The sequence below is a fragment of the Tetrao urogallus genome (genome assembly GCF_951394365.1).
Source record: "Tetrao urogallus genome assembly, chromosome: 7".
NCBI classification, from domain to species: Eukaryota; Metazoa; Chordata; class Aves; order Galliformes; family Phasianidae; genus Tetrao; species Tetrao urogallus.
The window spans coordinates 1,463,142-1,535,230 of NC_136820.1; the positions used below are offsets into that span (position 1 = coordinate 1,463,142).

The 72,089-nt window shown below is 42.9% G+C and overlaps 3 protein-coding genes across 3 annotated transcripts; 2 read left to right on the forward strand and 1 right to left on the reverse strand.

Moving 5' to 3' along the window:
- Positions 1-30,269: 30,269 nt before the first annotated feature.
- On the reverse strand, positions 30,270-31,096 carry MRPL32 (mitochondrial ribosomal protein L32; the record flags this gene model as incomplete). Its single annotated transcript, XM_079538231.1, has 3 exons — positions 30,270-30,524; positions 30,718-30,887; positions 30,979-31,096. 3 exons carry the CDS (start codon positions 31,094-31,096, stop codon positions 30,270-30,272), a joined length of 543 nt encoding a protein of 180 aa, XP_079394357.1.
- A 365-nt stretch (positions 31,097-31,461) lies between these two features.
- PSMA2 (proteasome 20S subunit alpha 2) lies at positions 31,462-36,296 on the forward strand (the record flags this gene model as incomplete). The annotated part of the gene is made up of 8 exons (XM_079538442.1): positions 31,462-31,502; positions 32,693-32,769; positions 33,201-33,333; positions 33,716-33,838; positions 34,194-34,275; positions 35,539-35,612; positions 36,040-36,097; positions 36,180-36,296. The coding sequence occupies 8 exons, from the start codon at positions 31,462-31,464 to the stop codon at positions 36,294-36,296; spliced, it is 705 nt and encodes a 234-aa protein (XP_079394568.1).
- A 5,733-nt stretch (positions 36,297-42,029) lies between these two features.
- Positions 42,030-44,557, forward strand: LOC306948748 (UPF0415 protein C7orf25 homolog; the record flags this gene model as incomplete). The annotated part of the gene is made up of 2 exons (XM_079538437.1): positions 42,030-42,076; positions 43,276-44,557. The coding sequence occupies 2 exons, from the start codon at positions 42,030-42,032 to the stop codon at positions 44,555-44,557; spliced, it is 1,329 nt and encodes a 442-aa protein (XP_079394563.1).
- Between the last annotated feature and the right edge of the window lie 27,532 nt (positions 44,558-72,089).

Below are 72,089 nucleotides of genomic sequence, written 5' to 3' on the forward strand. Positions count from 1 at the left end.
AAAGTAGGATGGAAAAAAGTGTCACAAGATCAAGTAAACTCTCTGAGATGCTGCTCTAAAAACTATACAGAACAGGCTGATACTAGGTTGCTCCAAAAGTAATGCCTCCTATTTATTTCCAGGGAAACTACAACAGATACGAAGAGCACAGTAATTTTCTTTCATAGGACAAATTCTCAGATTAAAAAAAAAAAAAAAAAATTAAAAAAAAATAGGAAATTAAAAAATTTTTAAAATCTTGCACCATAGACACCAGCATTAACTATGAATTTTTGCCAGCAATGAACAAGAGAGCCCATGTGCCATTCTCATAACAAGCTGCACCAGTGGAGGTAAATTACTGTTGCTGACACCACTGCTGAACACACCACCCACTGCCTCTCTGTGCTCACAGCTACTGCTTGGTCTCCCTAAATGGTCTGCATGTCAGTGAATGTCAACAGGCACAGTTTTTCCACATGGAGGAATTCAGCAGCTCACCTTTGCTTCAGATTCTGATGTCAGACACCATTTTGTCAGATTGTCCCTCTGCTGCCATCTGTCACACAGTAATGAAATATAAAATACTGGTGGAAAGGTTTAACCTCTGCTGCCTCTGACATTGTGTGTCAATCCCATAAAATAGAAGGCATTACTTCTGTAGCAGCCCTCATGCTTGGGGAGCTTATCCTTGTTGCTCCTTTGGCACAGCCTTGCCATATAAACTACTGCTGGCCACTGTGCCAGCAGAGCATGAGCCAGTCGAACTGGAGATATTGGCTCAGAAGATGAAAAGTGAATAAGCAGACACTCACAAAATTAGCTTCAGAGTAAAAAAAAAAAAAAACAATTTTAATGACACTGTTCTTTCCCGCAGCTTTTAATAAATATGGTCACTTATATTAAAGAATATATTTAAGGAGTACAGTATAAAATATAAAGAGGCATGTAAGAAAATAACTGACTACTGTGTTAATATTATGACCTCTGGAATAGAACCTCTGTACTGACTTCTCATAACTACATCTTCACCTGAATTTTCCCCTTTCTATGGGTTCATCCTGGACTTCCTGCGACATCCTATCCTAGCAGACATGCAGTTCACCTGCCCTGCTACCTTCTCTCTTTTCCCTGCATGCTGACAGCACCACACTCTCTCTCAAGTGTGATATTTTTTAACCTTCATCTCACATTGAAAGGGTTACTACATGAGATACTACAATCTATTAGGCTTTCTTTTCTGTTTAGTAGGAGGAGTATCCTAGAAGCTGAAGCTTGGCCTAGAAAGCATGTGTTTTAACATCAACTCAGCATTTGGCCACTAAGCGAACTGGAAACACTGCTGTTCCAAAACTTTACAGAAGCATGGAGCTCATATAACTCTCCAGAGTGCAGCCAGATGATTTGATTCTTCTGGTCTGACTTTGTGTATAAATTTATCATGACTGTACTGCAGCACAGACAGTATACAAGCTGATCTGAGAGCCTCTACTTTAAACTGAGCTCTTTCTCTTAGTGCATAACCGTGACATTCTTAATTGCACCTGAGGACAGCAGGACACACATGCTGCTGAATATTTTCAAAATTCATCCAAGGAATAAAATCAAAAGCAGCTGGAAAGTCCTCTCTCTGCTATTTGCTGTGTCTACTGCACAGTGGCTGGCCAGCACTGTATGCAGTGCAGAGTTTAATTAACACAACTGAAAATGCGTCTTGGATTAAACCGGAGAAGTAGTTTTGACCTTAATGTCTGAAACTTTTCTTTAGCTATAACAAAATGAACAGAGCTCCCTTAGAAAGAGGATAGAAAATCTATTTGTAAGCATAATAACTGGCTCATTTACCCTCTTCTTCCCTAAGTTCTGCAAACACAGTTTGAATGTGAAGTCCGTTGTGCGATCCTCATGTGCTGCACTCAGGGAAGGGAGTGCCATTCTTTTCATTTCCTAAATTAAAAGCAGAATTTGTATTAGTGCCACCCCCTCCCCCCGCTCCCCAGCATCACTGCTGCCCTGCACAGTGTGTGACCAAGCTGGATGCATCTAAACAATAGGCCCATACAGATAATTCACAAACATTGCGTGGTTGAGTTCAGATCTGTCTTCTCAGCACCTGCTGCAGCTGAAGCCCCCATCTGTGCTCCCTGGAGAGCTATGACACGTCCGTACTTAATGTGCTTGGTGTCACTGCACTTCCTGAGCTCTTGTTTCATACCAATGAAAGAGAATTTGTGGACAAGAGGGTTGGTGGGAGGGATGAGACTCACAGAACTGCACACACACAAAGAGCGTGAGTTTTAATTAGAGAATGGGTTGGGGGCGCTGACACTGTGGGCAAACACTTGGTGCGGCACAGAGGTAATTGGTTGCACAAATCTCTGTTGCTGACAGAATCTTCAACACCCATTATCCAGAGTGCTCCACAATAGATTAACAGATCCTGTGCTTGTGAAAGGAGCTGGAAAGCTTTATTTTCATTTCTCTCCATTCAGGCTGATCAGGGACAAGGAAGGAAGAAGAATGGGTATGCCCTCTTCAACCACTCTTGCCCCACTCGCTCTCTCCGCTTAGTGCTCCATCCTCTTTTCCAAATAAAGCCACTTGCTTCTCCCATACTATCAGCTTATTTTGTTATCAATCTGACATATGTTCTGTCCCCACACTGCCATCACTTTACTGTTACAGGTTTCACCATTCTCTATTGCTATACCTGCAGGCTGTGCTGGCAGGTAGGAGGATGAAGCCTTGTTTCTATTTCTCCATGTGTTCAGTTACAAATCAGGCCCAAATGTGAGGTGACCGCTCCTTACTGAACGTGCAAAACAGCAGTAAGAAACCCAAAATCTTCTCTTTGACACCAGTTATTTCCTGCCACAGTGAAAAAAACAAATCAAACCAAACCCATTTCTATCTCAGGGACTTTTAACTGCTTTTCAGAACCAGCTAGGGAGTCAGTACATAAAAGCTTGAAATTGAGGGTATGAATGCTATGAATTCAGTGTGTACACATTTTAAAACATCCATAGCACTGAAAAATGGTACGGTGTAAATGAAGTTATCAGTTACCAGATGTCACATTCTGCCACCCTTATTCATAGTGAGTGAGCCAAACCCCCAAATTAGGACCTTTCTTATCTTTGACAGGTCTGATTTTTCTGTTTTATCAGTAGAAATCAGGAGAAACTCCCATGACAATGCAAGACAATACCAGTTTCCATTAAATTCCTCATCTCCTCCAGTACTTCAGATAAATTTTCTCTATATTTTTCCAAAGAGTATATAAAATATCAAAGATTTGCTTGGATTTCTTTTTTCAGATGCAGATAATGTTTGCAAATAGGCGTGCAAATCCCTGCCCACTTTAGGAATAATAATACAATTTGACAGCTCACTCAGGATCTGCTCTATCACCTGCTAATATGTACAGCAACCTTTCCTTTAGTATCAGTAAGCCCCAACTCAGCTTCTGTTGCACCTAATATCAGGTTTGGAAATATTAGGCGTTTCCTAAAGGTCGAACAGATTGCATCTGGAAGAGTCCAGAGGAAAGCTTAACAGTCTGGGCTGCTTTACACTGTGCTCTTTGGCTTTAAGTTACTTCTTTATTCTGCAAGCACATCCTTTTTCCTAGGCTAAGAGTGGGTGTCCCATGAAAGAGACAACATCCCAGACTGCAGACATAGTTACACGTGCAGAGGTGAGTTCGTTGCATTAGGCTTTGTAACTGTGAAAAGCAATGTTTCGTCCTGGCCCTGCACGCTGCTGTGACTGCACTGTCACTCACCCACATGCTTTCTATCTGTGTATGAGCATTAACTTCTGTTAACTGTTGGACTGAGTGCTGCTTACCAACACCCTTCCCAGCGCAGCAAATACCACAACTACGACTGGAAGTTTTAGCAGTGACAGTTGCAACGAGCTGCAGCAGTTGCCTGTGGTGCCCTTGCTTCATATGTGGGACCATTGTCCTGGTACAAACTATTCCACCCTAATTAACTCGCAGATTATATTGCTTCAATACTAGAAAAGCTGAGTTCATGCTGTCAATTACATTTTCGAAGCCACTTCATGTTATTTGAGATAAGTGCTAAGCACATAATGCAAAACCACAGAAGTGCTTTTTTGGCATTCTTTAATTAAGGAAGAAATGGCTAAACTAATTCAAGGTTGTCGTAACCATCCTCAGACTGAGTTTCATCCCAGGGAAGGTTTATAATTATTATTTGCCTTTTGGAAAAAAAAAAAAAGGCTTATTTTAAGAAGCTAAGAAGACATTCATCAGAAGTCGCTGTAACATCATTCTCCCAGCAGCACGCAAAGAAGTCTAGTAACCAGAACACAGGAGCAGGAAGTCTGGACAATTCAGTCAGACCTTTGTTCTGACAGTGACATATGGTTTGGCCTCAGGAAAGTCCAGGCAAGTTGGTAGAAGGATTTTCTTTGACTTTATTTTCTTTGAATGAGAAATTTAAACACCCCGTGTGCACACTCAGCCGATCTCTTTGTAAAACGGAGATTCTGAAATCAATTAACCTTTGCAAAACACTTTTCTAGTCTTTTTGGAAGACAACTTGATGATTATTGCGCACACTAAGTGATATATATAGGAATATAGATATCAATATATCAATAGATACTGCTATATATAGGCATTCTTCTATCTGAAATATTTCCAGATAAATAATTTATGTTGCTTTCTAAAAGCATGTATGCTTTCATTGATAAATAAGTAAATACTTAAGCCTACTTTTATCAGCAAGGCCACTTAAAAGCTACAAGGAATAGTATAAAAGACAACTATGTCATCTCCCAGTGGGTCGATTCCATTCCCACTCTAAACTGACTTACAGAATGCTGTCCCCAGCACGTCATCCTCTCCCCAACCACGTTTTCCTACATGTATCCATGTGCTGGCAGTAGCGTTTGTGCACATTAAAATCTCACTCTTCTTTTTCCCTTCCCCAGCTCCTTCTCTGCTCCTTCTGTAGATACACGGAGGCAGCAGTGCTTGGGCTGGCACAAAACGGTTTCAGAAATGTGTGGTCAGGGCAGCAGTGGGAGGCCAGCAGCCTGCCATGGTCGTCATGGCACCACATCAACTCTGCATCAACCCCTGTCTCCTATGGTGGCTTCAGGAGTAGGAGAGAAGTAGGGCCCATTGTATGTGGAATCTGGAATCTATAAAACATTATACCAACTATTTCCTAGCTCTCTGCTGCAAACCAGCTTCTGAGCAGTACCAGGCCTGCCTGACAACTCTGTAGCAGCCCAGTCCCATTTCTCTACGGTGCGTGGGAGCTTCCAGCATTACTATGTGAAATCCATCACTGAGCACAAACACCACATGGAGGAATGGCAACATGAGACAAGTGTAAAAGCTGTCTGTGCTGAGAGCCCAAATACACATACAAGCCTTAATATAGATTTGAAAAGTGAAATCTAAAAAATGGCTCATTTTGCCAGACAAATGAAGAGACGTTACTCTGGAAGCATGTGCTGTATTTATAGTAACAGGTAATACCTTTGAAAACTGACGAATACGGAGTAGAAAATAATGCAGAGCACTGTGGATATTAATAAATTTTAACTCTTAGTCAGTCAGTTCACTCAGATTTCTTTGCTTCTCCTGCCAAAACAGCAGAGAAAGCATGCTGACAGCTTCCATAAATAGCAGAGATTTAAATAATTCATCAGCAGGCAAATTATATGCACATTTATACAGAATCTGAGCAACTCCCATGCTAGCTTTTACAGCAAGTTAGTTGAAGGCATTTCATTGCAGGCATCAGTCAGCTCCAACATAAAAGATAAACACAAGAGCACAAAATCAAAGGCAGTAGTTTTGTCAGGAGTTTTACGTGAGGGACCAGAACTTCCCTGACTCTTAAAACTGACTTTGGCATTCACTAAACTTCTTGTTTGCACGATGCAGATAACTGTGTTACTCATTTTAAGAGCTCTCCTGTATACAGAAAGAATGAATCACACAACCGCAGAATCATAGAGGTTGGAAGGGTCCTCTGGAGATCACCTAGTAGAACCCCCTGCTAAAGGAAGGCCTGTAGAGTACTGTGAGCACTTGGTATACAAGGCAAGCCTGATGTAGAGGCTGCCACCAATTTGTATTGCATGCAAAGTAGAACAGGTAAAAGAAGCATCTCTCTAAGTTTCAGAAAGCGTAAACAGCTCACAGAAGGATTTTTGAGAAATTTTTATTTTCCCAGATGTATCACCATTACAAAGGAAAAGCACGGAACGATGGATGGTGATAGAGGCCCAAACTGGTTCTAGAATACATGCAGAGATGGACTGTGAGGTCACTGACTAAGGGCTTGTGACACAGCAAGAGGTAACCATGACCTCGCTAACTCTCACTGTATAAATTTGCACATGTCAATGTCCAGCATGGACTCATGCCTGGATTCCAGCTGAGCACACCTGCGAGACTTGGAGCACTGAATGAGGCCTTGGTTGGTGTGTGCTGAGGGGCTTCTGGCAGCAGTTCTTTGTGCCCATCCCACAGCATCACCAGCATTTTCCTTGACCTTGTGTGGCTTGGGCAGCTGGGGCTGTGCAGGGTGCATGTAGCAGCATAGGCAAGTGATGCAGGGACACAACCCCTGGGGAGCCTGATGGAGAGCAAGGGCCGGGAGGGTCTTCTGCTGAGAGACGAGGGCATTGCTCTGCCTGCCCCTGGGGCAGTGAGAGACTGTGATTTCTCTCTTCTGGAGTTTGCAACGCCTTCTGCCCGCTGCAGGGGAGCATCTTCCCAACCGCAGTTCTCCCCACACAGCACAGAACCGGACTAGAACTGCCATGACTGTGGGCAGAGTCAGGATGATGCTGCCTATGTGACCCCATCTCCACCAGCTTTGATATGGCTGTGTGTTCCGGTGGGAAATGAAGCTGAGTTGTGCCATACGCAGGCACAACAAAACAAGCATCTGATACTCAGTGAGGACAGATGATTATCTTGGGTATCCTGTCCCACAGCCAGCAAAACATTCAGATGACAGCCTACAGGACGAGCAGGCGTTTGCAGAGCCAGTGCTCATCACTCGTGAGCACAGCTTCTCACCTGAGGTCTGGGCTGCCTTTTTCCAAAAATATCTAGAATACCTTGAACCCCAGCTCCAATAGCTCCCAGAAAAGATCAAGAATATCTCTGGCAATGAGAGGTGGAGGGTTTTTGCAACGCCACTTTGTCTTGTGGGTTTCCTTTGTATAAAGCTCAACAAAGTGGCCTTACTGTGGGTGCTGAGGCTCTTTGTTGAAGACCTCATGGTGCCCTTTGTGAGGAGGCCCTGTTGCAGCCCAGAGATCTGCTGTCAGCAGGAACACTGGGGCGCCCATGCTGCAGAAGGGCAGGACGGCCCCATGGCCACCCTTAGCCCTTCTCCCTGCTATCAGGGCCTCCTGCCTCTGGTCCAGGCTACACCACCAGCCCTGCAGGACCCAGTGCTGAGGAGCTCTCCATGTCTTTGTGGGGATCCTAGGCTCCCCAGCATTGCCATTGTGTCCTCAGAGGAGGAGCCACAGCAGGAGCTGGGACAGGTGGAAGCAGTGGGACCCGCAGCCTAGAGCAGGGACTGCTTGTTTGAGGGTCCCTGGTGCCCCCTGAAAAGGAAAGCCAGCAGCAGCCCCAAGGACTCCCCTCTGTCCTGCAAGAGGTGACCCTCATTGTGGAGCTAGGCCAGTCCCCCACTGCCAGCCAGAGCGCAGCTCAGATGCTCTGGGAGGTGAACATCAACCTCTCGGTCTGCTTCTGAGAGAAAAATCAAAAAATAAAAGAAAGAAAGACTTTCTGTATGACTGACAAGGTAGTTGGTGCTGCTGTCTCTACCCATGCTGGTTTCTCCCTCTTTTGGTCCTGAAAGAGGCCATAGAATCATAAGTTTATTTCCATGACCAGCCTCACAACAATGCTAACAAAATAAGCATGGGCCCCAACAAACAGAAGATGGAACTCATTCTAACAATAATCCAGTCATCATGACTAAGCTAATTTCCTTTCATAGTGCCAAGATCCAGGTCACAAACAAATTTAGTTTAATTTTAGCCTATGAGCTGTGATTTCCCCTTTTCTTTAGTTTTAGATTAGCTAGTCTGGAGTTAAAAACTGTTTTGTCTTGACTACATTCAAGTGGTACAACCCTGATCTGAGCTAGTAACTCAGTGGTAAATTTTAAAATCCTGTTCGAGGCAAATCCAAAAGAGATCTTCCTTGATGAACTAATGCCAGCTAACCCAATGCTTATCTTTTTGTACTAAAATACATTGAAATTTCTGCTTACCGTTTTCCTCTACGTGGGATTTTTTATAAGATCACAATCAGGTTTCATGAGCTATTTTCTTGACACTTCCATCATATCTCTTCAGAACTGTGTGAATTGATTTATGTCTGTCCTTTTTTTCATGACTGAAAATTTACTGCTACTCATGGCTAACAAACAAAACAAATAAAAATCGCTTACTTTTTGAGCATATTGTTTGAGATTTTTTCTTTTCCTGCATGTCCTTTTCACCCAATTGAAAGCAACACCTCTTTTTAACAACTCAAATAGCTAACAGTTGGGAATCTAGAGTCCAAAGACCAACTTCATATTGTTAAGTATATTAAAAACATTACTGAGAAAGTTGATTGCAAGTTTGCGATCTACATACAGGAATTCAACCAACCACTTTCAATGCATTAAATGCTTCTGCTAGGTTGATTCCATCTCAGTTGTCCTAAAGAAAGTAAACAGGCCCCCATCAGGACACTAATTAGTAACACAGGTAGGAATAGAAGATTATTTCAAAGCTGAAGTATCGTTTGTTAGCACCCAATATACTGCAGTAACTAAAATGAGTGCACTGCAATAGATTGCCTGTACCAAGAAATAAATGGAACTGGACATTGTGGCTTCCTAGTGCAAATGAATAGGTGGAAGATTAAGCAATAGAGTACAAAAGGTCATTAAAATTCTGTGCAAGAGTATGTAACAATAAATCCACAATATCTGGCTAGTCTGAATGTTAGTGACCACTTCTCCCACAATAAGTCAAGTTACTGCTATAATAAAAATCTTGATAAATAGCTGTAGATCCACAGAACGTAAGACAAAGTCAGCTAAGAGTAACAAGGCACTAAAATTAAATATTGGGGATATCTGCAGCTGCTGTGGGAAGTAAAATGGAAGTGAGGGATGTGAAGGCTGCCTAGAGCTTACAGTGAGTAACAGACACCTATGTTAAGTTTAAAGATACCGATGATCTCACATCTCAGATGTTCAAAGCAAGAAAATAAATAAGAAATTTATTCACTTATAGGAAACTCTCAAAGAAGTGCTGGGTGCAAGACATTTTCTTGAAGTGACAGTCAGATTAATTTGGAAAGAAACAAAGTGTTCATAGTTTTATAGGCTGAGTCCAGTGTTCATCAATGTTATAATATAGGAAACTGTTCCATATAACTATGCATGAAATTAGGTAAATGTGTTGAGAAGCAGAGAAAGCATAGCACAATTTGCAGAAAACCACTCTTCACGTGACAGCTAACCCTGCAGATGACCAAGGATGATTGTTGTCTGGCCCCATAGCCTTGTCTACATTCAGTCTCATGAGGTGGCCTCAGACTGACTCTTTTACTGTGCGAGGGATTTTAGACAACTAGAGGTTCAGGGGCACAAGAGGCTTGGGAAGCTTGACTGCCAGTAAAGACTGAGGCAAAGAACTGTTGAGTACCTCAGCCTTTCCATGCCTGTTGTAGCCAGTTCTTCCTTTTCATTTATCAGAGGGCCTATCCTTGCCTGTCTCTTCTGTCCAATATACTTGTAAAATCCCTTTTTTCCCCCTCTGTTTTTCAAATCCTTTGCCAAGTTCAGTTTGATCTACACCTTGGCCTTCCTGACCCCATCTCTGCACTTTCAGATTGCATCCCTGCATTCTTCTGAGGTCATGCATCCTTGTTTCCACTGCTCTCACATTTTCTCTATTTAACTTGCGTGTCCTTGCTCAGCCATGCTGGTTTCCAGCCTCATCTGCTTGATTTCATATGCTGGGGCATGGAGAGATCTCATGTTCTCAGAAGGGTACTGTTAAAAAGCTGTCAGCTCTGCTCCGTTCTTTTGTCCTAAGGAGAATTTCCCAAGGGATCCTGTCCAATAATTCCTTAAACTGCCAGAATTTCACTCTCCTGAAATTCAGGGTCCTGACTCTTCTCCTTGCCAGGCTCCAAGATCACAAACTCAACCAGGGCATGGTCGCTACAGCCAAGACTGCCTCCAGCCTTAACCGCTTTGATGATCTCCTCTGTATTGTTGAATGCCCACAGCTCTTAATCACTACATATCTAAAACAATGTCTGGGCCCCATAATGACCTACAACATACTGCCCTGTCTCAGTTTAAAACCATTCCCCTTGCCTTATCACCATCCACCCTCACAAACAGCCGTTCCCCCTCCTGTTTATCCGCTCCCTTCAAGCACTGAAGGCCACCATGAGGTCTCCCTGCAGCCTTCTCTTCTCCAAGCTGAACAAGCCCAGTTCCCTCAACCTTTCCTCACAGCAGAGCTGCTCCAGCCCTCTGCTCATCTCAGTGCCTCCTCTGGACCCGCTCCCAGAGCTCCACGTCCTTCCTGTGCTGGGGGCCCCAGGCCTGGACGCAGCGCTGCAGATGGGGCCTCACAAGAGCAGAGGTGAAGAAAGGTCCCCTAGTAAATTAGCAAGGACAATGTGCAAGGAACCAGCATAGTCCTTGAACATATACAAATATCTGTGGTAATCAATGTGACTTTGCTTCTGCTTAACATTAAGCAAATGCTTCTCCAGCTCGGGGATTAATTTTACTCTTGCAAACAAATAACACTATTGTAATCAACATAAAACAAAAAGAAATATAGGGTACAAAATTGGTCATTTGTACAGAATAACCCTCCTATCTGAAAGTGAGCGCCTGAATATTCAAGAAAAATAAGTTGAGCAGAATGTGCATTCGCATCGAGAAAATCTATTACTTATTCAGTAGCAAATGCATTAAGGATATCATCACAAGCAGTACTGTTGCCAAGTACTGTTAAGAAGTTGTGCTTTCAGTCAGGCTGCTGCTCATAATTTATTAAACAAATGCCTCTCTCTTCATTCCAGCAAAGATTGATTCCCAGGATGGTGATGTTAAGTATGACTGGGTGATTTTTTTTCTGTGGGACAGCTTTCAAAACAGCAACAATTTCTACTTGCTTCATACAGTGGGGAAACCAGTGCCTGATGTTGATGCCCACGGCACATCATACGCGTGCCACTCCTCAGCACAGCCATTCCCAAGCTTCACCTGGGACATGGGAGAGTTCATCGTCTTTTGGATGCTGCAGGAGCAGTAACTTTCTCGAAAAACACCAGCTGACATGCTGTTGGTCTCCTCTCTGACACTGCCAGAGAGCTGGAGGCTGATGATTCTCAGAGAACATCATGTCCAACCTGGGTCCCTCCAGGTGCACAGCACAGCCCAAGGTGCCCACACCAAATCCAGAGAACGTAGCAGTCTCTGTCTCTATCCCACACTGATTTTTTTCCTGATTTTTTTCCTATTATTTGGAACATATATAGACCAGCATACCAGAACAGCACTGGCACAGGAGTCACTACAGCTGCTGTATTATGTTCAGAGCAAGAATTTCCCTCAGCTGGAAGAGCTCATAGGCAGCTGCAACCCGCTGAGCTTACATGTCCTTTAGCGCCAAGGAACCTGTGCAAAATATCATCTGGGTATCCAAGAGCAGACCCTTCCAAAGATAACAACTATCATTTCTGACACAGAGCCGTTGATCACAACCTTTGGCTGCCTCCAGCCAACTGGTTCTTAATCCATTGAGCAGCCTATCCTTCAAATCCGTACCTCTCCAATTTTATAACTCAGATTATGCTAACTGGCAATTCTGTCACTTACCTCATGACCTGCCTGGCTGTTAGGACAAACCTGATTCTCAGCTCCTGAGGTTCTGCTTTGGTCTCAAGTTGAGGATTGCTACCAAGACCATGGACAGAACTCTGCACCTCTGCTCTGTGTTTTGTTAGGATACACCAGCAATATCAGTATGGAAAGCCTCATATGAATCCCATAATTAGCAGATACACACACATTATTCTGCTTTTTTTTCCTTGAAAAATACATTTCTGCTTTTCCGACTCAAAACACAACACAATAAATTATTAAACCAGAGATTTAGGCAGCCACATTACTTCCATATCTTTGCAAATCTAAAAATCTGACAGCAGAATTCCCTATGAGCAAAGATGCTTTTTTTTTTTTTTTTTTTTTTTGTCCCTCAGTTTCTATCCTTCCTTTCATCCTTCCAAAGAAGGTCAGTTTTTCATACAAGCCATATAATCAGCTCAGTTGTTTTGATTTTGCACTTCTGAGTTTTCATGATTCTGGCACCTGTGGGAAAAGTTCACTGAATCAGGATAAGAGAAAAGAGACCTATGTTGGTGGAAAAAGGGCTGGCTGTTTTTCCTTTTTTTTTTTTTATTTTTTAAAAATAGAACAAAATCTCAATGAAAACCTAAGACTTGAAAATATTAGTGCAAGACTGTGGGAAGCAGAGACAAAAGGATTTTTTCTGTATTCTCACTTATTGAGCAAGGCAAGAAGAAAAGGCTAAGAGGGAAATCTTTCCTTTTGGATGATTTCCTTTTGCTGCTAACATAACTTTAAAAGCACTTTTTGTTATCCACTGTATTACCAGCCAACTTCAACTCTAATTGAGCTACAGCCACACAATTCTTCTCCCTGTAGAAGTGAACAGCATCTCTGCAGTCTTCTCATTTTGCCTGACCTCTGCAGTGGCCATACACTTTCTTTTTCCTTCTAAGTTCTCTTCTCCACCAACAGTTGCTTCACTCACGAGGGAAACAAAGAATTTTGCAGGACACCTTTCCTAGTCAGCTCCCTTAGTACCTGTATTAGGAAGCTGTCATTAAGGTGTTGTAGGAAGCTCATGTATCTGTTTTCATCATCTGTGTGGTGTTTTATTTAATGCCTGGAGCATCAAGGATGGCTCATCTAGAGCTATCTCCTAGTTTCTTGAAGAATAATTCATCAATAAGTGCCATCATCATGGTCAACTGGCCAGTGGTAAACTCCCACAACAATATACAGTTTATTTGCTTGTCAATCCTTGCCCAGAGGCTCTCAGCCTAATAGTTTTACTTCTTTCTTATATTGTAGTGCCTAATTGCAAGCCCCATACAGCCCAGCCCCTTCCTCATACGCAGCACTTCCTCCCACCTTGCCTGCCCTGCCTGTCTCTCCTGAAGAGCCCAGAACCATCCATAAGGACACACCAGTCACAAGACTAGAGCAAGCGTCAAGTCCTGCTCTCTGGTCACAATCACCTCATGCAACACTACAGGCTTGGGCCAGGGTGGCTGGAAAGCTCTGTGGAGGAAAAGGATGTGGGGGCACTGATCAGTTCTCAGCTGAATGCAAGTCAGCAGTGTGCCCAGGTGGCCAAGAAGGGCTACAGCGTGGGTCTGGTGCTCGTTGTCCTCAGCCACCTCTTCATCCCATGCGTGGCTTCCCTTCAATGAAAAGACGGAAAAAATACCCCAAGAGGGTTAGCAGTGTTTCCATTACCCTGCCCTTCTGCCTGCAAGTAAAGCCACCTCAATGTGGAGCCACTGCTGTCACTGGAGCAGAACCAGTTGCAAAGCAATATGAAGGGCTCAGCAGCAGTTAATACACTGAAATGCATATGGTTGCCAGGCAGATCTGCACATTTCATAACTGAAGAGACGGGGGCTAATGACTGATGAAAAACCAGAGCCCTGAGGGATCATAACCAGCTTGTTCTTCTACCAAAACAAATTACTCAAACAGGTGGACAACGTGTATATTGCGACTTCCAAAGATGCTTTTGGATACATCCCTATCCTGTGTAGCTCAAAAATCCCCCAATTAATAATTCATATAAAAATCACATTAACAGATGAGTACATACCTATGCACGCTCCCTGCAAGCCACATACAACCTACTTTGTGTATCGACCTAGGTGCTTTTTTTCTTTTTTCCAAAATGAGTTTTAAAAAGTCTTCTAATGCTCTAATTTAGTTGAAATTAGGAATAATCTGCATTTTTTGCAGACTTTTTCTGAAATCTTTCAGGACATGTCCCTGAAGACCATAGTGAATATCAATGATAGAGACCTACTATGGATTCTGAGTTTTGAAAAATGGAGGAAATATCATTTTTGCACAACAAATGGAAATATAAGGAACCAAGATGTGAAAAGGTATTAAAGAGGCTGTTGAAAGTGACACGAGCCATTTCAGATTGCCTACTGGTTCCAAATATTTGAGCAGAATGATGCCTGACCATGTGATCATTGAGTAAACGGCAGGATGTGAAACTGAGAATGTTCACAGGATGTGAGGTTAAAGAATGATATAAAATAAGTGGATATGAATGAAGGTCCACTGAATTTGTCTCATCGTGCCTCTCAAGCTGTGTGGGATGTTTGCTATGAGTAAGACTACTTGCAGACTGGTTTTGGTGTCTCTGCACACCTCTAGACTAGTACTGGCATATTGTTAAACTCTAGCTCATCATCCCAACTAAGAAACCAAGCACTGATGCAAATGCGGACACCTCCTGAGCATATTAACACTGCAGAGGTGCAGCCAGAAGAGCAAACTTGGAATCATAGAATCACATAGGTTGGGCAGCCCCTTGAAGTTGACCAAGTCCAACCAACAACCTGATTTGCCAAATCCCATCATAAGCCATGTCCTCTTTGTCCCCACAAAACACGGACCCTTGCACCCCAAACACTTACTGAATTCTGGCTGGAAATCTTCCTCTTGGCCAGCTGTTCCCCTGAGTTCCATGTCAGTCATCCATAGGGGGAAGGGGCAAAGACATGAAGATGGACACTTCCAATCAGTTGATCCATTCGTATCTCCCAGAGGCATGCAAGTGTTCACAGCCTATCAGATAAATAGGAAAGAGAGGTTGTGATTAAATTGCAAACAGTGTGCCAAGAAATTGAACAGGCTGTTGTGGAATTAAGGACAATTGAGTTGGTTGTGTTGGTGTTTCTGGTGACAGCTTGCTGTGCATGTGGTTCTATGGTATGAGGAGGTCCAAACACAACCCCTTTTCCAGAGTGCTTCCAGTGTTATACTTTCATGGCTCACATAGATGGAGGAGACAATACTGACTATTAAACTGTTCCCTAGACTAGCAGGAACAGGCATCTCCTCTCATCTACTTCATAGCATCTTTGCTCCCTTTTGCTTCTGCTCTTTTGGGAAGGCCACTGAGCAGAATACACATTTAATGGAATGCTTGTCTTTTTTTTTTTTTTGCGTTAGATTAATTGAATCATAGAATGGTTTGTGTTGGAAGAAACCCGCATAAACGATCCGATCTGCCCTTCCCTCACCCAAGCTGGCCTTGAGCGTTTGCAATTATGGGGCGTCCACAGCTTTCTGGGCAGCTTGTTCCACTACCTTTGTCCTTCAGTTTAAACCTTTCCCCCTTGCTGTGTCACTACAGGCCCTGAAGAAATGCATTTCTCCATCTTTCCTATAAGCTCCCTTTATGTATGAAAAAGCTGTAATGATCTCCATAATTTTAACTAGACATTGATGTGAGGCGTTATTATCGGGGTCTTCTTTCTTGCCCTTCTTGAAAACTGAGACAACCTTTGCCAGCTTCCAGTTCACTGGCTCCTCTCCAGATTCCCACAACCATTCAAAACGAATTGAAAGACTTCTTGCAGTGACATAAGATAGCTCTTTGAGTACCCTGGCATTAATCCCATTGGGCCCCATAGATTATATGCATCCAGCTGGAGCAGACCTAGACAGAAAGCTCAGGCGTGCCCTGAAGCCTGAGGCCTGGATGGCTGTGCATTCCCTTGATGGCTCTGCCTGTGTAGCTGTGTCAGGTCCCACAGCAGGAGAGGACATAGGAGTACAGGTAAGTGACATTTCTGCCAGGTGGATGCCATGACCAGAGCTCCCTGCACACAGCTGTTTTAATAGACAGGGTGACAGCAAAATTGAACAAGCAAATGGAAATCACAATCAAAATTTGCAGTGCAACCTATGCATTTGAATACACTTTCCTGTCCATTCTATTGGACTTTGAATTTGTTTCTTTACTGGTTTAAATTCTGACTCTCTCAACTACACATACTTTCACCTCTGCCTCGTGTGTTTATAGATTTCCCTAAGGCTTCTCCTAGGTGCAGGAGGTTTGGTTTTTTTTGGATATTAAACAAGACTAGGAACTAGAATGTGGCTGGGATCACACGAGGATATAGGATAAAATGCTGGGTGAACGCCGTCTCATGGGCAAAAAAGAAGGCTGCACAGGAACAAGCACAGACAGAATGAATGGTCCTTGTTCTTCTTCCCTGAGCCACTGTTTTCTGAAGGAAAGACTGTACCAGCAGTACATCATTAACACAATCTTTCTTTCTCTCCAGTGAAAAAGAAAGGATGTAAAATGAAGGAGTCAACCAAAACTAAATAAGTGGTAAAAATGATGCAGGAGAAAATGGAAATTCCCTGGGAAATGTCATCTCCTATTAAATGTAGGATGCAAGCCAGAAATATACACATTTATGTAGTTTAAGTTTTTTATGTAGTATGTACACATTTATGTAGTTGTGATGGTGATCTCTATCCTTCAAATTATTATTATTAATACATAATACATAATAATACATTTGTGTATTGTATATGTATATATATATATAGTATATGTATATATATATATATATGTACATACTACATAAAAAAACTTAAACTACATAAATATTTCAGAAATAATTTGAAGGATAGAGATCACCATCACAACTTCATCACAACATTGCTCCCAACTTTGGAATGATTAAATCCCAGAATTAAAGCAAGCATTTACTAGACTAGATAAAACTCTGGGAAACCTGATTTCCACAGCTGGATTTTGTCTTCTTAGGATACAGCAAGGCAGTCAAGACTAGCCAAATTCTTTCAAAGACAAAGTCGACCTAAGATGACCTTTCTTCACTATTAGGCCTGATCTTACAAAGCCGAATTCTATCTTTGTCACAATTAAAGTCATGGCCCAGAACTGTTCTATACGCAGGACAAAAACATTATCTCATCTCCACCTTAGATGAGCCTCAGGCAACCTGGAAAGTAGTTTCACTGTCTGTGTTAATCTTTGCAGCACAGAGCCTGCTGAAATTTCTGGTACAATAGGTCAGTATATGCCTGAGCTGTGCCTAGGGCAAATGTTCAAATACGAACTCACCCCTGCTGCTGCTGAAGACAAAGAAATGGCAGATAGGAGCTTTTCTTCTCTGTAGTGTCACAAGCTGGTCACCTTTCATGCAGCTGGGTAGTGTTGATGAAGACTTACTACCTGCATTCACAACTCCTGTTCTGATGCATCAGCTGGTTGGCAAAGGAAAGGGAGCATGTTTGGGGTAATAACCTAATCTAGCTATGGCATTCATTTCACAGTAAAACATAATATTTTTTCTTTATATTTTCTTTTTGGTCAGTTGCCTGGTTTGTTCATCAGTTTGTTTTTGTTGGTTTTTGGTTTGTTTTTTTTTTTTGCTATGAAAATATTCACAGGCTCCCATTAACTACTGCCACTCTGATTACAACTTTGGTAATTCAGTCAGCAGTTCTTAATCTTCCAGCTAAATTATTAAGCAGAGAAGTGAAAAACAAAACAGAACGTGAGAATGTGAGGAGGATTGATCTAGGAATGAAACAAGAACTGGGCACACATATCAAGGACAGCAAGTACAGGAGCAATTCTCCATCTTAGCCTAATCTCACATCTCCGGACACAAAAGATTTCATTCCCATGATGAATTCATTCATTATGTCATCTCCTCACTCTTGTCTCTTTACCCCTTATTTATACTTTCCATCACCTTCCCTGAACAGAACATTTGGGTGGCTGTGTGGAAAAATACGTATCATGGCCTGAACAGACACGTGACTGGGGAGAAAGGGCTGGTGTTAGCTTGGGAACACAAAACTAACTGCCTTTAGCAGCTAGAAGGAACTTGTTTCTGAGAAACTGCTCTATAGATGTAACTAAGTCTCCTTGCTTTCTGTGGATGACCTTGCTGATTCTGATACGTGATGCTTCATTGTCTCCTGCTGTTTGGTGTCTGTCTATACAAGGCACAGGGGATGGTATTAAGGGGTGGTGCAGACATCTTGCCAGCCAGCTGCCACTGGTAATGAGGACTTGGCAGAGGCTGACTGTCTGGCCACTCCTGGTAGCATGAGTACCTCTCTATTAAACCAATGAATATTAACTTGCCTCTGTGTACTTTCTTTGGGATCAATAAATTTTATGGAGCAGTGCTGGCACTTTTATACTACAGTGGCTTAGTGACTTTCTATGTGCTGAGTGTAAATGTCAGGTCACAAACACACTGCAAGGCAAGATCTTGGAAAAGCAAGGAAAGGTATGTTTTCAGGAGCTAGGAAAGAGGGCAAGCTATCTTCAGTAGGAGCAAGGGTAAGGGTTTCATGCAACAGCTAAAGAAGAAATGAAAGCTCCTTAGAAGAAAGTACAGGAAGATGGAACATCTCACAGATGGGTCAGAGATGTGGGAACAGCAAAACAAAGCTGACAGCTTCACTGATAAAACTTGGAAAACAAGAGGGAAAACAGGATTTGGAACTATACATGAAATGGCATTTTTTAATGATAAAATTATCCTTGTTGAAGCTTTCTTTCAGCTACTAAAATGTGCCTATATGTTTCCCTTATTGATCCATGTTTCTGGTTATTGACTTTGGCAGGGTCATCCACTTGCAAAAACTTCTAGAACAAGGCAATGAAGTAATTAATTTCCCTGTTTGAGAACTTGTTTAGACAAATACAGTTCTTAATATTCTAAGACTATTTTCCCTACTTAGAAGAATATATGTGTGCATACATAATAGAAAAATCTAACCCCTCAAAGAACGCAGTGTGCTAATTAAAGAACATCTCATCTACTGATACAATGCTAAAAAGCTAATTAATTACAAGATACAGCTTTCTGCTGTCTTGAAGAAAACTAGCACACAAATTAATTGCAAAAGCATTGCAGCCAGGTATACAGCAAGGGAAGCAAATCAGTATGGGATAAAAGTCAGTGCAGGTGGTGGTGCTGGTCCACAACCAGCAGTGTGTGTTCTCCTGCAAACCCTGTGAGATCAGTGTGCTCTCAAGATCTCTGCACTTACGATGAGATCTCTGCTGTCCCTGTAGAGTACCAGTGCTGAGCACTCTCCAGCTGTTCATTTCCCTTCCCCCTCTATACATATCTCCACGCTGCTGCTTTTCTGATAATCCCCTGTGGTCTTGGGACTTCCTCTGTAGCTAAAATGAGATATAAAGCCATATTAGTCTCAGCATAATGAGTGATGTGTCAGACCTCTACATTTATGTGCTGCCACTGTCTTTTCCAGCTGATCAGAAACAGCAAAATTTTGATACACGTATCGTTTGGAAAGTGAATGGAGGATTAGCCCTAGCGTGAGCACATCTCTGCTGATAGTGCTGATATTGTTCACGCTGGAGCTGTGCAGCCACAAAGCATTCTTTTGGAGGAGATGAATTGCACAGAAGTACAATGTCCTTTTCTTTAAAGGAAAATACAAACGGGAAAGAAGAAATCAAAAGGGTTCTCAAAAGCACTTGACAAAAATCTCTGCTTAAATGACTTCCACAATGTCAGCATCCTGGAAAAATAAAAATGGTTTTTGTCTATGAAGGTTTCTGGTGGGGGAACTGAGTAAGAGGGTGGCAGACACTATTTTCAGAGGCAGCTGCAGATAGAAGGCTTCATACACATTATGTCAGCACAACTCTGTTGAAAAGGTACAGAGAGCCCTTCACTTCCACTGACTGTCCTGGGGACTGAATGCTAAAAACAATTTACACCAAGCTGTTCACCAGTTCTTGAGCTTTGGCTCAGTTTGTTGCTTTACTGGAAGAAGACAGAATGAGATCAGAAATTGTACCAGCCCAGGATTACAAACCTAAAATGGAAGAAATATGAGAATACAGTTTAACCTCTGCCCTGCGTGAGTTTTTGTATTGCTAAATCCGGAATAACAATTAACCTTGGTATTTCGACCAGCTGTAGGACAGCTGTAAACAGGGAATCAAGCTTATCCAGCTGTAAGTTGCTTATATCCATGAGCTTACCAAATGTGAAATTAGCCTCAAGGCCATACGCAGAAAATTGAAGGAGGGTATCAAGAAAATTTGTCTTTATAAAATTAAAAAGTTATTTTTTAAGAGAAGTGTTTGACAGTTTGCATATCTGTAAAATTCCAGATGGGGAAAAGTAGTGATTCGATTTGGAAGTCACAAGGAATGCCGAAGATCTGCACATTTTGGCAGCAGGGTAAGGAGCACAGTGAAGATAACATGACCAAGTTATTATGCAAATTTCTAAACATTCCATCACTGCAGAAATAATTGCCTCATGAATGGAGTCCAGGAAAACAGAATACCAAGAGGTCCGGGGAAAACAGTAGGCGGTAGTTCCTGCAGCAGGAACAAAACTAGCCCACCAAGCATTCCCCCCACACTTCTGTCATGTTTCACTGATGCAAGAACTATGGTGTGCTTCAGGCAGTTTAAATGTAAAAATGTCAGCTCCACACCCACCCCTGTAAGGGCACCAAAGTTTTAAGGGAGAGCTGCTTCCTGCTGCATTTCATCCTGTCTTGGCACACATCCATGAATCTTTTATGCCGTGTGTAATTCAAGCCAACCACCAATGGTGGTGGTTTATAAGAGGAAAAGGGATGCTGCAATTTACAGCTGCTCTTAGCAAGAGATTTCTTCTGCACCTTCTACCTCCACGGGTTCTGAGGTTAGATTGAACAGACTGATCACTCTGATCACAGGGTACACCAGAAGCTGACCCTTAGCATTCAGGAGCCACAGTGAGCAGCACAGTCAGCAAAACACACAGGCCACACAGAGGCACAAATTCGCTGCCACCGGTTGCACACAGACAAACCAAGATGTGGTTGGTGCTGTTCACATGAGGCATGCTCGATTCACAGCAGTCAGGGGGAACCGTTATTTTTCATGACTATTCCTCTGATGCTCTGAATGCAGAGCAGTTCCTAGTGTTTCTGTGTCGAGCAGTCCAGAGAGGGGAAGACGTGCTTTCTGTAATGGGCATAGCTCAGCAGTAGGCTAAGCATGCTTATTTCTGTATAGGAGATTCCTCTAGACTTTCTCATAAACTGAAGTAGGCACCAATGTCAAATGTTGAAAACAGGCTTTGTGAACAATATCCAGTTACCCTACAAGGAGGACCTCTGTGTGCACCTGGCTTTTCTGTCTGTGATGTCTATATCTGCATTCTTGCGACCTTCACAATATAGATGGCTTGGGAAAAAAGGTTCCTGACAAAGCTCCTTGTGTGGGTGTGGGTTCCTTGGCACTGATATTTTCCCCATTCTGTAGGGGAAAAAGAGGCACAAATAAATGGAAGCAATTTTCTCCAGTTAATGACAACATGCTCCCTAAGGACCTAACAGTAACCTCTTGAGGGAAGACACTCAGTGGAGAAATGCTAGCTTCTGTGACTTGAAATTATGGATTTCACTGTGGAAGTAGGTTTCACTTGTACCACACACAGTACGTTACAGCTTTTCTGCTGCTTGCACTTTGTGCTATCAATGGAACTACTAGTGATTAACATCAGCTCTTCTGTTGGGACACAGATATAGGGTACACAAAAAGCAACCCACCTGAGAATGCTCTCTGTATCTTTGAGTTCAGCAAGAAGCTTCTATGTTTTTATATTTCAACTCCAACCTTTCATGAATACCCAAAAAACATACTTTCACTTGTCATCACGTTTCCAATATCTTGGAAGGAAATACATATCCATGTCCATACGTGGCTGTAAGAACAGCCAGAGATGGTGATGGAGTCCTTTGTACCTTCTTCATGTGGTGCTGATACAGATAAAATTCCTGAAAATCTTATTAGCAAAGCTAATATCTATGCTCTTGGGAAGATACAGTCATTACAATCAGGGTCATTACAACATCAATAAAGTGGAAAGAATTAAATTACTGTTGATCAAGAGTACGTATTCTCAATTGATTGCCTCTTGAATGATAAGCAACAGATTCAGGGATCTCAGCATCTGCCAAATCAGCAAGATGAGGCAGATACACTTGTGGCCTGAAAGCAATGTACATCTCTTTCGTCACAAAGAAAAGAAGAAGGAAGAAATTCTCTTCCTTCAGAGGGAAAATGTTGTCTTTGAGAAAAGATCTAGACCAACTATTTGCACTTTGCTACTGCTGTTTTTGCTGGTAAATAATCTTTTATGTTCCTCCCCCCCAAACAAATTAACTGCTTGTGCTGTTTTTATTTTTTTTTCCTATTAGATAGAATGTCTTGTCTAAATGAGGCATCTTATTCCTGAACCAAGAGAGTCAAACCCATGGAAGATTAATCTTTTACTTCTAGGAATACACTTACCTTTTAGAGATCATACACTGAATTCTTGGTGGCAAATTCTGCTGCTATAAAATCCCACTGAAATGAATGGATCCTCTTGTCAGGTAAGATGCTCTACTACAGAAGTGATTGACTCTGGTCTTTGTATGCTTCCTGCAAAAATTGTGCTGTTTTCAATCAGTTTCTCAAATGAAAGGAGAAAATTGGAAGAAACGCTTGGAAACAAACCCAGTTTTCAGCATATCTGAAAAGTTCTGGCTAGAGTAGTTTATAGGCTTATATCCTAAGAAATGTTTAGATACAGAGCATCTTTCCAGCAGTTTACATTATCAAAATGCAAACTTGTCTATTCTAATCACCACTGCAGGTAATGATTATTTATTGGTTAACACAATAATTAACTGGTTAACAAAGCAGAGCATAAAACAGGCTGATGCAAGTAGCTTCAGTTTCTTCCTATGCCATTGACCGAGGGGACAATTTTGAGGAAGTCAGTTTCTCTTTCACCTCAACTTGCAACCAACCAATGGGAATAATGCAATTCACATCAAATGCTAGCATGAAAGTGATGCACGGTGAAGGACTGCTGTTTGCTATCCCATCCATTTCAGCAGCACTGTGATCTGTTTCTACAGTGTCACATGCATGAGTACTTTGCAGGTAGTCACTCAGCTGCACAACAGAGGCATGTTTCCTACACCAACTCCTGTTATGCTCTTGCTATTACACACACATCAGGAGAATGCCTCTTACTTCTGCACACTCACCAGTAACTGTACCTTCTTGGTCTTTACTCTGAATGTAGACCCTTGTTTTCCTTCCTCCATTCTTCTTTTTTTCGTAGAATCTTTGTGGCAACCTATCATGTGTTGTACAAAAGCATCTCAGCATTCTCCTGAGATTCTAAAGGATTACATTCTTTATTCATGAATAATATTATCCCAAGAACTACAGCATAAATAACTGGACTCATGGGCTCAAGTAGAGCATGAAGATGGGTATTGGCAATGAAAGGCTTAGTTTTGACTGCTTCGATTTCAACAGAAATGCTTCCATGATCTCAGTAAATTACTTCATAACACAACAGGTGGTGCTTTAGAGCCTGCCTCTCTCAGTTACTTGGAGTTGTGATTTCTCTCAGAAGAAATCCTGCTGAAATCCATGGCTTCTTTAACATCATGATATGGTGTGGGCCACAAGGACGAATGAGTGGGAACTTCAAATCTCAGTATATTTAGAATGAACTTTTCCTACAGGACCGGTCTGTCCATTTTGAGCCTTAACACACTTCATCTCCTTTAGAACCACTATTCTTTGTATTTCACAATCAATCTCAGATTATAAAATGAAACATTAATCTCTCCAAGAGCATACACAAAATCCTGAGGTTCTACTGGAAATATTTCACATAATACACTCTAGAGTATAACAAAAAAAAGAGCCAAATTGCTAGACAAGCTGATGAGTGTGAGTGACGGGGCCGCAAATAGAAGTAGTGCTGGCATGCACTGGGAATAGATGCAAATCTATATCTGCTCCAAAAATAGGGATGTTCTTCCTCTGACATGACCTACCCACCGTATTTAATGCATACTATTCTGCTACAGATGCATAAGTTGTTTCCTGCATTGAGGATGCATAAACAGAACATTTCTATATTCTCGTGTAGTGAAAAGCATACCTACAAAGAGTAGCCATTTTCAGAGCCACTTTTTGTAGTCTGTGCCCTTTCAAGAACTGCACTGAAAAAGACAAACGCTTAAGTATGTAGATTGCTCCAGAAGTAATGCCTCCTATTTATATCTGTGGAAACTTCAACAGATGCAAAGACATAATAACACTATTTGATAGGGCAAATTCTCAACTACAAAGCACTCCTTTCCTACGTAGTCACCACCACCTGCTATGCGTTTCCATCAGCGATGATGTTGCGAGCTGTTGCAATCCCTCTGAATTACGACTTGGAACAGAGTCAAGGTGTTGATTAAGCAAGAGCATGCCTTTATTTATTAAAAGATGGGAGAGCTTTACCTCTCTTTCCACTTTGTATCTGCTGTTTACAAGTTGATCCTTATGACTTTACAAATTCAAAGCTGTTATACCTTGAAATTGATTGGAATGCCATCAGCCCTATTATTTCTGTGACTTTATAAAATGTCACAGAACTGAATATGCAAGAAGTACGAAAGAACAGAATTACAAAGCCAGCTGTAATTTCCCACTTTCTTATTAGGGAAACTGATGGGTACAACTGCAATTTTTAAATAAATCACCCAAAAAAGAGTAGAAGTTCATAGGTATACGTAAAATCTAGTGCATTATTTTTCAGTATAGATCTCATTTAATTCACTCAAATGAATGAATTATAAATGATTAGCCCGTGTCCCGTGAAAACTATCGCATTTTTCTTGGCAAATTTGGTCTATTTGCAAATCACTTACTCATACAGATGCAAATTTCTTGACTCTTGACTTCGCATCGTATCACACCAGCCACTTTTCCACCTACCAGAAAGCTACGCTACTCTGCCACCTAGTGCTTTAAAGTATATGGTGTACCTACTTCTGCCTCTTGCTGCTACAGCATCTTCTACAGAACTTCTGTTAACTTCTATTAAATTTCAGTACTAAATGGGAAATTAAAGAGAAACTTGGTTTATCAAGCAGTTCTTCACTGCCACAAATCACTGTTATGCATGTAGATCTTAGTACAATGCTAAACTGTTTAGCAACTTGCACCCTTGTATTTTTTGGCATTACTTGATCTTCCTCCTCCTTTCCAACACTTGCAACAGCATCCTTATCACACACAGTACTTAGAAGACCAAAACCAACAAAAACACATAAATACATATAACATGTATCATGACATTTAATCATGACATTTATTTATAATCATGATATTTTCAGACAAAAAAAAAAAAAAAAAAAGAAACACCTTTTATCATCTGCTGACAGCTTCACAATGCAGCTGTTGCTCCAAAAGTAATGCCTCCTATTTATTTCCACAGAAACTACAACAGGTACAAAGACACTATTTCATATAGCAAATTATCAGCTACAAAATGTCATTTTTCAACATAGTCCCCACCAGCAGTTATGCATTTTCCCCATCAGTGGACAGAAGACTGCATGCCACCCTCATAAAAATCTGCACCAATGGAGACGACCCAGTTTTACAGCTGCTAAGACAGCACTGTTGCTAAAAAAATGTTGACCACGTAATTCGTATTTCACTGTGCTAACATCCACTGTTTGGTCTCCATCTTTAGCAAGCATCAACGAATGTCAGTGGGTGCAACTTTTTCTGCCTGGAGGCATAAAGTTACACCCCATTGCTTCGTACACACTTGACACCAGATGCCATTCTGTCAAACTGCCCCTCTGCTGCCACTGACAGCAAAATGGAATGAAATGTTGGTGGGAACATTCACCCTCAACTGCTGTACCACCACCTCTTGTGTCGTGAGCTAATGTAATAAAACAGGAGGCCTTGCTTTTGGGTAGCCCTCATAAAAACATATTCAAAAGACTGTTGAAAATGGCATGAGCTGTACAGATTTCCTACTGATTCCAAATAATTGAACAGAATGATGTCTGATCATACGGCACGATGCAAATATGAACACCTCCTGAACATATTAACATTGCAAAGGTACAGGTAGAAAAGTGGACTTAGAATCATAGAAACACATAGGTTGGGGAAGTCCTAGATCACCAAGTCCCAACCATCAACCTGATCTGCCAAGTTCTATTACAAACCATGTCTTTTAGTGCCTCATCCACACATCTCTTGAATACCTCCAGCGATGAGGACTCTACCACTGCCCTGAGCAGCTCATCCCAATGCTTGACAACCGTACCAATAAGAAATTCTTCCCAAAGTCCAATTAAACTTCCTCTTGCACAGTCTGAGACTGTAACCTCAGCATCTTATTACTTGTAACCTCAAAAAACAGACCAGCAGTCTCCTTGCTGCAATCTCCTTTCAGCTACATCAAGAGAATGAGGAGTCTCTCTCATGCTCCTCTTCCCAATTCCATTTCCTACATTTCCTCCTCGTAGTATTTGTTTCCCTGTTCCTTTACCAGCTTCACTGCTCTTTTCTGCACATGCTCAAGCAACTCGAGCAACTCAGGATCCTTCTTACAGCAAGAGGCCCAAAACTGAACATAATGCTTGAGATGTAGCCTCACAAGTACCATGTACAAGGTGACAATCTCTTCCCTGGTCGTGCTGACCACGTTATTTCTGATGCAGGCCAGGATGCCCTGCCTGTAGAATATCTTGACTAGAAGGAACCCATAGGGATCACTGAGTCCAACACCTGGCTCCACATAGGACCAATCAAAATTCAAATCACGTTCTGGAGACTGTCGTCCAAACACTTCATGAATTCTGGCAGAAACCTTTTCCTAATATCCAGAGGATCCCTTGGATCCTACGGGAGGTCATCCTCAAGGGGAAAAGGGGCACAGCCACATATGTGGTTCTCCCATCACTTTACCCCTACGTACCTCAAGCACCATGAAAATGTTCACTGCCAAAGGAGATGCAGTCATTTAAAACTGTTGAGTTTCATGGCCGCACTTTTTCATCCCTCACTCCTGCCCCTGGAGCATGACAAAGTGTCATCCCTTCTGCCTTGACCCCCAAAGGAGAGGGGGGGGAGGAGAGGGCCTGGTGTCCTCTGGGTGGCTGTACTGGGACAGCAGGGGGGGTCTGCTGGAGGGCTTTGTGGTCCTTGGGATCTGGTGGTGGGGTTTTCCACTCTGAGGCTGAGAAGGTCAATTAGGGGTTGCTATCCTCAGCCTGTACTCTCCTTGGCTACACAAGTGGTTGAAGGTGGAGCCTTCAGTGCCCTGGCAGTGCACAAAGAGTAGCTGGATATCAGTCATGCCTCTAGATAAGAAATTTGGATACATTTGATCTCTGCAATCTCTGGAGTATTGAGAAAAAAGCTTAGGGGCAGGGACACAGGTGTGTCTGTGGCTGTCCCCATCAGTTGGGTACTACGTACCTCAAGCAGTGTGAAAGTGCTCAGATCCTACATCAGGTGAAGAGGAAAGTCAGGTGTTTATTTAACTAAATTAAAAATGATGTGCCAAGAAAATGCACAGACTGTTGTTACACTAAGAACTAAAGCCACTTGTATTCATGTTTCTAGTGAGTTCGCCCTGCCTACGCCAACACAGTATCAAGTGATCCCAATGTGCCCCTTTTTCTTACATGTTTCCAGTGTTTTGCTTTCATGCCTTGTACAGATGCAGGAGGCAGCAGCAAATACTAAGCTGTCCAGCAGACTAAGGGAACAGATGTTCCCTTGTAGCTAATTCATAGCTTTTCTCCCTTTGACTCATACTTTCTTTGTGAAGGCCCCTGGTGCAGATGGCATGTTTAGAGGATTGATTGTTCTGTGGATTTGATTCAGTCAAGCTCAGTAAAGTCTGGATACCCTGGGGAGGATGGAGTCCTCTAGCCTGAAGGGTGCTAGCTCCATGTCTGAGCACCCTCATGGTGATACTTTTTCCTTTTGCTGACTGGAAGTTGTTCACGTTCCAATATGGGCCTGCTACTTCTTGTTCTCCCATCACTGTGTAAGAAAAGTCGGGTTTCATCTTCCATGCTCCCAGTAGGCAGCTTTAGTCAACGCTCAGATACTCCCTGAGCCTTCTCAGTTCCCTCACACTGCCCTAGGATGCCTTGTGCCCTGGGCCCTCCCCAGCCTGAGGCCCCAGGACGGGCCCATAGACTGAAATATCAAACTGTAAAACTGATGAACCCTACTGCTCCCTTCAGCTTTACTGCCCAGGTCAGGAATGAACCTCAGAAATGACCTAAGGCTTTAGGTGTATTTCCACACCTTCATACAAGCTGCTACTCTATATTAGAGCTTGTACTGAGCTACTGGTTATATTCTCTTTTACAAACAGGGCATTCCTCAACCCACTTTATGTATTATATACTTCCTTTCAAAAAAGGATGCCATCACAGCAGCTGTGAAACAGTGGGTCTTCTCCACTGGTGTAGACTTTACAAGCATGGCATGCACTCTTCTGTTCATCTCTGGTGAAAGTGCTTTGTAGCTAATAATTTGCTCTATCAACTAGAGTTATTGCAATCTTTATATCTGCTGTAATATTCATGGAATTAAACAGGAGGTATTACTTTGGGGGCAACCTACATAGATTGAACTGTTAACAAGCACTGACATTTTCCTCTGAAATTCTGAAGTTTAAAAAAAAAAAAGACAAAAAAGACTTAGCACTACTCACTTGCTCTATAAAACATATTCCCAAATTGAAATGTTACACAAGTCCTTCTGATGCTCTTTACTGCATGCTTTTATTATCATCTAATCATGTGAGACTTCTACTTTCTGGAAAATGAACACCACGCTGACATTCCGGGTTTTAATAATTTTTTCTATAACAATAACTACTCTATTATTCCAAAAGAGAAATAAGAACATCCCCTATTTTTTTTTCCAGTGGTTCTACTCCTCTAACTTGTTGAATATTTTGAAAAGAATATTTATACTTTCTTCATTTCTCATCAGTACTGATAGAAAAAAAAAAAAAAAAAAAAGAATCAAAGCTATTTAAATGGGAAGAAATCAAAACTTCTACTTTATTTTCATAGAATCATATAGCATAGTTTGGGTTGGAAGGGACATCAAAGACCAACTGCTTCCAAATCCCATATTCCAGATAGTGTTGCCAACCATTAAATCAGGCACTAGGTCAACTGCCCAATCTGGGGGAAGCCTCTACAGAGAGGCAGACAATTAAAAACAAAACAAACAAAAAAGTAAAACAGTAGAAAGCCACTGAACAGTTCTTCACTACCACAGCTCTCCAAACCAGGACAGCATAGGCTCAGGCAGCTAACTGAAGCTAGTTTAAATCTCTAATGCTTGTGGTACTTCTGGGTGGCTAAAACCAACCTGAAAACACAGCTAGCTGCTGTGACTACAGCACCAAAAAGCCACCCTCACTCTGCAGAGAACACAAGTCAGGAAGGTATGTTGTTCTTTGCAGATTTCTAAGCACAAACTGACCATCCAGACTACAGAATGGGAATGGCTGCAAATAACGAGCTTTGATACTTACAGAGTTCCAGTCACTGCACCTCAGTTTGTTTCTCCACTGATCACAGCGCACTCAGAGCGCATTATTTTCCACACTGACAACTGAAAGAATAACCTTCAGTCTAGTACTGAAAAAGAGCAAACATCACTTGGCAGCCTCTGTTTCACCCGCAAACAGGAATATCACTGAGGATTTCAAGGATTTCAAACAGCAGTACTGTGGAGATATCCAGGCAGATTCTATTAAGAGCAATGGAAATTATCAGACAACCATATCCTTCCTCAATAATATTATTTGTTTCTAAGCAGCAATAATTTTAAACATTTTTTTTCTAAAACTAGCAGCCAAAACTGGAAAGCAGATTTCTTTAGGAATCTTTATTTTATACCTGTGATTGTTTTTCCATTGTTCATAGTAATAAAAAATTATTTACAGCATACAACATTAACATACAAAGCAGTCACTGTACTGTATGTAGATGTCCAACAAGACTGATTCCAACTTCTCTTTAATTGCTGACTGCTATGATAGATACATCACCAAGAAGCACTGTCCACTGTATGCTACAGAAGCAATACACGACATGAAATGTGACTTCATCAGGCACCCCAAAGGTTCACACTTATTCAGTATCAGCGTTGACTGAACATTCTTGGAAAACATTCTAGGAAAACCTTCCTGAGAAACATGCTCTGTCTCGCTGTTAATTTCGAATAAACCAAGATGGACGCTTCCTGGCTCTCTCAATGATCCGCTTGCCTTCATCTTTTTCAGTGGGCTTTTCTCCATCATAAAGCACTACAGTCTCTACAGTAGGAGCATTAAACGGCCCTCCTTCCTTTTTACCTATTTCCTTCCGTATCTGCTGAGTCTCTGCTTTGACTTTTGCATAACAATAACCACAGAGAACATGCTTCAGCTTCAAGTTTCCGCACTCTGGGCAAACATCGATGTTCCTCTGAAAAAGAAAGGCAGTCAAAAATAGAAATTCAGTAATCTGAGCAAAAGCAAAAACAAACAAAAAACTAGGAGCAATGACGAAGCAGTAGGAAGCAATTAATGAAATAGCGGGGAAATTCATCTGCCTTTCAGAACAAGGCGGCTCTGACCACCGTCACAGCTCCCTATGGTGAGCCGCGCATCGCCATCACCTTAACCGCTATGAGCTTGCTGGGGTCCCTCCTCCTGCAGCGGTTCACCTCGATGCTGCGCCTCTTCTTCGGCGCCGCCATCCAGAGGACGCCGCCGAGGAAGCCCGGCCCCTCGCCGCCCGCTGCGGGCTCCGGCAGACAAGCGGGGCTCTGGAAGGCCGGCGACAGTCCTGAAGGGAAACGGAACTCGTTACCGCCAACCTCCATCGACCGCCCGAGGGCAAACGCGGCCCCAGCGCCGCCCCGCCCGCCTCGGCCTACCCCACAGCGGACTCTGCGCCCCGCACGCGGCCGGCCAGCGGCCGAGCTCCAGCCGCTGCCAGCAGCGCTGGAGGAGAACGCGGATCGGCGGCACCGAGTGCAACACCACGACCGCCATGCCGGCAGGAACGGCAGGAGGAGAGCGGTCGCCCGCGGGCGGCATTCTGGGAAAGCGAGTGCCTCGAACGCGTCACAGCGTAATGACGACGGAGACCTGGACTACGACTCCCAGCATCCCTTGCGGCTACCGGCGTGCCAGAGCGGCGGGGCGGTCGAAGACTCCGAGTCCCGGCATGCCTCGCGGCGGGTCTCCCGGCCAATCGCGCCCCTCGCGTGCGCGGCGCACGGCGGCGCTCCTGGGCGCGCTTCCCTCGTCGCCAATCAGCGCTCGCCGTGCCCCCGCGCCGGAAGCGGGCGGGGCGATCGGGCTGACCGCGCCTGCGCAGAGAGAGCTGGCGAGAATAGCCGGGGGCAGGCGCTAAAATGGCGGAGCGGGGGTACAGCTTCTCCCTCACCACCTTCAGGTGCCGAGCGGGGGGGGCGGGGGGCCGCGGGTCCGCCTGGTTTACGGCGGACGGGCTCGGGGGAGAAGGGTGGGACGGCGCACGGTGTGCGTGAGGCGTCGGGGTGGGGGGGCACGATAAGTGTGCAGAGTCATTGCGGTACTGAGCTGCGAGCGAGCGCACCTGGGCCTGGGCAGAAGGGATGGATTGCATTATATTGCATTGTTTTGCGTTATATTACGTTATGAAGGTGCAAAAAGAGAAACTGAAAGCAAGAGTCTGCTGGTTTTGGTGAGGTGTCTCCCTGATGTCCGAGCAGTGCTCTGTAATTGTGTCACTGCAAAGCAGGTCACTGAAGCGATGCTGCAGTTAGCGAGTGAGGCAATGGGAGAGGAATCTTCTTAGTGTGTGTTCAGCTGAAGGTGCCCGCGTTGCTAAAAGGAGTGCATTGTTCGTTAGCTCTTTCCTGGGGGAGTTAGCAAGCTTTTTGTACCTTGCAAAGCACTAATACTTGTGAAACTGTTTGGGTTTGTGTTCACAAGAAAGAAATAACAACTACTAGTGCTTTTCCATATTCACTTGTCCCACGCACTGAGAATCATTGATTTGAGGGAGTGTTAGCTTTTAATTTATTTTGCTGATGTTCTGATGTTTTGATTCTTGTACAGGAAATTATTTGTTTGTATTTGTTAATGGTCGTTGAAGCCAGATGTGGGAATACTTGAGGGTGAAATGAGAGATTTACACCTTGTGTCATTGGCCTATCAGTGAAAAAGAATAGTAATGTTTTGCTTGTCTTTCGACAGTGAGCCTCACTGTTTCAAAATCTGTTGCAAAACATGTATAAATGCTATTTTAGTAGAAATTCATGATGTTCTGTGAAGATTCCCTCACTGACGGGGAAACTTGGTTTAAATAATACAAATCTGGAGTACTGCACTGCAATCAGATCGAGTCCTGTCCAAGAAGCATTAGTTTTCATTGATGTTACAGGCAGGTATAGCAGTTCTAGGCTATCTAACCGTCTGTCAGCCCGGTTCTTTTAAAGTCTTTAGATTCTTCTTCTTTTTTTTTTTTTTTTTTTTCTAAATTATGGTTAGGGTATGCAGATAGTAGCTGTAAAGAGATTAAAAAGGAAGTTAACATCAGATTGATGCATATTTGAGCATAACAAAATTACGTCAGGCTTACTTCTGCCTTTTCATTTTCAGTCCTTCTGGGAAACTTGTTCAGATTGAGTATGCTTTGGCTGCAGTGGCTGCAGGAGCTCCATCGGTCGGGATTAAAGGTTCGTTCAGATCATAACTCCACCAGTGAAAGGCTGAGTGTCTTAAAGAAGAAGGGGAACATGGAGCTCCATTTGAGAAGAAAGTTGCTAGTGTAATTTTGGGAACACAACCAGTAGAAACAAACACCTCTCGTTTGAAGCAATATTGTTACTTAAGAAAATAAGTCCAGATATGTTTCCATGTATAGAAATAGTTATTTCAACTATTATTAATATATACTTCATATTCAGAATGTGATTATGAGAGCTGCGTGATTATTTTTTAAATATTGGAGAAATGTTGGGTGAATTCATCAAAGTGTCTCTTTAATGTGATTGTGAACTTGAAGAGATTTTTAAGAATGGAGGAGCAAATTTCTTTATTCCTACACATCTGTATTTCAACTGCTTTCTATAAGTGCAGTTTAATACAGCATTTTTTCTTTTTCTAGCTGCAAATGGAGTGGTGTTGGCAACGGAAAAGAAGCAGAAATCCATTCTTTATGATGAAAGGAGTGTCCATAAAGTAGAGCCAATTACCAAGCATATAGGTTTAGTGTATAGTGGTATGGGTCCAGATTACAGGTATTGAAAAAAAATTCTTCTTGGTTATCATTTAGATACACTTTTCTATATGTATTGTGTAATACTATGTTGGGTTACACTGTATATGAGATCTTCTTTCTCTATAAGGATTTTTATAATATATTAATTACCTTGGTAAATAATATTGCATCTCAAAAATGAGTGTGAGATGAAGAGCAATGAATTCAATCTTAGTGTCTGTTTTTCGAAGTACTTCAGGGTGTGCCGAGTTGATAACTGAATATAATATATATAACTCAGTGTAATCTTTTGTAACTATTGACTATTGTAATTCCTTCCAATAGTAATTTTTAAGAATTTTCAGCTGAAATTGTAACAAATAGTTGGATTTCTAATAGGATAATTTTGTCTCTGTTTTTAGAGTACTTGTACACAGAGCACGAAAGCTGGCCCAGCAATATTTCCTGGTTTACCATGAGCCCATTCCAACAGCTCAACTAGTACAAAGAATTGCTTCTGTGATGCAGGAATATACGCAGTCTGGGTATGTGGTTTTCTGAAGTTTGGAGGCAGTTAGAGTGGTAAAGTATGACAGCTACCAGGTGATTCATTTTTAATGTCAAAAACACAGAGATTTTTTTACTGGAAAACGCTCACAGGAGGTGGGTGAGTGGGAGGACAGCTACCTGGCGTGGGTGAGATAGTCATTGTATCCTGAATAGGTTGACTGACTAGTCAACATTCATGATAACAGCTCTGTGCTGGTAGGAGGCCTTTAGGGGAATTCAGTGCATCCAAAGTAGTGCAGCTTTGGTGTTCATCAAATAAATGTATGAATTCTGCGTGCCAGCTCTGAGTTGTTTGTTTGTTTTGTGTGGTTTTGTTGTTTTTGTGTACAGAGGTGTTCGTCCCTTTGGTGTATCACTGCTCATATGTGGCTGGAATGAGGGGCGGCCCTATTTATTTCAGTCAGATCCATCAGTAAGTATCTTATATTTGTAAATTCTTCTGTTTCTGTAAAATATCTAAAATTTCATATGTGCTCGTGAAATACTTTGTGTGGCTTGAAGGATCTGGAGCTAGAAGAAAAAATTCCTTTACCAGAATTCACAAGTCAGAGTGATCCATGCTGGGAGCTTGCCTGGAGTGCTGTGCCAAAGGAAATGTGGGAAGTGGGTGGCACCTGCTTGCTTATTCTGTGCCTCCATATTTATGGATGCACAAGGAATGGCAGCAGCTCTTGAAGGACATCACCACCCTTTTTCATCTCTTCCCACCTGCTTGGTAGTAACAGGAGTCATTGTGGTGTGCTGCAGCAGGTTCCAGGAAAAAATATTTGACTGCTTGTACAGCTCAAATAGTTATTCCCTAAGCTGTAGCAAAACTAGGCTAGAGTCTGTTCCATTGTGAAATGCAGTGCAAATGCTCTCATATTTAATGGCAGAGGTTAATTTGCAGGAGTTTATTTGCTGTGTTAGAAAAGGGTTTTTACTAAAATTTACCTGTTGATGCCTGTGTGAGTTATAAGAATTTTCACCAAATTAAAAGATCTGTTACTCTCATGATTTTTGATAAGCTTCAGAAATATGAGTCACTACCCAGTGGTCAAATGAAACAGCAGAACACAGTGCCTCGTGTGAGGCATCTTGATTGAGGTGCAGATTGGGTGTGATTGTCTTTATCCTGTGGGAAAGAACAGGCCCAAAAGCCAAATACCTTGGTAGTAGCTAAGATAAATCAGGTTGGCTGTTTTGTAGCAAGTCTTTGAAAATGTATAGGTACACATGTATTTATCTGTGCATGTGCATAAACACACATGAACATACCTATAAGTATATATGGTATTTATATGTCAGATGAGCCTTGTGGAGGAACTGAGTGCTCATTCTCAAGGGTAAACACAGAATTTCTGCTCAAGGAATCCCAAACCAAAACTATGCTAACAACTCACTAAATCCATTTTTCAAAGTAGTGGGAGGCCCAATTTATCAGCAAGGCCCAATAAAAAGGTGTACATTTCCATAGCAAATGTTTTCACATCCAATTAGTCAGAATGTAGCCCAAAATAATCTCACATATTGTCATAACATTCAGAATTTTTATAATGGCTTCTGTACCTGTTATCAAATAATTGAATGTGTAATGTTTGACTGAATTAGGATAAACAATAGATTTTGTATTGTTATACAATACAAAAATAACAAAAAAAAAAAAACCAATAACAATAAATTGTTGTTTTTACAGGGAGCTTATTTTGCTTGGAAAGCAACAGCCATGGGAAAAAACTACGTCAATGGGAAAACATTCCTTGAGAAAAGGTAAATGTATTTTAATGATGTCTAAAAGAATACTGTCTCTTTTTCCAGGTTTCAGGCAAAAAAGTCAGGAAAAAACAAAGTATACTCTTGAGTGATTGGTACAAAGATTTAAAATACTGATGATGTTTCCAATTGCTTTGTGTAACATGTATGTGATACCGGCTTTACTCAGCGCTGACTTTTGTGTGTGTGGTTAATTAATCCAGTGCAGTAAGCAGTGTGTTTAATATATTTGCAAAAACGTTGTTCTCCACAGTATCAGCAGCAGTAGGGATTTTTTTTAATAACTGTTCTGAATATTAGTATAGCAGTTATTAAAAATAGTTGGAGGTTTTAATAGTGTTTGGGTTTTTAGAGGTTCTAGACTTAGTAGGATTCAGAAAGATTGTACTGTGCTGAGATGTGATTTTTTTTTTTTTTTTTATAGATACAATGAAGATTTGGAGCTTGAAGATGCCATTCATACAGCTATCTTAACATTAAAGGTTAGGAAAACGTTTAAAGAATACATATCTTACTGTTGCAACATCATTGAAGTGATTCACTGAAGTATATTTTCTTTAATAGGAGAGCTTTGAAGGGCAAATGACAGAAGACAACATTGAAGTTGGCATATGTAATGAAGCTGGTTTTAGGAGGCTAACTCCGACTGAGGTTAAGGACTACTTGGCTGCAATAGCCTAGTAGAAACCAAGTAAGACTGTGTGACTTCACACTAAGGTCTTTTTAATTTTGGCTCCTTAAATGTTTTTCTTTGCAGTTTTTGCATACTTATTTCTACATGGTTTGTCTGACAGATTTTTTTAAATAACATGGGTGCAAATGCAGCAGTCCTAATATTGTAATAAATTGAATCTTAATACAGATAATTCTTTCCCTTGATACGTGGAAAGTTTGTACACAAAACACTGTTAGAAAATGTAAAGTTATAATGAACACAGACAAAGGCAAAATAATAAAGTTGGAAGGCCTCTGTTTTGCGGGAAAGTGTGTGTGTCTTTTTATTCATAGCTTGTCTGTTCAAAGCTGAGGTTTGGGTATCTTCATTGCTGAGGAACAGTTTTTCCACGTTAGCCATCATGAATTGATTGTTAGACCTTCTTTTAAAGAACTTCTGAACTCTGTGCTTTCAAGAGAATTTTTTCACTTTGGAACTCTGTGTAATTATTAAGTAACTTCCAAAAATGGGTTGCTCTGGTGCGAAACACACTTCCATAGAGATGTAGAACAGTCTTCCATCTGGGGGGTGAACTGTGATTTACTTGAACAGCTCTGCTTCTGAGTGTCTGCAATTGTCTTAGTCTTTGTGTCTTAAGAGTTTGTTTTCTGTTAGTCAGTTGACCTTTGTGAGCCTAGAAATTGACATTCCTCTATCCTGAAATGCTATTAGGTGTAATGGAAACAATTGCTATAGACCAAAACCTAAACCCATTTACCAGTACTTTTAAAAATCAATAGGATGTAGAAAGCAAAATGAGAACATGTAATGTAATCACTTTATTCACTGTGCTGAAGTATTTTTCAACTTGCAAGATAACTGTAACGGAACAGCAATGAAAAGAACACTTGATTTATGCATTGCTACTTTTAAACGTGCAGAACTAGATACTTGAACATACTGCGTGTGGGTGTTTGTACTGTTAGTTTGTTGTGGTTCTTTTTTACGTGTGTAGTGCCTGTAAAGTTATGTAGAAACAAGCTGCACAAAAGAAAGATGCTAAATAGACTTTTTTTTTTTTTTTTTAAAGCATTTTTAAAGCAGAAATCTGGTCTGGAGCCATTGAAAAGTTACTGATAATGAAATGGAAACTGGGTGGTTGGATCAGACTGCCTGTACATTAATACAGCTGTATGGGAGCAGCCAGACAGGTTAAAAGTTACCTAGCCATAACCAATGAAGAAAATAAGAAGTCCAAAAAAAGGGACATATAAACTAACTGATCTGCTCTGTGTCTGTCATCTAATGTTTTGTGTTATCACTAGGCAAATGAGGATTTCTTAAGCATGCTAAATGAAGTTTTATTTCATAATGTCAAAAATAAAAATTATGTTCAGATGGTTCTTAAAGACTTCTCCAGATTACTTTTTGAGTATTTTTTACTCTGAAAACCAATTCGTATTCTGATTCTTCTTAGAAACAACTAAGCAACTAGGATGTGAAACCAGAGACTTCATATTACCTGATTTTAATTTGCACTTCCAGAATCATCATTCCAAAAAGTGGGATTCTACTTTAATATCTGCATGCATCCAGTCTACCTTTAATGTTATATAAATACTTAAAGGAGTTTTGTATGAAAAAAAAAAAAAAAAAAAAAAAAGGCAGGTAGGTACTTCAGAAATGATTAGCATGAACAACAGTAGGTTAGTTGCATCCTCTACTAAGAATTGATTGGTGAAGAGCAGCCTGTTAAAGGTAATTGAAACCAAAGCACTTCACTCCCAAGATGGTAATAGTGGGGCAAATGTAAAATGTTTTAAAATTTTTTGGGTGGGTGGGGATTTGTGTGTGTGTGTGTGGCTTTAAGTGAACTGCTTTCCTCTGTGTAGACAATAGCTCATTTTATAGGTGATGAAGAAACATGAAAGCCCATGATTTCTGTTTTTCTTGTGGTTTAATGATGTAGTAACTTCTGTGTCAGAGAACATGGGGACTTCGAATAAAGCAAGTACAGTTTAAGGCAGGTCAGAGAAAGGCTTTGTTCAAGTGATTACAAAGACAGGTCCTATATACTGTTTCAGGAAAGGAAAAAAAAAAAGTCATTCTGGTGTTAGCAAAGCCAGCTGTCCAGCCTTGAGCAGAATGGACTGCAAACAATCATTTATAATAGTACCTATTTTAATATGACCAAGTGCCTAACTGTGAGACGGATGGAGCCAAGTAGCTTCTTAACTCAGAGTTCTGAGAAAGAATCGTTGAACGTGTGCCAGTAGGGAGAGGTGGCTTTTGTGGAGCCTGGAGGAGCAGTGTATCCCATATAACCCTTGCTCAGAGGTGGGGAGTCAGGATAGTCACAAGCTGCTAATTTTTAGCTGAATGTTTTAGTCAGGATAAACTTCATAACCAGCTCTTCCAAATATTAGTAACTTGTAACACCAAATGTGCACTGTTATGGGAAGTATTGCATGCAGAGTAAGGAAAATACTTTCTGGTAATTGGTATGGATGTTATGTATATCTTTTGCCCACTTCCCCCTGTTCCATTAGGAGGACAATATATGCTTTGATTACTATCTAATTATGGCACTATTTTCTCTTGAGAACAAATATAAGTACTCACAGAAAAAGAGGAGAGCATTATCACTAGGCTGTCATACCCCACGTGTTAGTACATAGCCTCTTTTTATGGCAAACAACTTCAAAATGATGAGTTTTCTGTGAGAGTGTTTTCCTTAGTTTTATTTTGAGGCATGATCCTGGGGCCTGAGTCACTTCTGTGGCAATCATTTCTCCTTGCTTCATGTGAAATGGGCAGTGTGGGTTTAACAGTTTACTAGTGGTCATTCTGATAAGCCACCGTTTGTAGTGGAGAACGATGGCTCAAACTGAACTCTTGAAGTTCTTTAACAGCCATATTCCCATCAGGGAATCAGAATTCATTGGATTTGGGATAAGTTGAAAGAACAGGCATAATATTTTGAATTCAGGTTTTATTTATGCTATTTGTTTGTTTCTTTTAGTGGTAGGTGTATAGATGTCAGTATTACACTGTTCTAATGAGGAAGATGGTGTGACTTGGAGCGTGGGGTTTTTCTGCTGTTTTAATTGCTTAATCCTTGACACTGAGTAAGATCATTGTCATACTCAGATTACTGCTGTTTTAGAATAGTACACTGAATTTTATCTGGTCTTTGAAGAGGCCCTTTAAAATGCAGGAAATTAATTTACATCTTTTTCCATTCTAAATTCCTGGAATTTAAGAAATAGTAATTTTAATTTGGATATGTATTGCTCAGGAAATAACATCAACTGATGTTATCAGTGAGTGCAACAGAGCAGCAAATTATATAGCAGTTGTATTTATTTTTGTAAATTGCATTATATTAGCTTGGTTTATATTCTGTAAAACCTAATTTAATGCATAAAGAGATGTCAAAGGGTACAGAGTGGACAAAATTCATTCATAAGAAATGGCAAAATACAAGCTCAAGATTTAAAATGACTGTGATGTATGACAGATTCATTATCTTGTTTCTGATCAGTCATCTGAAGAAGAAACACTGATCACTTAATGCAGACAACATGCTTTGATTTAGATTTGTCTTGGAAGATGGCCAGCTCTGAGGATCAAGAGCTAAGAGCAGCACGGTACCACTGTATGCCATCACCAGTTTAGTAAGGCTGTTAGATTAAGCAGAAGTGGTGGAAGTTACAGGTGTGGTAAGCCCTTACAGCATGATTTCAGCTTACTATTGTTTGCTATGTGAACCTGTGTTCTTTACAGACAGTGGTGAGGTGGTGGAGCAGCTGCCCAGTGAGGCTGTGGATGCCCCAGCCATCCCTGGAGGTGTTCAAGGCCAGGTTGGATGGGGCCCTGGGGAGCCTGGGCTGGTATTAAATGGGGAGGTTGGAGGCCCTGCTTGTGGCAAGGGGTTGCAGATTTGTGATCCTTAAGGTCCCTTCCACCCCTGTCCATTCTGTGAACCCACAATGAATTTCATCAGCAGCAGCTGGGGAGAAGGCGAGTATCCTTCATGCTGATCATGCTGCAGCATAGAAAGAGGCCGGAGGCCACTGCGAGATTTACTGAGTAGTTGGGCTGCTGCTGAGGCAGGCAGCATCTTGGCACAAATAAAGGCACCAAGTGCTTGAGCACAGAGGGCCACTGCTCCTATTGGACACCAAATGCTAGTGATGCTGAAGCTTCACTACTGCATACGTGATTGCTTATTGGATTGTTGATTAGAGCTCAGAGCTGACTATGCTCTGGCCTTCCATAAGGAGAGCTCTTAAAAAAGAGATCTTAAAAGAAAAAAAAAAAAAAAAAAAAAAAAAAAAGCCTTTTTTAAAAGATAAAATACATGCTTTTGGAGGACCCCCCTCCCAGAGCACAGCAGCAGGCCGTGCCACGGCAGGCGGGCGCCGCTGATGTCCCCGCCCGGCGGCCCGGGGGAGGCGCGTTGGGCCGAGTCGGCCGCGGCACCGCCCGGGGGAAACCGCTGCCGGCGGGGCGAGAGCCCGGGGCGGTGAGTGGGGATGGGGTTGGGAGTGTCTTCACGTCGGCCGTGGGCGCGGGGGAGCAAGGGCGGCGTCCCGAGGGCATCCGGGCCGTGATCGCTGAGGGCGAGGCGGGGGTAAACACGGAGGGGCCGGGAGCGGGCGCTGAGCGCGCCTTGCCCGCGCTCAAAATGGCGCCGCGCTCACGTGATGGCGGCGGAGGGGAGAGGAGCTGGGCTCGGGGCTGCGTGCGAGTGGCCTGGAGGGGCGTGCGGGGCGGGGCGGCCTGGGGGCTGCGGCAGCGGCTGGGCTGAGGGGGGATTTGTCCTAGTTTACGGAAGGGCTGCGTCTGCGGGCGTTTTGTGGTTAGCGCTGGGGTCCCCCGGTTGTGTCCCTGAAAAGCTGGGCTGGGTTGGTGGGCTTATTTTCCTGTGTGAGCTTGAACTGGGCTTCATCCTGAAGTCTTACTGCTCGTGTAAAAGTTGGAGCTGCTGTGGGGAGCGGTCCCGAGGTAGTAACTGCAAAGTTTTACGTGTGAGAATAATCCTTGGCTTCCTGTGGAAGTATATAATGAAGTGCCGAGCGTCCGCCGCGGTGGGACGTGATGTGGCACCGCCTGACCAGCGCCGCGCCGGCCCTCGCGGGTGGTTCATGGAAGCTGAGCTCGGAGAAGGCTCTGCACGTGGGGCAGACCTCCACTCAGCGTCGTGGCTGTCTAAAGGTCTTAAAAGATTTCCTCCTCCTTAGTAATTGGGTGAGCAGCAGCTTGCAAACACTCTGCAGAACCACGCGTGGCTATGAAAGGGCAAGGAGGGGCTGGAGGTGGTGGGAGGTGGATGTGCCTTCACAGAGGCACTGAAGCATTGCTGCGGAAGTGTGAGTTTCTTGTTCTGACTAAGGATCCTTGAAGGTGCAATTTTGGAATGCTAGGGGGTGAAATACTCTGTAGTGATACCTGAGAGCTACCTCAAGAAGGTGCCAAAGGAAAAGAAGTGCCTTGTGGCCCCCCGCAAGCTCTGGCTGCACGGAATGGCTGTGGAGGGCAAGCGATGGTCAAGGCAAAAAATTGCAGAAGGCAGGAGCTATATTTGTGTGGCACAGAGCCAAAAGTGAATCAGAGTTCTGCTGTCCTGGCACTGACAGGAGGAGGATTCACTTTGGGCAGTGGAGGGATTAGTGCTTGAACCTGCCTGGTGGGGATTTTGAGAGGAAGGATAAAGTTTGTTGGTGTCTTTTGACCCTGAAGTGAGTGAATAAGGCATGATGGAAGATTTTAGACATAGGTTGACAAGAAAGGAAAGGTTTTGGTAATGTTAATTTACTGAGCAAGTAGGATTCAAACTGTGTTTGAATTGTGCATAATGAAGTCAGGCTCCAGAGTAGTAACGACAGTCTTTTATAGGACTGAGGCTGTATCGCTTTTCACGTTTTTGATTTTTTGACTGAAACTATATTTGTGTTGCCTTTTGATCCTAGTTTTCTTCCAAGTGCAGTTCAGATAAAAATCACAGGAACATCTGTTTATACTCATAGTTGGGAGTGAAAATGGATAAATTTCGCTCCCCATAGTGGCAGTTTACTGAGTGTCTTTAAAAATTCTGTTTTTGATGTGATACTTAATTGTACATTTTTCAAATCATTCAGTTAAGCAGTTCCTATTGTTATGTTCAGGGAGACATACTACGTAGTGTAGATGCGGAGGAATGTGTTTGATGCTGCTGCACCATAAATCTGGTGAACCTGCTTTAACAGCGGGATTGGATTTGATGATCCCAGAGGTCCCTTCCAACCCCTATGATTCTGTGATTTTTGTGGTGAAGCTAGAGAACATAGAGATTTCCAGATCTTCCTGGCCCTGGAATTATAAATTATATTTGTCACAGTGCTGTGTAATGTTGAAATTTACCCACAGGGGTATTAGTAGCTTATTTGGGGGATTATATAGTGTAATTTGGAGAGGACAGAGGTATGCTATTCAGAATTGTAAGATATAATGGGCGTTTTCTACACTGTATTAAATAACTGCTGGGAAGCAGACAGTCGTTTATGTATATCTGTAAGCGTGGTAGATGACTAATATTATAACGATAGTGTGGTCTGAGGGAGGGGAAACATTTGCATATGGAGTTAAGGGGATTTCTAATTTTGCTCTGAATGGCAACATCTGGAAATGAACTTTGGGAGCTGAGATCTCTTTAAATGACTGGCTCTGCGAGGGACTCGGATGTGAGTGAAAAGATGCACAACCTTGCAAGGTGTCTGTGGAGACTTGAGGGCTGCTGTTCTTCCTTGCTGAGAACTGAAATCTTAGGCTTTAGGCTGTCATCAAAGGTGAAGGCTTTGGTGGGGCTCGTGTGGAGGTTTCTTATGCTTGTGCTTTACTGTACAGGTAGCTGTTCCACCAAATCTACTACAGAGTTCCAGTGTATACTGTTGCAGTGACCTTTTGACTGTCCTTATTCTTAGCTGTGTCCTAACAGTCTTCTCCTTTTCTTTCATCTAATAGGAATAATGTTTCCAACATGTCTGCGCAGTCACTGCTTTGTGAAAGAATTGCTGTTGCCGAAGAACTGATCAAGAGAGCAGAAGCCCTTTCCAAGTTCCAGAAAAGGAGAATAGAAGGTGGGGCAAAACTATGTGGCAAACTGAAGGCTGAGTTAAACTTCCTACACAAAGTGGAGTCAGGGAAGGTGGTCATTAAAGAATCCCATCTGCAGAGTACAAACCTCACCCACCTCCAAGCCATTATCCAGTCAGCAGAGAACCTGGAGGATGTTGTCAGTGTCCTCCAAGTCTTTTCTTATGAGGACAGGTTTGGAAACAGACAGACACTGGTGGTAGATGTTGTAGCAAATGGAGGTCACACGTGGGTGAAGGCCATTGGTCGGAAGGCTGAAGCCCTGCATAATATCTGGCTGGGAAGAGGCCAGTATGGTGACAAAAGTATCATTGAGCAGGCTGAAGACTTCCTGCAGGCAAGCTGTCAACAGCCAGTGGAGTACAGCAATCCCCACATAATATTTGCCTTCTACAACAGTGTGTCCAGTCCTATGGCAGAGAGACTTAAGGAGATGGGGATATCTGTGCGAGGAGATGTCGTTGCAGTGAACTCTCTAGTAGAACCATCTGTGGAAAACCAGCACCTAAGTGCCAGTGAATCAGATGAAGAAGACCTTGAACTGCAGGTCACCAGGGTAGATCGGGAGAATTTAGTGACCAGCATTGCTTTTCCTACACAGATCAAAGTAAATGTGTGCAATAGAGTGAACTTAGACATCACTACATTAATAACCTACGTCTCTGCTCTGAGTTACGGTGGCTGCTACTTCATCTTCAGAGAAAAAGTGCTAACAGAGCAAGCGGCTCAAGAAAGGAGGGACAGAGTCCTGCCTCAGCTGGAGGAGTTCATGGAGGGGAAGGAGCTCTTTGCATGTGAATCTGCTGTCAGAGATTTTCAGTCAATCTTGGAAACGCTGGGAGGGCCTGGGGAGAAAGAGAGAGCTGCATTGCTTGTTAAAAGAATTAATGTGGTCGCAGATCAGCCATCTGATCGTGCCTTACGACTAGTGGCGAGTTCAAAAATCAACAGCCGTTCTCTAACAATTTTTGGGACAGGAGACACTTTAAAAGCCATCACCATGACTGCAAATAGTGGTTTTGTGAGGGCAGCTGCTAACCAAGGCGTCAAGTTCAGTGTTTTTGTTCATCAGCCAAGAGCACTGACAGAAAGCAAAGAATCTGTTGCCACACCTTTACCAAAGAGCTGCCTACGTGATAATGGATTGTAATTTGTTAAAGAAATTAATCTCTGAATATTGCTGATCTTTCAGTGGAAACATCTGGAGAAAAAAGAGAGTCATAGCAATACTATAATATATAATAAATTTTCTGATTGTTTAACAGTGAGAATGGTAACAGGAGCAATGGAAGGGTTCCCCAGGAGACTTACACTGTCTTTATTCGGTTTTTGTTTTTTGTTCAACTGCTAATTTATTCACTAAAGTAATGATTTCCTTGAAAATCATTAACTGTTACAGTATATTAACTGTATGCATCCCTATTAAAACATTCAGTTACAGCACACAGATCCCTGTCTTTTTTTGTACCGGGGAGTCCAGATCTGGATGCAGTACTCCAGGTGAGGCCTGACCAGGGCAGAGTAGATGGGGGAGGATCACCTCCCTTGACCTGGTGGCCACAGTCCTTTTAATGCACCCCAGGATGCTGTTGGTCTTTGGGCCAACGGGGCCCACTACCCTGTGAATAAAGGTGGGAGAGGCCATCTGGAGCATATGGAAGAACCGTGTCTCTTAAGCGCTATATTTGGTAATTGAAGTCCTGAAAAAAGGTACAAGAAAATAAACAATAAATTGGTTTTTGCTTGCAGCTCAGAGCTTTTACAGCTAAAGTCCAAATGACAGTTTGCTGTCATTCATTGCATGGATTGATCTGTTTTACGGTCTTGAAGAAATGCCTTAAGTTAAGTACATGACATCAGTATTCTCTTGGGCACCCCATAAAGAGGTTTCTCCAAACAACAGATTTATGTGCCGATGAAGAGGGAGGACGGTGACTTGTGTTATTGCCAGGTAGGCGACCCAAATGCGGGGAAAAGAAGTAACCTTTATATAGTCTGGATTAGAAGCAGTGGCACTGCCTGCAGTAGTTCATAGAATTGTTGTCTCAGGTCCCTTCCTGCCCCTAAGTTTCTGTGATTCTGTGATTGTGGAGATAATTTCATTTCAGTGTTCTTTCAAGTAAGAGATGCAGGTTGGTGTTTGGGGTCCGCTACCAGTAAATGGCCAAAAGGTTGCCATTAATCCCATTCATCCAGCCCAGTGTGAACTGCAGACAGGAGCAACTCTCTCCTGGTTTCTGATTGTGAAAGTTACGATTCTGTGGTACTGCAGGCTGCAATGAGGTCACCCCGCAGCCTTCTCTTCTCCAGGCTGAACAAGCCCAGCTCCCTCAGCCTGTCCTCGCAGGGGAGGTGCTCCAGAACCTTCTTCATCTCTGTGGCTCTCCTCTGGACCCTCTCCAGCAGCTCCCTGTCTTTCTTGTACTGGACGCAGTACTCCAGCTGGAGCCTCACAAGGCACAGTAGAGAGGGACGATCACCTCCCTGTCCCTGCTGCCACCCCTCTTCTGATGGAGCCCGGGATACCATGTGCTTAACATGTGGCTCATGTTAAGTTTTTCCTCCACCAGACCCCCAGGTCTTTCTGTGCTGGGCTGCTCTCAAGGACTGTTCCTCTCCATCTGTAAATACGCCTAGTGCAAAAGCTGGCACTTTGCTGTGTTGAACCTCATTAGATTTTCCCGGGCTCACCTTTCAAGTCTGTTGAGGTCCCTCTGAATGTCATCCCTTCCTTCCGCAAGTTCATACTTTCTGATACTTGGCTTCTTTTTGAACCGGTCCTTTGGTTCACAAGCAGCACCAAGTCGTGGCGGTGCCTCCGTCTGGGTTCCTTTCTACAGCACTGCACACTGCACGGCAGGCTGCTTGCTCGTGCTTTCCTGTGTGCCGTGTTTCACGAGCTGGCCTTAGCAGGGGTCTGGACGGGGGGATTTCCTCAGGTCCCTTCCTGCCCCTACGTTTCTGTGATTCTGCGACTGTGGAGATTCTTTCCTTTTTTTTTTCAGTAGGAGATGCAGGTTGGTGTTTGCGGTCCGATATCAGTAAATGACCAAAATGACCATTCACCTACCTCAGTGTGAACTGCAAACAGGAGCACTCTCTCCTGGTTTCTGACTGTGAAAGTTATGATTCTGTGTCCTCCCCCAGCATCAGGAGAGGGAGAAAGCGACGTGGGGAGGGACAGCAAACCAACTTCATCATCAACAACATGGAGACATTTGCTTTTTTTGCAAATATTTACTGTCTTGAAGAACAGACTGAGGTTGTTGTTGGTCTCCCAACCGCGGTGGGTGCCGGCCTAGCGCCGCCTCTTGGGGGACGGGGGCAAATCCGGGGGGCTGCTGCTGGCTCTCCTCCTCGGGGGGCGTCGGGGGCCCCCAGGCGAGCGGTCCGTGCCCCGGGCGGAGGGGCCCGCTGCCGCCGCCTGCCCCGGCTGTTCCTGCGGGGACACGGGGGCGGTGGGTGGGGGCTCGGGCCCCCCGTGAGGGACGCCGGGGAGCCGCTCGGCGCCGGGGCCCGCAGGGCTGGCGGAGCGGCCCGGGCCGGGGACAGGAGGCTCCTGCCGGGAGGTGGCGGGGCCGGGGGTGGCCGCGGGGCCGTCCTGCCCTCCCGTTTCACGGGCAGCCCGGCTGTCCTGCCGCCGGCGGAGCTCTGGGCCGTACAGGGCCGTCACGGTGTTGATGAGCGGCACCACGAACTCCTCCGTGCGGTCTTGCAGGTATGACTCCAGCGTCAGGATCAGGGCGTCCTCGTCGAGCCCGTACACGCACAGGAGGTGCATGACATCAGTCCGCGCCGCAACCACCCGCCACCACTCATCTCCGGTGATGTCCTCGAGCTCCCGCTGGAGCCACCGGAGCAGCGGGTCGAGGTCCCCCGGATCTCCTCGGAAGAAGTCCGCCCAGGTCTCGGTTGGGAAGCCGCGCTCGGGAGCCTCGAGCTGCGGCTCTGCGGAGCCCTGCTCCTCCTCCTGCTCGTCCTCGGAGCTCTCTGCGGGCTGCGGGACGGGGCACTCGAGGAAATCCTCCTCGGACTGCACCGCGTACCGGGTGGCCTCGATGTTCTGCGCGCACACGGCACAGGTGCGATGCTGCTTCGCCCAGCGCAGCGCACAGCCCAAGCAGAGCTGGTGCCGGCAGGGCGTCACGTAGGCCGCCTCGGCCCGGTTCCGCCCACAGACGGGGCAGGTCCAGTCCGAGGGCAGCTCCATGGCCCCGGGCGTGCGGTGGGCCGGGGAGAGCCGAGCTGGGAAAGCCGCTCCCCTCGGCGGCGCCGCGGCGGGCTGGAGCCGTCAGCAGCTGCAAAGAGAAGAGGCCGCGGTCACTCGCCGTCCCCGGTCCCTCGCACGAGCCACCGGCCCCGCTCCCCGCCGCCCGCCCCGGTCACCTCCCCGGCCCCGCACCGCTCACCTCCGCTGCCGCGAGCGCACCCCGCGGGGCCCCGGCCGCCCGAGCCGGGCAGGGCCGGGGGAACGCTGGCGATGCCGCGGGCCGAGCGCCGGGAACTGCCGCCGGCAGCGCCGCAGCACGGCCCAAAGGAAGTCTCTCGTTCGCGCCTCCGAGTCTCGCTGCCGCGCTCAACCGGAGTCCGGACACGAGTGATGCTGGGCTCTGCCGCGCCCCGGGCTCTGCAGGGAGGCTCCGTGAGCTCACAGCCATCTCCGTTGCTGTCACAGCCCCTTGGCCGGTGACCTCACAGCGCAGGGCCGCGTGCATTCGGGCGCCGGGCTGGGCCTGCATCGTTATCACCCCTCGTCGTTCACTGACCGCCCGTTGCGCTGGTGATAGATCGGGGACAATACAAACCTCACGTATGCTGTCTCCACGTGAATCTCGCCTTTGCAAGTTGTTTAGAATCATAGAATCGTTGAATGGCTTTGGCTTGGAAGGGGCCTCAAGGATCATCGAGCTCCAACCCCCTGCCACAGGCAGGGCCACCAACCTCCACATTTGATACCAGCCCAGGCTGCCCAGCTCCCCATCCAGCTTGGCCTTGGACACCTCCAAGGACGGGGCATCCACAGCCTCTCTGGGCAGCTGTTCCAGCACCTCACCTCTCTCTCTGTAAAGATCTTACCCCTGACATCCAACCTCAATCGTCCCTCCCTCAACTTAAAACCATTTCCCCTTGTCCTGCTGTTATCTACCCTTTCCAAGAGTTGACTGCCCTCCTGTTTGTTGGCTCCCTGTAGGTACTGAAGGCTGCAATGAGTTCACCCCGCAGCCTTCTCTTCTCCAGGCTGAACAAGCCCAGCTCCCTCAGCCTGTCCTCGCAGGGGAGGTGCTCCAGAACCTTCTTCATCTCTGTGGCTCTCCTCTGGACCCTCTCCAACAGCTCCCTGTCTTTCTTGTACTGGACGCAGTACTCCAGCTGGAGCCTCACAAGGCACAGTAGAGAGGGACGATCACCTCCCTGTCCCTGCTGCCACCCCTCTTCTGATGGAGCCCAGGATACCATGTGCTTAACATGTGGCTCATGTTAAGTTTTTCCTCCACCAGACCCCCAGGTCTTTCTGTGCTGGGCTGCTCTCAAGGACTGTTCCTCTCCATCTGTAAATACGCCTAGTGCAAAAGCTGGCACTTTGCTGTGTTGAACCTCATTAGATTTTCCCGGGCTCACCTTTCAAGTCTGTTGAGGTCCCTCTGAATGTCATCCCTTCCTTCCGCAAGTTCATACTTTCTGATACTTGGCTTCTTTTTGAACCGGTCCTTTGGTTCACAAGCAGCACCAAGTCGTGGCGGTGCCTCCGTCTGGGTTCCTTTCTACAGCACTGCACACTGCACAGCAGGCTGCTTGCTCGTGCTTTCCTGTGTGCCGTGTTTCACGAGCTAGGATACCACTGGCTATCCTAGCTGCAAGAGCACACCCTCTTTTGTTCACATGGGCCCACCTTTGAAGTTTGTGAAGGTCCCTCTGGATGTCTTCACTTTCTTTTAATGTGTCCGCTGCACCGCTCATTTTGTTGTCTTCCTTCCTACTGTTGCAGAGCTAGCTGGCTTGTTTTGTACCAGTGCTGTGTGGCTGCTTAAAAGCCCCTGTACCTGAAACCACCATATGGTGATTTCCTTTGCTGCCGTTGATTTTTCCACACTTATTCAGTATGGCATATTTTATTGAATCAATTTTCTTACTAATTTCTGCTTATCACTTCAGAAATATTTTAAGAATCTAGAAATTATCTGTGTACCACTAAATGTCTTGAGGTATTTTGCTTTATTGCTATTTTGTGCCTCCATGCTGTATGCTGTCATGAAGAACTCACCACGAGCCTTGTATTTTTTAAGCCATTTCTGCCTTCAGAGGTGTTTATTGGCTGGATAGAACTTTTACGTGCTATGCTGGCAGACAGTAAGAATTGTTTTGCAGGGTGAATCCTGAGACTGAATGCTGGCTTAAGAATAAAACATGTTTTGATTTAATGTTTAGTGTGTTGGGTTTTTTGTTGTTGTGTTTTTTGGTTTGTTCCTCCCCCTCCCCCCCCAATTGCTTTCTAAGATACTAGTGATCAACATATATTAAAGGTTAACTTTGTTTCAGTTTGGTGCATCTGAAGAGCTCCTATTTAATTTTACAAACAGAGCGTTAGGGCTTGGACTGTGTTTATAACTTTACATATGAATAATTAGAAGACTCAAATTATGCTTGAAATTTGGTTGAAAAAATGGAAAATCTAGGACCGCTTATCTTTTCTTCCAATATCCATTATCTTATCTTCCAATATCAGGATATCACTTGCTAGAATGCTTTTGATTCTTAATTTGGTTTGCTGTGAAAACTTCTGGTGAACGTTGTCCTTCTGATATTTTTTCCCCTCCTCTTCAATTTACATTATTTGTGTGTGGCTCCAAAGTCTCCGAGGAGAGTCTCTGTTTTCTTCAGCACCTCGCCTGCTCTGTTGGCTAGAACAGTGACAATACCAAGCAAGGAAGGTTGCTCTTGATGCCAGCCAGTAAGAAGTGTGTGGGTATTATATGAGGAATAAACAGGAAAGGGACTATATGTATATGAGCAATGAGTAGGTAATACGTTCCTGTTTCTAATGAGTGTTGTCACTTGCAGTTTAATCAGAAGTAAACTTATTCTCTGGCACATCTATGTGCATTCAAAATTTACAGATCAGTGACTTGCTAGTGGCATTGCTTGCAACCATGAAATCCCTCAGATAAGTTCTGCATGTTGCAGACACCACTGTGTCCTAATATTTTACACCCTTGTGTTTTCTATATTCTAAGATAGGATAATGGGCTGAAGCATGTCCTGTTTTTGGACTGAGTGAGACAGATGATGTCTTCAGCTAACTGCTTTAAGTCTGCTGAAGCCTCATGGAGCTGGTCTGAAAAAACTTTCACATTCCTTTTCCTAATTAGGCATGTTCACAACAGTAACATAGCAAGAAAGAGCAAGGACTAGTCTTCTGAAATGAGTTAGGAGACCTAGGAAACAGTGCCCTATAACTTTTTTTGTTAGTATTTTCATTCTTAAGTGGATCTAGGAAAGGATTTCCAGTAATGACGAGGCATATATTTGCACTGACATTCTTTATTTCACATTATTATGCAAGCAAAGGAGCACAGGTTACCTGTGATCTAGTTTAACTCTTTAAGGAAGCAATAATCAGACAGCATTTCTAGGGTATTTTCCTACAAGTTGTAGTTTCACAGTGAGCTGCAGTGAATTCTGCCCTTCCATCCAGCTTGTTGCAGGCACTGTTTGTACGCTCTGATACCATCTGATAGTGCTGATGTCAGCTATGCAGCTAAGAGCGGCCGTTGCTTTTCCATCAGGATGTAAGGCTGCTGTTTATTCTAGAGTAAAAAAAAAAGACAGTGAGTGACAGAACAGCTCAGAACTGTGACTGTGGGGCTTTGCAAATTGTTTGTTATGAACGCCATGGGAATTAAGATTGTTTCTACGCCAACTACTGCATTTAATAAAGAACAAACCAGCTTTCTCAGGAATTCATTGTTGAAAAGGTCCTTCTGTCTATTTAAAAGGTGCTCACTTTCAGTGCTTTACATGCTCAATTTTGTTCTTTTTTAACAAATAAAAAACCATAATGGGAGTGAAGCTCTCTTCCTTTATTCATTCATGAAGCTGACTGCATGATAAAGCAGCTCACTGTGGTAATGAGAAAGCATGGAGATGCAGGGCACAGCAGTTTACAGTGCAGATACAGAAATGCAGGGCCTAAAGGAGTCAGTAATGTTTGGTAGTACTATCAAGCAAGAGTGTGTGACAGTAATTTCTGGCTGAGGTTCCTTCCTTTCATTTAGTGAAGAGTTTAAGGTCTCAGCAGTGCACTGCACTTAATGGTGGTGAGGGTGATGGTTTACAGGAATTGTCAACCCTAGTGGAAAATTAGGAAATTGTATCCTAGTGCTTCTTTATGATGTTTGTGGTAGTAGAACTGGCTGATATCAGGGGTTTCCACTTTCTAAAACCACACTGGATGTGATTTTCATAACTTCCACATTTTCTTAACACAGGTACTTCCAAAACGCTGCTGAGGTAAGAAACAAAGCAGAAGCATTTCAAAGGGAATGCTTCCAAGAGAAAATATGTTCTAAAGATAGAATCTCTTGGGTTGGAAGATCAACTAGCAAGATCAACAAGTTCCAACCCCCAGCCATGGGCAAAGCTGCCACCCACTAGATCAGTTTGCTCAGAGCCCCATCCAACCTGGCCTTGAACACCTCCGGGGATGGGGCATCTGCAGCATCTCAGGGCAGCCTGTGCCAGTACCTCACCACCCGTTTGAGTGAAAAATTGCACCTGACATCTAATCTAAATCTCCCCTCCTTTAGCTTAAAACTATTCCCCCTTTTCCTATCACTATCAGACCATGAAAAAAGATTATTTCCCTTCTGATTATAAGCTCCTTTTAAGTACTGGAAGTCTTTCCACAGCCTTCTCTTCTCCAGTCTGAACAAGATGGGGCAGCTGATGAGAACAAGAGTAAAGGAATTAGGAAAACTAAGTCAGTGTCAGATCATCTTCGTAGCCAAGCTAAAAGCATAGCAGAAATTAGGAAGAGTAGCTCTTTGGAATGCCCCCTCCCATATCCTGAGCATTGGAGAAGCTGCCAGTATCTCTCATGGACAAAGGCTCTCAAGTGTAGAGCCTCTGTCTTACAGTGCTCTTTGGCTGGTGTACTTGGCACCTTGTGAGTGAGAGTCCTCTATGGATTGACAGAATATGACAGAACTTATGCTTGTTAGCTGTTCTGCAGTTTTTTCTTCTGTAGGGGATAGTTTGGCTCATCTTTTCAGAGCTGAGGTTGAGATCTCACTCAGGCAAATCACAGGTCTTTTAATGATAAACCCCCAACATATTCCCATGTTAAAATGCATGTTATAAGCAAGTAGGACGTAATCCACAGGAGTAATCTCTTTCATGGAGAGGGCAGGTGAGACCTTTTGCTTTACGTACAGCTGTAAAATACACTCATGCACTGTAAAAGCAGTTGCCTTTGGAATTCTATCTTTCCTCTTCCATTACTAGCAATTTATTAATGGTTTGCAATAAAAAGAGCAGAAGCTGCTAGATCACTGGCATGCCAGAGACCCTGCCAGAAGCAGACTCCAAGGCAAGTAGACTACACTGTTGTTTTATGTTTGTTTGTTTGTGCTCTTTTCTTTAGTGCAGAAAAGATAAAAGCACTGGAGTAACAAAAATAAGTGAGCTAACAATAACACGAGGACAGTCAAAGACAAAATAGGTCTTACCAGATAGTGCAGTGGTTGGCTTCTGAGTTGGTTCTTTGTTCGACTCCACACTTGAGTTAGGGGTGGATTCAGTACTTGGCTCTCCACTTATCTCCCAAGTGGCCTGTTCCACTTCCTGTACTCCAGTGTTCCCAGATTGCTCCACGCCTTCTTCTTTGTATGGGTCTCTGCTGTATTCCACAGGGAACTCGCTGCTTGACTGCATGTTGAGATCATTGCTTTGCTCCACGCTCGTTTCCTCAAGCACAGGGGTAACAGGTGTGCCTGCAAATAAAAGGAGTTTACATGGATGAGGAAAGGTATGAGAAAACCCCTGGTACTTCTAGAGTTGTCTAAACATGTGGATAATTGCTTTTATGGATCAGAGATCCTGAGCAGGAATTGGAGAAGGGAGATAAATCTGGGAATAAATCCACTCCAGAATGTGAATCTCAATTCAAATTTATGAAGGTTGTTTTGCCAGTGTTTGACTCACCTTGTGCCTTTAGCAGGTTGACCAGAATCAGAGCCAGCACTGCTGAATAGATCGCCATCTTCTTCAGCGTTATTACCTAAATGTCACACTAAGCACAGGTGTTTGGAGCAAAAGTTGGAGTACGTCACCAAGAGAAAGCCCTGGCTATTTAAAGGCGAGCCTTTATGACCGTGTGCTTTGGTATCTCCCTGAAAATACCATGTTGGAAAACAAAAGTCCAAATTGCATTCCTGAAATGAGTTTAGTGCTTGTCAGGAACTGTTATCGGTCAATCCCTGGCCCTTGCTACAGGAAAAGATAACCTTTTCCGTAAGCGGTTTAGGATGCTATGGGCTGAGAGGTGGGGCGGCAGTAGCCAGGGCCCCAGGTGGCTGCGGCACTGATAAAAGTGTCACTGTGTGCTTCTGGCAGGGCTGGTTTCTCAAGGCAATTCATCCTGGTGGCTTAGAACGAAGACCTCCAAAAATCCTTTGATTGTGATGCTTAAGAAATCAAATGCACCTCACGCTAACAGGTAAAAGGTGGAGGGTGACTAAAAAATGCGCAGCCGGCTTCTGTGTGTAAGGAAACAGTGGTGCTAAAGAGCAGTGAAGTTTTGGAAAAGGCTGGGTGAGCATCTCATTGGAACACCTTCTTCTTTCATTGTGCGTTTCTGCTTTGTGTTTCCAGCCTGTGGTGTCTCAGGGGCTAACTCAGTCCCAAAGTAATGCATTCTGAATGTTTGGGCTGTAGGAGACCAATCCCCAGGGAGAAGCCAGCTTCTTTGCGTGGTTTGCTTCAATTTTACAGAAAGGCCATTTCTGATACAGAAAAAAAAATGCTGTTTGTGTGTACACAGATCCCCATGACTTTCCTTATCTCTCCTCACCACTACCTGGTTGTGGCAAGACACTCAGCAACTGTGGCAGGTGTAGCAAGGTGTTTCAGCAATGCTCAGGCAGCAGCAGCCTCAGGCCTGTGTGGTCAGTTTTCTTGTGATACTAATCTGCAACTGTGGGCCTGGTTCTCCATCTTACATTCATAAGAGTGAGTGGTATAATTGCTGTAACTAGCAATTCTGCAGTAATTAGCAGAAGTAGGTTCACGTCAAATGACTGTAAAGGAATTCAGAATCTGGCTCTTCAAGATTTTTTTTTTTCCACTTCTATAATTTCACTTGTTTAATATTGCATCAACTTAGTTTTTCAGCACTGTGTTTCTTTCAAGTTGCTTCCACCTCTGGGGTTTGCCTCAGGCATTCTTCTTCTAATCAAGCTTCTAATGGTGCAACAGAAGGGTGTTGGTTTTTTTCTTCTTTTTCTTGACATGGAAAAGAAAAGCTGATGCCCACGAACATCTACAGACAGATGGCTGCCGCAGGTTTCTCTTGTGTTGCTAGTTTCAGTTCATGCGTAACTTTTTATTTTTACTAAATGTGAATGGAAGAATCTGTCAAAGACTCATCTGAAAGAGGTAATAAATAGCATGATGCAGAGGTCAGAAGTCTCCGGATAATTGTAAGTAGCAGGAATCTTCAGTATAGGGCTAAGAACCCTTCCCCCAGCTGCCCCACTGAATGCTTTTTCTAACACAGCTGTCTTTATGAGTTGGTGGGCATGATATTTGTGGAGGCAAAGCAAACATGTTGCAGATTCTTTTATTCCTACTGAATTATCACTGTGCAAGGAAAGAGGAATTGTCCCATTACTCCCGCAGTGGATCTCAAAGTTTTTAAACCATTGCTCTTACGGTGAGCAAAATGAAATACTGAAGTTAAAAGGCAAGAGACCTTTCCAAGGTTCACTGAGCAGTTTCCCATCTTTATCTTCTCATATCTCTACTGCTTGCTTCACTGTTACAGTTTCTAACAAACTGAAGGATGTGAATGTAAGCGTTTTTAGGCAGAGTTGCAATTCACTGTTAGTTTCACTAGCTGCTCACCACTGTCAGTTGAGTTGTTACAACTCCACAAGCAGAGGTAGCCAAGGCTTGCATTATGAGGAGGAGCTTTTGCTAGTGTGGAGGCCTGTCACCATTCAGCATCTTCAGTTACCTGAAAGTAGCATTGCTGAACAAATCTACAAATTAGATGAGATTCCTGCAGAATAAATAACACTGAGGACAGAACGTATAGGCTTTTTGCATTTTACTGCCTTTTTTTAACCAAAAAGCCTCATTCAATAAGGCAAGTTACATGTGCAGGGAGGCTACATCCTGGAAAAGTCCTTCTCCAACTTTTTCTCTCTTCAACTATCAGAGTTCAGTCCTTAGTCCAAATGTGATATCTATTGTAAAATACAACGTAGTCACTTAAATAAGTAAATCATAAATGTTAATTTCAGGGATAAAATCCTTCCCTATGAAGGAAGAAAACTTTCAGAAGCCCAGCCTATTTACTGTATCAAAAAGAAAGACACAGGTTTCACTTACTGTTTGGATTTCCATGAGGCAAAAACATGCTGGGTTCTAAATGAGTGACGAATGCCATGGATAAAAACATAACCAGAGACTGTGGCTTGATGCCAATCCAGAAGTTAATGATTTAGGCACCTGTCACTTGGCTTACTAAGTGGGAAATGAGTTATGCCTAAGAACCTGATAAGTTAAAAAATAAAAAATAAAGTTTGGTTATCCAGTGGTACCTTGTAGTCTCTTGAGTCGCAATTGTCCAGATTATGTGTTGTTATTTATCTCTTAGAAATAAGTAAATATGATTTAATATTGTGGAGATGGATCCACATCTTCCACTATGGGTTGATGAGAGATATTTGGTTTCATTGTTAAAATGCTGAAGGTTACAGCATACACGGCCATTTGCATGAACAGTTCAGACACTGTTCACTTATGTCTGCTCTGTTCACATTGTCTGCTCTGGAGATCTTTAGAGATCTTTTAGAGATCTTTTTTCTAGAGATCTTTGTCTGCTCTAAGAGATCTTTAGCTGAAAAAAATGGTATCGTAGGATAGTTAAGATTGGGAGGAAGCTCAGGAGATCTTCAGTCCAATCTCCTGCTCAGAGCAGGTCTCCTAGCTCATACCAACTTACTCAGGCCTTTAGTCAGTCTGGTCTTGAAAGCCTCTCAGTACAGAGCCTCTCTGGACATTTTGCTCCAATGCTAGTCTGTCATGGTGTAAAAGTGCTTCCCTATATTCAGTCTCCCATGTTTCAGCTCATGCCTGTTATCTCTTATTCTCCCACTAGTTACCACTGTCAAGCCTGGCTGTTTTGATTACCTTAAAAAGGCTGGGAGGCTGATAACTTACATGTGTTTATTTACATATTACCTGGATGCTTATTCTTATGTTTCCCTGGGCATCAATTTATGGCCACCTTTGTAAAAAGGACTCTAGGCTAGATGGATCATTGGTCTGACTAGATGGAACTTATTCACTAGCATCCTTTGGTGGACTAGCTCAACAGGGAAAAGATGTGGATCCAAATTTGGATGTCTGGAACAGCTGCTGAATACTTAGAACAAATGTAGCTGGTATTTTCATTACTATGTGACTAAGCAAATTCTCACTTTTATTTTTAAAGCATCACAGAGCACTTTAGGCATAAAACCTACTTTTTAGGTTTTGGTATCTTACCAAAAGGGACCATTTGGAAGACTGTTTAATTTTCAGGAGTAGACTTGGTGCTAAAGTCCTGTGAGGTTGGATAACATAAGATAGAAACAAGCTGTTGTGAGAGCAAGCAGTTTCTTTGTTAGCAGGAAGAACCAGATTTTCTGGAAAGGTGAAGGATGCTAAGACTTTTGTTCTTTTCTTGTGAGCTGTTGTTGTAAATGGCCTAGGGCATCTTCTGACAGATAGAACTATTTTGTGTTTTGGGAAAAGGATTTATGGTAGTTTCCCTCTGGGTACTTCATTTGTATTTTGCAAAGAGGTTTTCTTTTTCATGGGATTTAGCTTGACATAAAAGGAGAATCAAAGATTCTGTTTCTTCAGAGCTTAATTCCAGAGGAAGAGAAATATTTTGCAACCTTCTTGTTTTGTTTCAGTTTTTCAGTAGGGCAGATCTTGGCCTTTTCCTGCAAATCTGGAAAAAATACAAAGTCGGGATGTTTTGTGTTTAAATAAAGATAGACTGAGCAACATATCTGAAGCTCAAAGTATACCTTAGAATGATGTTTTGTGTGCTGTGCTTCATGCCAGCGTTTCAGCACAATTTGGGTCTCGGCCACTTTTTTCTTTCCCTCTTGTTCTGGCAGCAGACATCACTGAAAAGAGCCTGGCTCTCTCTACTTTTCACCCTTCCTTCAGGGATTTGTACATGTTGATAACATTTTCTTTGAGCCTTTTCTTCTCCAGGCTGAGCCATGAGATGCTCCATTCCCTTCATCTTTCTCATGGCCCCTTGCTGGACTCTCTCCAGTATGTCCATGTCTCTCGTACTGATGTGTCCATAACTGGACCCACAGCTCCAGATGTGGTCTCACCATTACTGAAGAGAGGGAAGGGATCACCTCCCTCGCCGTGATGACAACCCTCCTCCTCATGCACCTAAGATACCTATTGCCCACTTTTGCTGGAACATGTGCTGCTGGCTCATGTCATCAGTTAGTTGATATTCTGCTACTTCACACCTTTAATGCATGGTTCAGTAGGAAAATGTCTGGAAACCCAGAAACCAAACGCCATCCTAAAGTAAATCCTGAGATGATGCTCTGGGATTTACCTATAAGAAAATACTTATGATTTCAGAACAACAAATTTCATTAAAAAAAAAAATAAAATGCTGTAGCAAACTGTTAGAAACTTAGTGGAAAGACAGCCTGAGGGATATTCAGAAAGACTGCAGTTATTGGAGAGGAGCACAATAAAAGCAAATAACACTCCTATGAAGGAGCAAAGAGACACTTTAAGGACTCAAGAAACAGAAGGAAATCATAGAAAATATAGAAGCAAAACTAAGTTGGTCAGAAATCACATGGAGGAAGAAAGATACACGTAGAAATAAGAACATGGTAAACTAGAAGCAGAATGAAGCTGTGTAGGCTTCGACTGCTCTGTAGAAACAATCAAAAGCCTCCACTTCTTTACTTACTGTGCTTTTGATTTCCTCTTTATTGCAACACAGACTGAAAGAGCAGAAGTTCCTGATTCTTCACTTTTTCTACCATTTATTTGGAGGTACTCCAGTTTTGGCTATTTAAGCAAACTCATCTATATATCTATATTTATCATATTTAGGATATATATTTGAATTCTTAGAACTGAACTGATATAAAAGTCCTTACAGATGCTCACGTTCCATTTTGAGAAATGCAATTTGATATGGCTTAAATGGAATTGCACTGAGAGTTCCTTGTAATGATCCTGTGTACAAATAATAAAAGATCATGCAGGCAGCTTAACTAAAAAAATAGAAGAGCTGCCCAGCTTGATGCCACCCAGAAAGACAGCTCTGACTCCTTTTCCTATTCTGTGTTCCCATGTTTTCTTTTGTGTTAACAGTGGTGCTCACCTGACTCTGCTATACCTGATTCAGCTCACTGAAAAAAATTATTTCCTGCTAAATCAAATAATTAAATCTCATTTGAAGTCAGATGGGCAATGGGGATGATGCAGGGAACCAGAGAGAATGGAGAGCATGGTCTTGTGCAGTTATTTCAGAGGCAGCGAGCTGCTCAGCACCTCTGCTGGTCTCATCTGCCTGCTCCATTGCTTACTGGACGTTGAAGCTGAAGGTTGCATATATACTCTCTTTTTTTTTTGTCTGCATTAAGACAAATTGGCAGTAATTAGTCCAAACGGCAGTTTGCAGTGGTATTCCACAGGGGAAAGACAGACAAAGAGAATTAGCCGATGCATTGATTCAACAGTGTGCTTAGTAGGAGATGGGGGTATTATTCCTGCATTTATCAACATAATTCTCAAGCTTATCTTTGTATTCGTATTCCAACAGCAGCACATCCTATCTGCTCACTCTTTTTGTGTTCATTTCCCCCATCACTGCTCTCTAAATGTGTATTTACTACTGTTTCACGGGACAGCCCTAATATGCTTTCCACTGAGAGCTGTGTGAAAGAAGTGAGGAAGGAAGCTCACGTAAACTTTGCAGGATGGAGTGGATAGAGGTATTTTATCCATAAAGCTTCAGGCTTTCATCTTTCTGCCAGTGGGCAAAAATGCTCACTTAGAGATAAAAGGCCCCTCCTTGACCTCTGAGATCTTCTGCTTACCAAAAAGCATATTTCACCCCGTAATTATGTGGCTTCCCACCACTGCTGTAACCTTTCTGGAATGAAGTGCACGGTGTAGGAATGGATCAGTGGAGAAGCAGGTGCTATAGCAGCACAGATACCACAGCTTTTCTGCTCTGAAAGGGTATTTACGTAATATCTTAATCTCAGCAGGTTCTGAGGAAGTGGGGGAACACTTTGTATCTTCTTCAGAGCTAAGGAGAACACACCCCACTTCAGCAAATGCTTTCTCAGCATGCTTTAAGTCTTGTAACTATTGATCACCTCTATAATTTTGCATGGCAAGTGAAGTGGCAGAAATACTAATGCAGCACAACGTCACTTGCAAGTATAACATTTCCATTTATAGGAAGGGAAGCAAACAGGAATCTACAGTATGCTTTAAAAATGGCTTGCGAATAGCACAATGAAGTCACAGATTCATGCACAGGACAGTGTTTCTTGTACAAGACAAGTTGTGCCTTATTGTAAAGTGCTTTCCCTTCTGTGATAGGATTCAGTATTATCAGGGCTGCTCTTAAAGTAATGCCTCCTATTTTGTTATCTTTGCCCCCAACATCAGAGGCTGATGTTGGTAGTATGTCAGTAGGGTTTGAGCCTTCCTGCCAGTATTCCATTACGTTTTGTTGACGTGTGACAGATGGCAGCAGAGACGTAGTCTGACAAATAGGCATTTGACATGGAAGTGCATATGAAGCAAAGGTGTGCCACTGAAATCCTCCATGAGGAAAAATGTCACCCATTGACGCTTGCTGAATGTTTCTGGAGACCAGTTCTGGAGACAGTGGGTGTGAGCACAGTGAGTTGGTGGGTGTTGCATTTCAGCAGCAATGACAGTGACATGAAAGACAAGACATGTTCTGGATGACATGCACAGCCATCATGCCACTGAATGAAGAGATCTCAATCAGCTCATCCGCACAAATTGGCAGACTGCAACCAGGGAACTGTGTACAGAGCTGAATACTGGCTTGAATGTGTTGGAAACAACACCAGCAACATTGGAATACTGCAAAGTCTGTGCCAGGTGAGTCCCACAGGTGCTTACACAGGAACTGAAAGAACATAACAGTGAACAACTGATGACCTTGAGACACCAGTGTGCTCTTGTGGCCAAGAAGGCTAGTGGTATCCTGCAATGCATAATAAAAAGTATGGCCAGCAGACTGGGGAAGCGATCCTCCCCCTTTACTCTGCCCTCATGAGCCCACATTTAGAATGCTGAGTCCAGTTCTGGGGCTCCCCAGTTCAAAAAAGACAGGGATCCCCTAGAAGGAGTGCAACAAAGGGACACAAAGATGAGTAAGGGCCTGGAGCAGCTCCCCTATGAGGAAAGGCTGAGTAACATGGGTCTGTTCAGCCTGGAATAAAGAAGACATGAGAGGGGATCTGATTAATGTTTATAAATATCTAAACGGAGGTCAGGGATGGGAGACAAATGGATGAGGCCAGGCTCTTCTCAGTGGTGTGTAGAGACAGGACAAGGAGTAATGGCCTGATTCTGTACTAATATGCAACAAACTTCTTTACTGTAAGGGTGATGGAGCATTGGAGCATGTTGCCCAGAGAGACTGTGGAGTCTCTTTCTATAGAGATATTAAAGACCCAGCTGGACACCTACCTGTGTGACCTATTGTAGGGTACCTACAATAGGAGGGAGGTTGGACTCAATGACCTCTTGAGGTCTCTTCCAACCCCTTCAATTCGGTCATTTTGTGTGATTCCGTGAACATCATATGCAAGTTTGTCAAGACCTATTGAAACAGACTGAGGCTGAAGGTCACAGTTTACTGGATCACATTATTACTGGTGGTGAAACGTAGAGTCACCACTACATCCTGCAGACAAAATGGCAGTTCATGGAGTAGCAATATGTGAATTTGCCATGAAGTTCACAAAGTGGCACTCAGTAGGTAAAGAGATGTGCACTGTCCTTTGGAATAGGAAAGGGGTGATCCTTCTGGATTTCCTGGAATCCAGACGAACCTTCAACTCTAACTCCTACATTGCAATGCTGACTAAAGGCCCAAACTTCAGAGTCAGGACAGAGAAGAAGACAACTTTTCTCATGTAATGTGCAACCTTTCCCACGCCAGGCCCCACCCCAGTTTGAAGATCACGGAGCATATTGCCAGTCGTGGCTGGTCTGTTTTGCACACATTTAACAACTGTTTTATGAAAACCTGGTTAATTCATGGCGAACCTATAAGAAGAGCAGGGATACTTTAAACTCTTGAAACTACCAGCATGTGGGTGAGAGACTCACTTTCTCATCAGGATGCTTTGTAAGATGTTCATCTTCAAGTCAGTGCTCTGACTTGTACTGTAGAAAGACCTATATTTTGGGAGAAGAAAGGACATTTCAATAAAGGCATCAATTATCATCTCTTTTGGGAAGTTTACCAAAACGGCCATGCTAAGGCTGTAACAGGTTCTGTACAGAGCTGGGCTTTACCTATTTAATGTTGTCTTTGATGTAGATCAGCATAAATAAGTCAATGGGAATGCCATTACTTGCTCCTGCCTTGAATGTAGATATTGGTTATGTCAGTCCTGATTCTTTAAATGCTTTTGTTACTGTTTGCCTACAGTCAGTAGAGAGGTGGATTGCACAGCTCATAAATTTTGCTGTCTTCCCTTAGAGTAGTCAGATGTGTTTTTAATTCTTAGTGGAGCCAGTTGAGTTTTCAGGTGAAACACTTTCCCCTTGGAAATATTCATTTGCCAGCAGTGAAACATTCAGTGCTGCTGTTCTGTTCTGTCAAAAAACATTTGATAGATACCAAGGACACAGCAACAAATAACCGAGTACATTTAAAGTGGAAAAGAGAAAAGGCACACCATTTTGTAAGAGCCTTCAGGGAGGAGTAGTGAACCAAGAGAACAAATGGTTTTTCGGATGGGATGTGATAGGTGTATGTAAGGGATTGTATGATCTGTAAGGGATTGTATGATCTGATTGGGATAGCTGGAGGCTGCATTCAGAAAAATCTCTTCCAGATATATTTCCTGGGATTATTTTTTATTTCACCCTGGAGGCAGGGCAAGCTGGGGAAAAATTAATATTTCAGGATTTCTTCTTTCAATTTTTACCACTTGTCCTGTCTTCAGATTTTGTTTGTATTTTATTTCTATTCATAAATAAATAAAAGATCACGCAATATTTAGATTGAAGGCACTGTTTTTACACCTAGAGCTCCTGAAGATGCAGTGCAGAGGTTTATTCCCTCCCAGTAGATCAGAAGACAGACTGGGTTGTTGGCCACGGAAAGTTAAAACTGCTTTAACACAGTGTAAATGACACTACTCCACTTGCAAACAGTATTATTTTTGTTTTTTGCTATCCAAATCCATATGAATTGACAATAAATTTTCCCCAAGCTAAACCTGTTTCACTCACAATAGTTGTAAGCAACCTCCGTCTTTTTCTCAGTCTAAAGATTTTATAATTCCCAGTTTTATTTTTCTCTGTCTCAGCAAGGTGTGGAGACTGACTGAGCAGCTGGGTGGCAGTTTGGTTGTCTGCCACAGTCGGTCCACCAAAAAAGCCAAAACATTTTCAAGTACAAGATCTGCTTTATTTTTCCTTTGTCCTCAGTGTACTCACAGGGAACAGGGGCAGGATAAGTTTTACAGTCTGATCCAAACTCCAATCACAACAAGAAGGGTTTGTTTCTCCCAGGCCCTTCCTATTCTCTGTTGGTTATGTCCAGATTTTCTACTTAGCAACGTTGAATCAGGAATAGAAATAACGTTCAGATTTGCACTGTAGCACAAACCCTCTCTAGGTGGTTAATGTGAATTCCTCCAGACCCCAGCTTTCTTTCCCAGGGGCTCTATAGAGGCTTCTCTTACACCTACATTGTAGGCAGTGATTGTGCTGCTAACATCCAACGTAATTCCACAATGCTGGGATAGCAATCCCACTCATCCCTGTGCTTTGACTGCTTGTTCCCGTCCTGCAGCTTTTGTCTTTCTGACAGTGGTGTGGCTATGCAGTTGTGATATGTGGCTAACCAGTGAGGCACCATTAGCCCAACAGCTGAGGTTTCTGTTGGAAAAAAGCATTAGGAACCAGAAGCACTGAGGAAGAAATACTCTATGACTTAAAAGTAGTTGTCAGTTAATTGGACAGGAGAGCTGTGATTATCTGCTCCTTTTCTTCAGACTTGAAACTAAGCCCCTGTGTCTCACTCCAATTTATGGGAAGGAGAGGAGGTTCTTTTAATGTATGTATACCCCAACTGTGAGATTAAGACACAACGGGTCAAATGTTAGCCCAACCAGTTTATTACAAATCCTTGTCATTTAGAGAGATGGGGAAGGGAAGGCAGGTGATAGAAGAGAGGTAGGAAATAAAAGCAAGGAGTCTTTGTAGAAAGCAAGAGGGAGATGGTCACCACCATGTGTCCAGCATTGTTCCTAGTTCAGTCTTTGATCTTCAGTAGTGGTGGGTCGTCAAGTATTGTTCGGTTGGTGACTTTCCAATGGTATTACAAACTTATTTATAAGTTCAGTCATCAAGTCTGCTCTCTTTGTAATGACAGATTCTGGCTTTGGGATTTCAGCAGGAACTCCTTTTTTTCCCATCTTCTGGGCCTTGCCAGCACATAAAAGGGAGCAGGAAGATGCCCACCTGCATCCTTTCTTTCACAGGACACGATGTGTCAATCCCCAGTTTGCCCATACCAAGCTGGAGTTATTTGGTCACAGGCCACATCTTCTGGCAGTAAACACTCCTGAGCGCTCTCTTCCAGAGGTGAACAAATCTGCAGGAAGGTGCTTTCAAATGTCCACAAGGTGATATTGATTGTCAAATGGTGGCACCCATCACTCACCTCCTCAATAAATCAGTTAGTGTCTTATCACAAGAAATACCTCAGGGAGCAAGCTTTGAGCCAGAACACAAAAAAAGAAGGGTTCTGACACCCCTTACCGAGGCATTTGTCTAGCATGTATATAAGTGCTTTGTAAGAAAATCCTTATGGATGTTTGTGTGGTCCATAAAGAGTTAAGAGAAAACTCTCTTAATCTTTGCACAGCCTGGCAGCACCTAGTCTCAAAGATAAAAGCACCCCTCAGCATGAACAGGCTGCGAAATATATTTGAAAATAAATTCTTTAGTGCCAGTAGTCATTATGAGTTTATTTTCAAATGCATTTTACAGTTTTCTCATGCTGAGAGGTCCTTTTATCTTTGGGAGTTCCAGACGGTGGGGCTGGACAAAATAAGTACTTTTCTTTAAAGAAAGTAGAAAATATTGTAGCAGGATTATATCTTTCACAGATTATAATAGTTATATGCGTTTCTCAGCAGACCCCAACTCTCCAGGGACTCTCAGATTAGCATGAGGTCTCCAGTTCCTGGGTTTTGCATCTGGATATGTGGCTGGTCTAACGGAAGACTATTATTTGCATTTGCCATTACTGGCACGCTGTTCAGCTTGGCCACACATACATAAAAGATGGCCTAACGCTGCTTATTAGGAAAAACATTTTGGAAAAGCATTTGTAGAGGGGGAGAGGTGTGGATAATGCTAATGGTTTAGTTGCCTAGTGGGTAGTAATGGTGGTAGGAGGGTGGTTGGTGAAGAAGATGATCTTGTAGGTCCTTTCCAACTTTGTGATTCTATGATTCTATGATTAGAATGATAGATAACACGATGGGTTGACATGTCGTGGCTCAGCCCTGAACACATACATTCAAACTCAGCAGTCCTAGCTATTTCTGTTATGATTTGTCAGCAACCTCTTGACAAAGAGCTAAGCACCAGAGCTAGCTATAATGGAGGTTTGGAGGTAGAGTTCAGTTTTCTGTATTCTTCCCCATTTCTACAGTTTTTTTGGATAATACAAATTGCTAAGCATGCTTAAAATTTTGTTAATCCTGTTCATGATGAAAAATTATGAATCCCTTTTCTTTTTTCCCCGGAATTAAAGATAAAATTCTAGACATTTTCAGCAACTTCGTTCAACATGTGAATCTGAAGAAAAACTACTTGCAGCATTGGCTTCTGAAGGGCTCCAGCCAAGCAGCCTTGCTGGTTCATGGATGTCAGGGAAATACTGGAGTCCCTGTGAAGTCAGGTTTGTCATGCAGATGTTTAATCTGCTAAATTCTTTTTTCTTCTTCTTCCTTTTATTTTGTTTTCTCTTGCATCTCTACAGAAAGACTTTCTTGTCTATACTTGGACCTACTCCTTTTGGGCCAAAAACATGGATACCAGTTTAGGTTTACTGGATTTATTCTTCACATGACTTGAGAGGAATTTATTAAATAATTGTGATCAAAGTTCTTGGAACTTTAAAAATTCATTGGGAAATATCCCTCAAATAGGACCAAACCAAAAGGTAATAAGAGCTTCAGCATCTCACTTCTCAGCAGGTCATGGTTATGTGTTAATGACACCAGTATTTCAACAGAAATAGAACTTGGACAAACAGGACAGAATAGACACTATTAGTTCTTATCTACCATCAGGTGCATTACAAATGTTTTACAGTATCAGAAAGTAGGAATTTTGACACCAGTCCTTCAGTCTTCTTCATATTATGCTTAAAGGGAAAAAAAAAAAAGCTATGGATTTTTTTTTTTCTGTGAAAATTTACCAGCCATAACATTGTTTTGGTATTTCTCAATGAAACCTACCATATGCACGTAACAATACAACAAGGATTTCTTTTTTTCTGATTTCTGATGCTGCGCTGACCTCTTGAGATACCAAACATGGTCACCATTTCTGAAGTGGAACTGAAGGTTTGGACGTAGGATTTCTTTGGTATCACAATGGCAATTCTAGTTGAGCCCTAAAAGTCCAACTTAAATCTCCATAAAGTGTAGTTTGAAATAATCCCACATCACTGGTTTCATAAAGTATCTCAAACACAGATGCTACTGAAACTCAGGACTTGGTCTGACAGTATATTTGTAAGCAGATACAACAAGAAAGTGCTCCTGAAACAGGCAGTCTCGCTTCCCCTGATTCCCATCATCATGGCATATTTGTACTCCTTCCCTAATGCAAAGCACTCCTCTCCTCCAGCGAAGTGATGGAAGCACATAGGTCAGACATGGATGCTATTTCCCCAAAAGGGGCAGCAGCCAGCCATGAATATGTTGCAGCTCTACTGTCAAATTGCTTACTCCATCAAGCAAATATGAGCAAGGGGTAGGCTTCATTAAGATGATTTTCTTGTTTGTTCGTTTGCTTTCAGTGCCTTTAAAGCTGCCCGTTACAGCTGCCCTAGTCCTTTGTGGATCAGAGGCCTTACATCTAGAAAACACATTTTTGGGAAGGGAAATTGTGGAGACAAATTCTGTAATTAATATCTACATAAATGGAAAATGCCCTGGTAATACCCTGTGGCACTTGTAGTTTTTATTTGATATTTATAAGCTAGGGATTTATCCAAAGAAGTTAAGAATTTCTGCCTTTCCCATTTCAAGTCAATTGGAAACTGTTTTTTTCTATGCTCTTTCAGCATCCAGTTCACTCCCTGTTTGATTCTCCAGAAGGCGCCCAAAATCCTACTCTTCACTCTAGCTGTTACTCTCCTTTTGAAAGATCATCATGGGGATATTTTGGCAAAATTATGCACTGTTAGCCAGTTGAACTTTACTCTGTTGTCAAGTCAGAGATACACTGATAATGTCTTTTGCATCTATCAACAGATCTCCAGCTTTCTGTTGTCCAGATTCCTTGCTCAAACCCAATGACAAACAAGGAGAAAGGATTTTCTAGGCAATGGAGATTGTAGCCACAGGCTCATGAGGACCAGGATAAGAGAAGATAAGCATGAGAATTTAGCAACTCTTGGTAAGGGTGTCCTAAGAGAGTATAGCAGAAGAAACTGAAAAATTTGAGTGTGACAAGGACAGGAGGAGAAGTGAGAGCCCACCCAGGGCAGATGTGGGAACAGACATCACCATTAAGAGCCATAGGGAAATAGGTGGATATGAAGAAATTAGGAAGAAATAATTTATATCTGGAGATATTCAAAACTTGCCTGCATGCTATCCTGTGTAATCTACTGTAGAGAACCTGTTTTAGCAGGGGGTTGGACTAGATGATTTCCAAAGGTCACTGTAACCCCTATGACTCTCTGATTCTATCCCCTAACCTGTGCTCTCATAGCTAGTGGGGACCATGCAAGGAATAAGGGACTCTAAAAGAGAAAGCCAGCCTAAAGATTTTTGCCAGCAAAACCTCAAGCTTTACTCTTGAGTTGTGTGTTTCCAGAGCACCTGTGTAGATCTCACGAGCAATGGTGATAAAAGCCCTCAGTGAAAGCAATTGAATGAATATGGGACGGGACTTTCCCCTGTCAGAACCCTGCATTTGCAAGTAAGGGCCCTGCAGGACACTAAGCATATGAGCTTCCCAGAGAGGTGATGTGAGTTTGCTAACACTTGAGAAAACTGTGTGTTCTTATCACAGACTTGGTATGGAAGTAGGAGCTACCAGCAGAGAGGACAACTGAGTATTAAGGATTGCCTTGATTCCTGTCATAAGATGTAAGTTTTGGGCACTGTAAGCAAACAGGAGGACCTGGGACACAGATAGAGGCCAACATCCTGAGAGAGAGCCACTGCAGACAGTCACCTCAGATATTACATGTAGGACAGTTAAGTAGTTGATTGACACGTATTTTATTTTTCTTATTTTCTTTAACTTACATTAATCTGTAAATGAGCTTTTTTTAAAGTGTATTACAAACTTTGCAGTAAGAGAAACGATAGGGCTTTTTAACTGTTTAATTACTCCCTTAGAATCGAGAGCCATCTGCTTATAATACTGGTCAAATTTGGTGTGTTTTTTGCATACAGCATGGCTTTTCTCCTTCTACCCGATTATTACGATAATAGCAATTAGAAAAAAAAAGGACCCAAAACAAAACAAAAAAAAGCCAACACAAAGCCTGCAGGACCATTCAGTTCCTTCCAGAGTTTACGTTTCAGCAGATGGGAAAAAATGAGCTGGATGAATTTTTATCAATAGTGATAACATTATTTAGGAACTTGGCGTAGAGCTTCTTGCTTATGTCTAGTGCTGGATGTTATGGAGAACTCTTACCCTAAACAATGATTTCTGCATAAGCCTGGATTAGCTGTATTCCACTGAATGCTTTTTATGATCCCTTCTGTGCTTGTGGCCACAATCGGAGGGCTGTGATCTTTCTCCCAAGAAGTCTATCCTCTCTTTCTGGCTTTCTGTCTACTTCAGTGCTTGGCATCAAGCAGCTCACTTTTCCTCAGTTTTTCCTCATACCCCTGATGCATCCATCTCTATATATGACAGTCTTATTGGGACTTTTCTTGTGATGTAATGCAGAGTGCCAAGGGCAAGGAGACATCAGGCATCAGCTGGGGCTTTTCAGGTCCCTGGTTCCCAAACTGAGGGCTGAGGGCAGGAAGCTCACTGTGCATGGCCTGAAGGTCACCCTGGCTTTATGTCAAATCCTCAAATGTTGATAGGGCTGATTACTATTTGCTAATTGGCTGGATGAACGCCGAGCTGGTTTAGGTGGATGCTGTCCTGTGGGCAGTAATAACATTAGGAGGCAAAGGCTTGCCACATCACGATCAAAAGAACAGAGTATGCTTCTCTGGCTGGGGATGTGTAACTTTGTCAGATCGTTCATTACAGTGTGTCTGTAGTTGCTAAATGTAGACTACTTACTACAAATTGTATTATTTGCCATTTAAATAAAATGCATAATCGCTTTCATTCTCCAGAAACAGGCCTTAAGAAAGCTCTGGCTGCTTTTCAGTCCAAAAAGCAATATGGATTACAATTACTATTTATTTTTTTTTCCAGCAGAACTCAGTTTTACTTGCATTCCTGGCCACACTCTGAAATAATGAATTCCTCTCTGGCTATGATAACAATCTATAGCCATGGTCTTACAGATGTATTTGCACTGTGGTATTAAACTCCAGATGTATTAAAGGAAAATCTTCACTGAAGCAGGCTTCCGCCTGAAAAGGCTGTTCTCCTGAAGAAATGTAAATTATTGAAAGACAAAGTTTCAGCTTCTAGCAGTCCCACCTGCCGTCCAGGAAGTGTCTGTTTTCAGAAGAAATTCCTAGGAGGGAGGAAATTCCCCACAGATTAGGGAGGATTTTTTTGTAGAAGACTGTTTTGATTTGTATAAGGGTCTAAAGGGATATTTTTCATGTCACTGAAGAAATTCCAGCCAAACAGATATTTTTCTTTTTGGGCTGCTTAACTCAGAAGGTTTCTTGTACAGAAGAAGTGTTTCCAGGAATTGTCACCTCTAAGACTATTTCTTAATGATGTAACTCCCCAGCTTTTAGATAGTCAGAAAAAAATGAAGAATCAAAAGCTAGCGAAAACCCTCATCTCTGTGCTTAGGACATCCGTTAACTTGGACACAGAAAGAAAAAAGATACGTGTCCGCTGGGCAGATGCTGTGGGACACACTGCCTGAAGCCCAGCTCCACATGTTGCGTCTGGCAGCAGGACCAGCAGACTGTCAGAGCACATAGAGGCTCTGGCCCTTCTCAGTTTTTCTCTTTGAGAACACCTTCCAACTGCACTGGGAAAAAAAAAATAATAATAAAGCATTTTGGACTTGGGGAAACATACTTCAATCAAAATCCAGAAGAGGGAGCCCTCCATCAAAGTAAGGCTCTGAACTGGATCACGACCAAGATTCACAGAAGTTTCCAGTCTCTCTTCCACCTGCTTGTAAATCACTCAGTGGAATTTCTAGCCTGTCTGCCTATTCTTTAAAGACTAACAGCTCACAGTTCTAGCTTTAAACAATATCATTCAATAGCTAACATGCATGTGTGAGATTGTTTCAAAGCTCTGACTGTACGTATCAGATCTGGAACTCAATACCTATAAAAGTAGGGCATCCATTATCCCAAAAGGCAAAACATCTTTTTGTTCATGCTGTTTATCGTAAAGCAGGTCCTGATATTGACTCGGTGCAAGGCTTTCCTTTGCTTTAAGGAAATCTGCAGTCATCAGCCTTGTTCCTGCTTGGCTGAAGCCAGGGAAATTTGATGGAAGAAGGAGCAGACTCTTTAGTGTAACAGATGAAATTTATGTAGGAATCTCCCTCAGATTCACAGAATGAGTATCAGCTCTGAGCGAGACTCATCCATAAAGTTCTGCAACCGAATGACCTTTCTGGATATTGTGTGTTGTTTGTAATGTGTGCTTATTTAACCTACCCAAATGACCAGAAGTACTGATCACTTTCATTTCTAGCTGCTAAGATTCTGTCAGTCAGCTGATATTCATCTGGCTATCTTTAGATTTTCCTGCTTGTACCGTTACCCTGGGTGTAATGGACACATTAGAGAAGGTTTTGGGTCTACCCTTCTGGTCACCAACACCACTTCTATTTTGCTGGTGTTTCTACGTTTTCTTTTCCCTACACAAATAACAAGCATAATCTGCCTTACTATTGCTTGTTCTCTCAATGATGGTCTCATATTTAGGGTAAGAGTTTTACGTGCCTTCTGCTTTTAATTAAAAAAAAAAAAATCCTCAGTCAAAAACTATGGCAAACAGGCCTTCGATTTCTCATCTCAAATATGTCTTCTGTTCCTTCTGTGCTTCTCCACTGCCTCCCATAGTTCAGGGTGAAATCTAGATATCAAAATCCCTTTGGGACTTTTTTTGTAAACACTTAGGTGTAGATGAGAATGGATTTGTGTAATTCTCCCACATTACTACAGCACTCCTCCAGACTTGACAAGTATGACACAAAGGCATGAATTTTGCTCAGGAAGTAAATCCTGTCACCTTTCTCCTGTGTGCTAGTGAGAGAAGAAATAACAGTGGCATCCCTTGACAGGACAGGATTTGAGGAAGCAGTAGAAGGTGATTATGCTGGCACAAAAAGATTCATGGCTGTAGATTCTGTCTTTACAGGGGTACTAGGTAACTTTCCATGCCTTCCCTTTTCCTTTTTGTTTGTTTTGCTTTGTTTTTTTCCTCCCCATCATGAGTAGCAAAGCATTCAGCTTTTCATATACCTTCCCAGGGCTGCTACCCTAGTTATCTGGACTATGTTTTAATTTGTCCCTTGATGTACATTTGAATTAATATTGCTCAGCACTGAGTAGCCACTCTACTCATAACAATAAAGTGAAATATATCAATGAAGTACATACTGCATGGAAACATCTAATTAAAATGACGGAATTGGCTGGGTTCTTGGGAATTAAGCTTCCAACATATTTGTTATCCTGTATGATAGCATTGGTGAATGCTAGCTGCCAGTGTCCTGTGCTAATACAGTGGTTTGTTTGTGT